The following is a 72089-nucleotide window of genomic DNA, read 5'->3' on the forward strand; positions in this document are numbered from 1 at the left end:
AGATGGACCCCACGTGATTTAAATACTGAGAAATGGTAGCGAGGCCTCAGGTGGGAGGAATATAGGCATAAAGTCTTCCCCCATCTCACCTGGCCTGAGGTAAGGGGAAAAGGAGGAACTGTTGACCTATAGCAAACTAAGAATTTTACCTCCAGCAGCCACAGTAGGAATCAAGAGACACAGGTTATGATCAGAGATGGAAGTTGTTCAGGTCTGATCTGTAGGGGAAATACTCAGTAATGCTGTCAGTTGCTACATAGGTAGTTTGGTTGCTCCTGGAACCCTGTTTTGGACAGAAGGAATGTGGAGGAGACTGGGGTCTCAAGAGTAAGCTGAGAGATGCTCAAGATAGACAATATAAAGGTTTTGGTTATGAGATGCATGTTCCTTAAATTGTACTCAGTGGGTGAGTCCTGGCAAGCACGTGAGATGCTCTCTCTCATCATTATGAAAAACTATTATATACAAGAGCTCTCAGTTGACTAGATCTTTTGGAATAGTTATCCTTCCTACAAAGGTAACTGTAATACATTACTTTCCAGTAAGAAAATATCAAGGCTGTTGCATTATTTATGTATATGGTGAATCCACAGCCTTTGTGTGTCTATAACCTCTTGAACTCAGTGAGTTCCAGAAGTAAGCCTTTATTCCAAATTTTTATATCTGTATTTTTAAGAAGTTATTAATAGTTTCAATATCCAGGCGACTAAGGTACAGAAGTAGCTTTTTCAATACTTGGAAAAAGTTCATCATCACTATTATGTTTTAAAAGGGATGCCAAAGGGAAGAATGCCACCTACCTCTGTGAGTCGGTTCTGATGTGCGAGTCCTCGCTTGAGATTACTGTGAGCTTGGTGTGAGCAGTCTAGAATAGTAACTGTTCTATGAACTGAGACCAAACCAAATACAAAAAAGCACCACCCATATTGATGAGAAAACAAAATCTGAGAAAAGAATCATTGTCAGGATAAATCAGGCAATTAGTAGGGAGGAAACCCTGGTTGCATAGCAGTTAAGTGCTACAGCTGCTAACCAAAATGTCGACAGTTCAAAATCATCAGGCACTCCTTAGAAACTCTATGGGGCAATTCTACTCTGTCCTATAGGGTCACTATGAATTGGAATAGACTTGACAGCAATGGGTTTGGTTTTTTTATTACTAGAGAAGAAGGAATGTTACATCTAATTTCAGAATAATAATAGTTAACATTTTTTGAGTAGTTATCAAATACTGGGTGTTGTGCTAAACTATTTTTCATAGTAAAATTTGTATTATGAAACATCTTAATCTAAACAGAAGAGTAAGACATACCAATGTACAAAACATGCCCCAGAAATTGAACAGATGTTAACACTTTGTCATTTTTGCTTAAGATCTTTGTCTCTTTTAAGAAAACATTACAGATTCCACTAAAGTCTTCTCCCCACCCCTTCTCCTTCCTTTCTTCCTCAGGATAAAGATTATCCTGACTTTTTGTGTGTCACTCCAATCATATTTTTTGTTTTTTTTTTACTTAAACCTACTCTTACACCATTCGCCTTTTCCACCAAACAAGTATTTTGATAGTTACCTATATTGATATATGTGCATCTGGCTGATTCACATTAGGTTGCACGTAGAATTTCCTTATATGAATAAACCTCCGTAGGTCCACTCCAGGTAGGCTGTTTCTACTTTTTTGACCAAGAGTGCTATAATGACTGATCTTGGACATTATCTCCTTGTGTACTTGGGAAAGTTTCTCTAGGTCCTTTACTTTAAATGGAATTTCTATGTCAAAATATGCACTTTCCAACTTTACTAGGAATGCCAAAAATAGTTCCACAGCAATTGTATCAATTTATATATCTGCCAGAATGGTATAAGTTTTTTTTTTTTCCTATTTCCTTATTAATTTCTAAGCACTCTTTTGGAAGTTATTTCAATGCATATGTATTCTTCCAACCTATGGTTTGACATGTAACAATGTCTGTATCATAAACAATTTTTAATAATGTAGAAAATTGGAATCAATGGTTTCCTTCTAGGTTTTTTGTCTTAAAAGGGAATTCTCTACCCAGTGTTATATTGTTCTTCTTGCTTTCTTGTATACAAAATTTTCCTCTTCACATTTACATCTTCAAACCATCTAGAATGTATTATACATATATAGTGAAGTAGGAATCTCATTTTATTTTTTTGTAAAAAGATAGCCATTTTTAAGAAAGTCCATCCTTTCACCAATGAATTTTAAAGCTACCTTTGTCATGTTTTAAGATACAATTGGTCTGTCCTTGTCTGTTAAGTATCAGACAGCTTAAATTACTAGAACTTGATAGCAAGTCTTGCTATCTGGTAGGGTGAGTCCTTCCTAATTACTGTTTTTCAAAATTGCTTTGGCTCTTCTTGCTCTTTATTCCAACATATAATTTTTAGAATTAGCTAAATCTCCCATTAGTGTCTTTACCTGTTTCATAATTTGTTGGTGAAACAACCGCTATTGACTTTTTTGTTTTGTTTTATGGTTGGTTGGCCAAATCTTTATTTAGTACTCCATCATCGATCAACACAAATGGTACTGCAAAAGAGGGAAGGGGGAGCTCTGAGGGGAGGAAATCATGTTGTGACTTCATTTGAAGTTGTACTGACTTTCAAAATTAGTTTGGTGATGTTGAGAATAATTGCTAAAAAGCTTCCTAACCATTAACATGTAAATCTCCGTTTATTTAGTTCTTCCTTTATGACCTTCAATAAAGATTAGTATTTTTTTTTTTCCGTAAAAGTCTTACACATTTTTCGCTACAGTAATTCGTGGACTTTTTGTTGTTGTTATTCTATTTCTTGCATTTGATCTTCTGGCCCACCAACATGGCCACTCTTTTAATTCACTCACTTTATTATTTTGTTGAAAAATGTTTTTAAAGAGCTGTGTTTGTGAGTGTGTTGCATTTGGTGATTTTTTGTTGTTAAGGTGTTCATCTGTTTCTTCCAGCAATTATATTACCCTGAACATGGGTCCCAACATTTTAACCTGATCCTTCTTTCTCTGAATCTCTTGGTTGTAGTTATTTTTCTCTCAGATAAATGGAGACCTGAGAGTTAATAGATATGAAGGAATTCCACAGGTGCTGAATGAAAAGGCATTTCTTACCCTGAGCTTGGGGTAAGAAGAGATGGTTATAGTCCTCCTGAGGCACCTTGGAGGAAGCCTCTCTGATGTTTCTCTGCTCTAGCCTTTCTGCCCACCTCAAGAGTAAGGTACACTCAACCCATGCCCTTGCCTTTTGTGGACAGGAAGACCCAGCCCCCTCAAACAAGGTTGAGATCTTCAGGTATTACACTGCCAATCTCTTTCAGGGATTCTGTGACCTCTGTTGTGATGCTGCTCACATTTGATTCCTCCACCCTAGGGGAAGAAGCCCAATTCTCACCGCAGGAGCCAGTGCTTGGCTCAAAACCAAAGAGCAAGGAGGTTGGAGTTAGGAAAAGTCATCATGCTCCAAAAATCCACCATATTTTTTACTTGTTTCTTAATTTGTTGGTGGTGAAAATGAATGCTATTAACTTTTTTTTTTTCTGCCTTGTGGTTGGCCAAATTTTTAATGTGGTATTCCACCGTTGTTCAACACATAAGAATGGTTTTATTAGGGGGGACAGGAAATTCTGCAGATTCTCAAAGAAATGGCAAAAAGACAAAAGATGGCCAGCATTATCTGTTTGCTCTTTAACATTTACCAACATAAGCACTTAGGTATCTAAGTAGTTTTGTTGTTGGTTGTCTGGTTTTTAATGAGTGGTAACACTGATACACAGCTTCAAAGAAGATACCCTAGAATTTTAAGATCAGCATACACCAATCCCTCCTACTCCCACCCCCAAAAATACAGTTGGTTTGAATGGACAGACTGATCCATCTTCCCATTTTATCAGAAAATTTTTTTAGAGAGGAAGAAGCCTTTAAGAAAATTTCTACTTGGAAATATAACAACACTAGCACGCAGGTTCAAGTCTTACATTTTTAACATGAGCTTGTTGAAAGAAACGTTAACAATTTCAAAACGAAATTAAACGAGTTTTAACTTTTTCCTCTCATAAGCATAAAAATTAGAGGAATTTAACAGGACATTTTTCTTAAAAAGTAAAAACAACTCTTCTTTGTACTAGTCCTTGGGTACTTATGATAGAACAGATTCTTTTTTTTTTTTGGCTAATTTCTTTGAAAACGGATTTTGGTCCCAACTCCGTTCGTGTTTAGTATCTGCTCCGGCCTCCTCCTCTCTCCCGCCGGTTTCCAAGGCGGCCTCCGACCCTGGGGGCCCTGCGGGCCGACCTGCTGTAGGAATCACGCGGAGGGCACCCCCTTTCCATGGACGGGGGGAGCCCCCGATCCGGTCTGCCTACCCGTTCGCGACCCCTGGAATAGCGGTCGCTCCGGCCACTGGTGTAACTGTCGCGGCCGCCTCCGTAGGGGTCGGGGGAGCAGCCGCGGTACTCTTCATAGCGGCCGCCTCCGCCGTAAGATGGCGGCGGGCCGCGCACGGCTGCGGCCCCGCGCGGGTCCCCGTAGCTCTCGACGAAGTCTCGGTAGGAGCCTCCGCTCGGATGATCCGCGTAGTCACGGTCGCGACCCCCGTAGCCATCTCGGTCGCTGTAGCATCTCGACGGACAGTCGTCCCGGGCACTGGAGTGGCCGTAATCGCGGTAGGTGTACTCTCTCGGCGAGGGCGCGAAATCCCTGGGGTCGCGGCCGCTCAGGTAGTCTCGGCTCGAGTAGCTGTCTCGGGGCGAGTAGCCCTCCTCCCGGGGGCCCAGGTAGGGGTCCCGGCGAGGGGGTCCCGGCTCCCGGCGCGGCGGGCCCGCATAGCCGTCTCTCCCACGCGCGACCGGGGCCCGCCCGCGCATTCCACCGCCGCTGCTGCGAGCCGGGCCCGACGGCGCGGCCCTCTTGGGGGGCGGCCCGGCTCGGCGGGGCGGCGGCGGCGGCGGCCCGCGCTTCACGGGCATTGGGGCCCTGGAGGGCCGCAGGTCGAAATCCTCGGCGTAGCCGCCGTCGTCAGCGGGCTCCCCCCGGGAAGGGAGTCGCCGTGGGCCACCGCCCCCCTGGACCCCACGCAGGCCCCTTGGGCGGCCGCCGCTGCGGGGCGGCGGCGGCGGGCCTCGCCGGCCGCTCTCAAACGCCGATTTGGTGGCCTGGGCCACCTTGATGGTCTTACCATCCAGGGACTTGCCGTTCATGTCTCTGGCGGCGGCCTTGGCGTCTGCTGGGCTTTCGAAGGTGATGAACGCGAAGCCCCTAGACTTGGTGGTTTCTCGGTCTTTCACCAAGAGCACCTCGACGATGCTGCCATACTTGCCAAACGCAGCCTCTAGGGCTTTCTCGTCGGTTTCGGGGTTGAGACCGCCAATGAAAAGCTTCCCCGGGCGATCGGCTTCAACCATGTCGGCGAGTTAGGTGGTTAGTCGCCGTGGGAGCCAAAAAAGTGGCGTCCGTCGCGCTGTCGAGCCGGTTTGCCAAGGGCGACCCCTATCGGTCGTGGGGCGCGTTGTTTTCGAGTCCGCGGAACTGCAGTTGCGGCGCCGTCTGCGCAGGCGGAACGCTGGTGTTTGTGCCTCTTGGATCTGGTTACCCCAGCGTGGCCGGGCTCTTACTAGCCGTGACTGGTTAGTTGCGGGGGCGGGGGGTGGGGTCCCACAGTTTGGGAACATGGGCAGTTAAGTAGCATTCTTTCCAATCTCTTTACTTCAGCTACAAACCTGTCCTTCGCTTAGCTCTTCCGCCAAGTAAAAAGCCGTTAGTTGAAGCAAAATATTTTCATTAATCTTAACGGGAAAAATTATGATGCATTCCAATTCAAGTTACCGAAACCATTTTTAGACGGGGGAAAAAAATGAAATAAGTAGCACCGGTCCGAAAGTAAGCAAAAAATTCAGCTTGTACATAAAATGTAGTAAAATTAAGGTTTTTTTGCACTTGCCAAAGGGGGGAAGACTTGATAGCGGGAGTGGTTGCTAGAGGAGAAAGAAGAAAGTCATTCTTTAGAAGGAACATTCTTCCTTCTGTACCATTTTCTTCAAGTTTTCAACTGTCAAAGTTATGTTCTATTCAGACTACATTTTAAAATAAAAGTATAACACCGAAAGTCACCTTAGGGCAAAATAAAGGCAAAAAAAAAAAAAATGTGTAGCACCTACACACAACAAACAAGACTCCACCTCTGGCTCTCTTTTTCTCAGCAAAGCATAACTTTTTGGGCCCATTCAGACAAGTTACACAATTCATATTTGTTCCTTGTGACCTTCTCTGAGTGGAAACAAGCATGAAGAGTAAATTGGTAACATACCTTTGCTTGAAATTGTAATATCAAATTTAGTGTAGTTTTGGGTTGTTGTTCAAAAGTATACATCAAAGAGCCACTGTGGTGAAAAGTTGTTAACTGAACAGTCATTGTGTGCAGTCTATATGTATATCTGTTCTCTTAGTCATCTAGTGCTGCCATAACAGAAATACAACAAATGGATGGCTTTCACAAAGAGAAGTTTACTCTCTCAAACAAGTAGGCTAGAAGTCTGAATTCAGGGCTCTGGCTCCAGGGGGGAAGGCTTTCTCTGTCAGCTCTGAAGGAAGGTCCTTGTCATCATTCTTCCCTTGGTCTGGGAACTTATCAGTGCAGGAATGTCAGGTCCAAAGGCTGTGCTCTGCTCCCGGCACTGCTTTCTTGGTGGTATGAGGCCAACCCCCACCCCCCACCGCCCCATCTGCTCACTTCTCTTTTATATCTCAAGATTGACTCAAGATACAATACAATCTTGTAGATTGAATCCTGCCACACTAACACAACTACTGTCCATCCTTCCGCATTAACATCATAGAGGCAGGATTTACAACACATAGGAAAATCACACAATACCAGGAATCATGGCTCAGACAAACTGATACAGTTTAGGGGGCGGCATAATTGGATCCCAGACATCATATATGTATACCAAAACCAAAAACCAAACCCATTGCCGTTAAGTTACTTCTGACTCATAGTGACCGTGTGTGTGTGTGTGTGTGTGTAATATATTGGCTTATTGCAATAGCTATATAATACTGAAAGAGGTAGTGAAAGCAGGTATGTGTTGTGTTGTTTCTGACTTTAATGGGGAGGGTTTTAAGAGTTTTAAACATGAGTGGAAGTTAAATGCTTTTTCTTGTTGATGTGATGAATTTCAGTAGTAAATTTTTATTTTTAAATTATATTTGTATTCCTAAGGTAAACCCACTTGTTTGGGATGTATTCATTTTAAAATATATTGATGAATTTTGTTTGCTAATCCTTTATTGAGGAATTTTACATTTCTGAGCATGAATTGTATTGGCCTATAATTTTCTTTCTCATACTGAGCTGGAGAAGTTTTTATTTTTGTTTTCTTTGTCATCTTTTGAAAAGTTCACATATAATGGGGATTATCTTTTACTTTTAAAAAGACTTATAAGAACTTGACTGAAAGATCATCTGTGCTTGTATGCTGTATTTTGCTACAGATTCAGTCTCTTTTAGCTTTGGGTCTATTCATATTTTTTATTTCTTCTAGGAAGATATATTTTTAATATATATTGTATTTTGCATTTTTCCTAATATATTTTTCTAAGAAATTATCCGTTTTAAAATTTCAAATTTATTGGCATGACATTGTTCATAGAATTTTCTTATGCTTTTGAAAATTTCTTTGGTATTTGTAACTATGTTCAGTTTTACTTTTTCTCCTTTTTGTGATCAGTCTTGCTAGTTTTTTTTTTTAATCTTTTCTTTTCAAAGAATGCACTCTTTGCTCTGCTGTTTTTGTTTTGATTTTAATTGCTATTATTGTCTTTATTTTCTTCTTTGTACATTCTTTGAATTTATAGTTTGTATTATTTTTTAATGGTGTTGGAAGGAATACTGAATATACCATGGACTGCCAGAAGAACAAATAAGTCTGTCTTGGAAGAACTACAGCTGGAATGCTCCTTTGATGTGAGGATGGTGAGACTTTGTCTCGAGTACTTTAGACGTGTTATCAGGAGGGACTCCATCCCTGGAGAAGGACATCATGCGTGGTAAAGTAGAGGGTCAGTAAAAAAGAAGATGATCCTCAGTGAGATGGACTGACACAGTGGCTGCAACAACAGGCTCAAACATAACAATGATGAGGATGGCGCAGGATTGGGCAGTGTTGTTCTGTTGTATATAGGGTCACTATGAGTCGGAACTGAATCGACGGCATCTGTTGATGTTATCTTTTTTTTTTTTTCCTTAGGTAGGACACTTAAAAAGAAAAAAAAGGACACTTAGCTTATTAAGAGTTTTTAAATATGTTTCTTCTAATTGTTATATTTAAGGCTAAAACCACTCTGTAAGTACTGGTTTAATAGCATATCCCGAGTTGTGATATATGGTGTTTTCATTGTTCAGTTCCCAGATGTTTGTTTCCATTATTTGTTCTTTGACACATGAATTACAAAGACATGTGTTTTTCAAACGTTGACATTTTTGGTTATTTTTTAAACATGCTCTGTGTGATACTCATTCTTTTTTTTGTTGTTGAAACTACCTTTGTGACCTAAAAAGTGTTTTTTAATGTTCCATGTATGCTTGAGAAGAAAGTGTATTCTCTAAATATTGAAGATAGAGTTCTATCCTTAGATTGTGATGTTCACATCTTTCATATCTATTTCATACCCTATATTTTTTATCTGACAAAATAATCACTGAGGACTGTCTTAAAATTTCCCATAGTAATTGTGGATTTGTCAATTTATCTTTGCGTTTATGTCAGTTTTTGGTTCATGTAATTTAAGGCTATATTGTTAGATATATAGAAAATTTGGAATGTTATATATTCTTGGTGAATGTTTTATTATGCACTAATTCTCTTTTTTCATAACATTTTGCCTTTCATCTATTTCGTCCGATATATTTATATCTCAGTATTTTTTCAGATGTATTTCTGCTGGCTTATTGTGTGCTTTCTGCTAACCATGCCTTTTTTGCCTCTCTTTTTCCATCTTCTCTTCTTTTGCACTAATTTATTCCTTTCTTTTTCTACTGATTTGGAACTTATGCCTTCTATCTCTAATCTTTTAGTATTTTTTTTATTGAGAATTAGCTTGTGAACAGTAAAATGCAAAATCTTAAGTATACTGCTTGATAAATTTTTACATATGCGTACACCCATGTAAACCATAACCCACATCAAAACCATCCAGAAGTTTCCCTTCTGCCCCTTTGAAAACAATACCTTTCCCTTGGAGGAAATAATTTAGTTTTGCCTGTTCTAAAGCTTTATATAAATGGAATCATATAAAATCAACTCTTCTGTGTCTGTCCCCTGCGTAGTGCAAATGGTTTCAGAAGTCCCAGTCCACCCAGAATCACCTAAGAAAAAAGGCCTGGTGACCTACTTCCAAGAAAATCAGCCACTGAAAACCCCACTGAGCACAGGAAACAGGTTTTAGAAGGTAAAATAATTGCAGTGTCACAGAGCTAATGAGTCAGGATTCAAACCCAGCTTTATCTACCTCTGGAGGACATATTTAACCACTGTTGATCTTAATTTCATAGCTTTTACTCAACCACATCTACTGCACAAACTGTAGACTCCTTAAAAAAAATTTGCTCTGGAGTCAATTCTGACTCATAAAGACCCTATAGGACAGAGCAGAAGTGTCCCATAGAGTTTCCAAGGAGTGGCTGGTGGATTAGAACTGAGGACCTTTTGGTTAAAAGCAGAGCTCTTAACCACTGCAACACCAGGGCTCCATAGCCTCCTTGGATAGCATGTCATGTATTAATATGTTGTCCCCATGAAAAAGCTCTCATACTGTTTTCCGGGCCTTTTACAACTACTGGCAGCAAACCTGTAGTAGATCTGAATGATGAATGAAGGCACGAATGCGGATGAGGAAAGCGAGGAAGGATGCTCCAAAAGAGTGAGAACAAGGCAAAAAGAGGGCATTCCCTACGAAGTTCCTCATTTGCCACACAGGCTCCAGCTCCAGTATGCTCCAGAGTGCAAATGGGACAGAGAATGGAATTTGGAGGAGGGCAGGGAAAGGACCAAGATGAAGAAATGTATCTCAATTATGGACTAGGAAGACATTTCAAGAAAAAAAAAATCACCCTCTTCCCTTAAGAAAAGAAAAAAACTCTGTGAGGGCTGTTCTAACGAATACAATTCCTTGTATTCTAAAGGAATTGCCCTGCAGGTCAATTTAAGAAGACTCCCCACTCTCATCCTTCCCACTAGGAAGATCAGGGGATTTCTCCCTGGAAACAGCACCAGTGACTCTGACCTGGGACCCTGACCCTGTTCCCATTATCTTCTTTCTGATCCAATCATCAAGACACATGGAATGATCTCATGGCTATATATACTTTTTTTTTTATACAGCAAGGAGGGGGCATCCCAGTATTTCTGCAGCTCGGGTACCCCTTTATTAAAGCAATAACATGAACCAAAAGGGTAGCCCTCTTTTAATGTACCCCTTAAATCAAACACATTTGTATTATTTTAAGGAACGATAACGCATTCATTTTTGCAGAATGCATTTCTGCTCGCCTTTGAGAAAGCTGCTTCAGAGATTGCCGCGCGAGTAAAGAACTAAAAGGAAGGGGAGTGATCTCAAACTGTATGCGCTGCGCTGCCCTTTCTAATTATGGAGATAGGGTTGGGGTCGCCTATTTTCCGGCTACGTCCACGCTTGGGGCCCCACGTCGAGTTCCGCGGGCGCCCAGCTCAGAGACGGAGGAGTTCCGGAAGCGCAAGAGGGACCCGTGCCGACAGACGGGTTTAGCGCGCGCTCGTGGTGCTGCTGGAGCAAAGGAATGGAGCCCACTCGCCTGCCCTCTGTAGGCCGGGTCGGGCTGCCAGATCTCAGACCTGCCGAAAGCCAGGCCTCTGAGCAGCGCCGGAGCAGCTGAGCTAGTTTTGTTTCCTTCCGCGCTATAACTGCGGGCGCCCGCCCTCGTCTTTCCTGAACCCAGACCTCCCTCCGTCTGGTCCGAGGACCTGAGGGCTGATTTTGCCGCGCGTATTTTTTTTTTTTTAAGTGGTTAAGAGATAAGAGCTAAGGCTGCTAACCAAAAGGTCGGCGGCAATTGGAATCCACCAGGCGTTATTTGGAAGCTCTATGGGGCAGTTCTACTCTGTCCTGTAGGGTCGCTATGAGTCGGAATCGACTAGAAGGCAATGGTTTTTTTTTTTTCTTTTTTGGGTTTTAACTAAGGTAATAATTCTCAAAAGCCAACTGGAAACGCACCGTTCCTGCCTCTGAAATAGAATTCCGGGACTCGCGTAGGATGCGGAGACAGTGATTACAGACGCCCCCAGAGAGAAGCGTCCCGGGCTGCAGGAGTCAGTGGGTTTTCAAAGATAACATCTACTAGGATCATCTACTTCACTGAGTTGCTAGGACATTGGAAAATAACACAAATGCTAATCAGGAGGAGGAGGTTATTTTTGCTCCATTCATTCAGCTTTCAATGTGCAAGACATTGCAGTGGGCTAGAAATACGAGTAAACGAAAGCGGGGGCGGAGAGGGGGACAGGAAATAAGCCTGAAAAGTCTTAAATATAACCTCTTCCCCAGGGGGGAAAAAAGGTGAACAAGAAAGCCATGGTCCCTGCCCTCATGGAAGGTATGTTGTGGCAAGGGAGGATAAACAATAAGGAAGTAAATCTTTGTGATAGTTGTGGGAAAGAAAGGAATTGGAAGGATGCTTTGTTGGGGAGGGGGTGGTATGTAAGATAGAGTGCTCAACCTCTCCAAGGAGGTGACACTTAAATTGTAGTCTAAAGGGTGATGGAGCACCAGCTCTGTGAAAGTGGGAGAAGGAGCAGAATGGACAGAGAGATTAGCCATGTTAATCAGTGGTGAAAAACTCGGAGCATTCAAGGAGGTGAAAACATAGTCATTGTTTAGTCAAAGGGGGGAGTGGCATATGATACTGGAAAGCTGAAGCCAAATTATGCAGCCCTTGGAATAAGGAGAATTTGGTCTAGCTCTAACATCATCCACTTACTCTTTCATTCATTCCACACATACTTATTGAGCCTATACGATATGAGTCAGAATTGACTCGGCACTGGTGGGGACTGGTCATACTATATGACAGGCATTGTACTAGGTGTTGAACGGTCTAAGGGGAAGACAAATAGGGAAGAGATGTTTCATTAAACAACTAATTACATCTGAGACAAAAATTCATAGTCTTTCCCCCACCCAATTTTGTTATAAAGAAATCTGCTAGTTTCCACCCTTTTTTCTGTACTTACAGGATACTTGTCTGCTGGGAGAAAATCTATGACAATCTACAAAATAAAAGAATAAGGAAGAGAAATACATTACAGAGGGAACGTGCAGAGGAAACAGACAAAATGGTGAGCTGAACATAGTGTTATTCTGACAATAGCATTGTCAGTGGTCTTCACACTGTTTAGGGGTCAAGATGAAGTAGAGAAAATAGTTTTTCTCCAATGTTTTAATATTAGAATTTTTTTTTGTTTTACTATAATTATGTAAGCTGTGATTAATCTTTAGTCTTTAGAAAATGGCTCAGGTTCTGTTCAAGATATGGCTGAGCAGCCTGTTCCACTCTTAACACCCTAATACCTTACAATATGTTTTCTCCTATTCACAATGGGTGATTAAGAACTTAACGCCATAATGATGCTTTAAGTAATCTCTAAAAACATTTTTTATTGCACCAGCTGCACCGGTCTCTTCCAAAGGGGCGCAGAGCTTTCTCAGCTCCTGTGGCCTTGGTGTCTCTTTGTTCTCTTGAGAAATGGCCTTCAGCCTATAAAACGGCAGCTAGAAAAGAGGCCTGACATTTTTAATCTACAACTTTCTTTCTTGCTCCCTATCTCAGCCAGAGTGGACTTGGCAGAACAGTTCCACTAGCTGAGAGATTTAAAAATAATTTTTATTGTGCTTTAAGTGAAAGTTTACAAATCAAGTCAGTCTCTCACACAAAAACCCATATACACCTTGCTACACACTCCCAATTACTCTCCCCCTAATGAGACAGCCCGCTCTCCCCCTTCACTCTCTCTTTTCGTGTCCACTTCACCAGCTTCTAACCCCCTCCACCCTCTCATCTCCCCTCCAGGCAGGAGATGCCAACATAGTCTCAAGTGTCCACCTGATCCAAGCAGCTCACTCCTCACCAGCATCCCTCTCCAACCCATTGTCCAGTCCAATCCATGTCTGAAGAGTTGGCTTCGGGAATGGTTCCTGTCCTGGGCCAACAGAAGGTATGGGGGCCAGGACCACCGGGGTCCTTCCAGTCTCAGAGCATTAAGTCTGGTCTTATGAGAATTTGGGGTCTGCATCCCACTTTTCTCCTGCTCCCTCAGGGGTTCAGCTGAGAGATTGTTATGTGAGTTTTTATAGCCTGTTATAAACATACTGATGAGAGTCCAGATGTCTGACATGTATATCTTTAGTTCAGTAGTTTCTTGTAGTTGTTTTATGATGTATAAGACCATCTGTGGACTGCGTGATCAAAACATTAGGTAACCCTGACCTTCCCCCTATAAAACTCTCCCAGTGGCTCTTTAGAATTAGAATTTGGGAGAAATTTAACCCCCTGTCTCTTGAATACTGGCATTCAATAAAGCCCTCTTACTGCTTACCTACTCCTATCTCAGTATTAGCTTTGCGGCAGGTGGCGGCTCGAACCCGCCATTTGCAGTAACAATGAGATGGATGTAAGTAGTAAAGGTGGAAGGAGGGGAAAAGAGTCTTTATGTATTTTTTTAAGTAGACTGCTTTAAAAGTGGTATGGAGAATAGACCGGAACACAATCAGAGGGTGGCCAGGAGACTAGACAGGGAATGACCTAAAAGAGCTGTGGCAAGGAGACTGGAAAAAAATCTTTTCAATCTAGTTTTCCATTATAATTTGATCTTTAAAGAAGTTCATTGACAATGATAACAGCAAAATCTTTCTTTGGTTGGCCTGCCTTGTCTTCCCTCCTCCTTCACCCTGAAAGTTCATTTTCTTTTAGGCAAAGAATCAAGGGTGTCAGTGAGACATAAGTTTTTTTTTTTTTTTTTGCTTCATTTAATATATAAGTTACAAAAATATTAAGCATATTTTATAACAGCATAGATCTCATAACTGGTAGTAACAGGACCAACTCCTAAATCTTTTGATTTTAGTTACAGAGGATTATTTCTCGAATTTCTTCCATGGAGGCTCAATGTTTAAGAGCTTGGCTGCTAACCAAAAAGTTAGTGGTTCGAATCTACCAGCTGCTCCTTGGAAACCCTGTGGTGTTTCTACTCTGTCCTGTGGGGTCGCTATGAGTCAGAATTGACTCTGTGACAACGGGTTTGGCTTTTGGTTTTAACCATCCTACTTTATCAAACTAGTTAGAGTTCAGATCCCAGCTCCTCAGTGGCAGGGTACAGAGGAAGTTGTATGTGCTTTTGACCTTTCTCCCCCAGTTTGGCTAATCATAAAATCTCTACTCTGTGGCCACAGCAATTAATCTAAAACAGAGTTTCAGCATTATTACCATTTAGTTTTTTTTTTAGTGCTAGATATGTCTTTGTTGTGGCGGGGCTGTCCTGTGCATCATAGGATGTTTAGCAGCATCCTTGACCTCTACTGTTGAGCTGCTACTGCAAGCTCCACATGTGAAAACCAAAAATGACCCCTGCATGGCCAGGTCACCCCAAGTTGAAAACCACTGGTCTAAGAAGTGAGCGTTGTTTTTTAAAAAAAAAAAGAACATAACCAGCATGACAGTTGTCACTGAGAAACAGCCTCAGTGATTCCTCTACATATCTGTGCCAAATGTCAGTGATATCACTGTTCTAGGTAGATAACAGCTCCAGTAACATTACCTGTACATTTTCACATGATTGCTATTTGTCCAGTTTGAATGGCAATGATCCACCCTTATCTCCAGCCCTGCCACTTTGACCCAGAGGCCATTTTACTAGTTAAGAGGCCTTCTTATCCCCTGAAAACAGGGAGGAAAAACTGGTAAGAGTTTGTGGTGGATTAAAAAAAAAAAAAAAAAAGGCCACAAATCCTTTGACACTGCTCCCATCAAGCAGCAATTGCCTTGAATACGGGCTGACGTGTTACTGTTTTGACCAATGGAGTATGACAGAAGTGACTTTATGACAGTTCTGAACCTAGGTCTTCAAATTGGTAACTTCCATTTGGACTATTCAAACCTATCATCCCATCAAAGTCTACCTTCTCTGCTGGAACAGACCACGTGGAGAAGTCCCTAAGATTGGAGGTAGGAGGGGCCCAGCTAAACCTGGCCCTCCAGTCATCCTTGCCAAAGCACCAGGCATGTAAGTAAAGTTGTCTTGGGCTGCCAGTTGAATACTAAGGGACCCCATATGATGCCATGGGGAGCATTACAGTGAAACCAGTGAGAGCCTGAACTTAATAGGACTGTCTTTTTTCCCCAGGTCTTGCAAATTTTCTGCCTTGACAGGGTGGAGTCTTACCACTTTTCTATCACTGATTTTAATGGAAGGTACTTGACCCAAGCCATGGTGTTTTCAATCACGTCACATGCATGCGAAAGCTGGACAGCGAATATGGAAGACCAAAGAATTGACACCTTTGAATTATGGTGTTGGCAAAGAACACCGAATATACCGCGAACTGCCAAAAGAACCAACAAATCTGTCTTGGAAGAAGTAGAGCCAGAATGCTCCTTAGAAGCAAGGATGGCAAGACTACATCTCACATACTTTGAACATTTTATCAGGAGGATTCAGTCCCTGGAGAAGGACATTGTGCTTGGTAAAGTAGAGGGTCAGTGAAAAAGAGAAGGACCCTCAGTGAGATGGACTGACACAGTGGCTGTACCAATGGGCTCAAGCATAAGGACTGAGGATGGCACAGGACAGGGCAGTGTTTTGTTCCATTGCTATCAGTCAGATCTGAGTCAAGGGCACCTAACAACAACATTTGAGTTCTCCTTCTCTGACAGGTTTCCACCTTACAGGGCTTTGGCTTTCTCAGATTTTACTGTATAATAAAAGGGCATTGTTATGGATTGAACTGTGTCCCCCCAAAATATGTGTTGTAAATCCTACTATACATGTAGTTATAATCCCGTTTGGGTTTTGTTTGTTATGTTATTGAGGCAGTATTAGCGTAGGATGTGTTTTAAATCGATCTCTTCTGAGATATAGAAGAGCAGATTAAGCAGGCAGCAACTGAGCAGAGATGGGGAAGATACAAACGATAAGATTGTCAGAGAACTCAGCAATAAAAGTTGAAAAGAAACAAGAAAGTTTCCCTAGAGCAGACAGAGAACAAGAGCCTTCCCCTAGAGCCAGCGCCCTGAATTCGGACTTCTTGCTTCCTAAATGTGAAAAATAAATTTGTTTGGTAAAGCCACTCATCTGTGGTATTTCTATTATAGCAGTACTAGATAACCAAGACAGGCACTAAGGTAGTTTGTTACATAGCAACAAATAACAGAAACGGCACTTACAGAAGATTTTATTATGCCATTATTTCTGCCAAGGGGAGTAACCTGTTTTTAGCCCTAACCCAATAACCTTACATCCCCTAAAAGGAATTAAACCTCCTTATCCTTCACAGTAGGCTACAGAAAATGTACATTGCAGAATAGATGCCCATATCTTTTGAGACTAGGACTAGTGATTCTCAAATATTAATGTACCTTTTTTTTTTTAAGTATTGCCTGGGAAGTGATTAAAAATGCTAGTTCCTGGGACCCTAGAGATTATGATTCAGCAAGTCTTTTTCACACCAAGTGATTCTGACACCTGTGGTCCCCAGAACACACATGGGGAAACATTCCAATAACACTTGCCAGAGACGGCAAGTCTGTGAACTAAGTCCTAACCATGGGAAGGGGAGAGAATGGAAAACAAGGTGATAGCTTTTAACAATCTTCCCTGGCCGTGCCCCCTAGTCTCACTTCTAGGCTTTTCTCATCTGAGTTCTTAAGCTTTGCAGCCAACTAAAAATATCATGTTATACTTTTCAGTGAACTTTTAACTTTTTCATTTTACTTTAGCCTCCCAAGCCCATGTGAAGGAGAACAGACATTTTACAGAGAAGTAACTAACCGTATCTAACAGAAGTTAAATGTACTATGTCTGGTCATAGGATATCTAAAGGTAAGAGCCCCGGTACTTGTCACTGAGGGTTTTTTTTTTTTTTTTTTTTTAATTGTACCAGGTTCTTCAAATCAGAAATGCTGCCACCAGGACCCATCTTCTTCATTCTGGTCATTAGAGGTGGACTTAATGGTTAGATGTGGATTGTTAACTTCCACAGCCTTCAGCAGTTTCTGGCCTTCCTTATCAAATGCCTCTTTGCACAACCTGAGAAAACAAGGGAACATCTGTTTTCTTGCATCTTATTTCCCCATAGCCCTCTACTTTCTCTGAGGAGAATTTATTTCAGGAAAAAAAACAAAACTGCTGTGTTAAAGTAGAGAGGACATACTAACATAACTGAGGAGTGGGGAAGGGAACTGAGGCAGAGAGAGAAAGAGACAGCATTTGAAGGAGAATGGAATACAAAACACTACTTAGCCTATATTGATTCAGTTGGTCTATCCTCTCAATAGTTATACTGGTAAAACCAAACCTATTGACATTGAGTGGATTCTGACTCATAGCATCCCTATAGGACAGAGAAGAACTGCCCCATAGAGTTTCCAAGGTGTGGGTGGTAGATTCGAACTGCCAACCTTTTGGTTAGCAGCCAAGCTTTTAACCACTGTGCCACCAGGGCTTCCTCAATAGGTCTAGGTAGGTCTTATCATTTCATGCATTTTATAGATAACAAAACTAAAACACAGTTTAGGCAACTAGCCCAAGCTCAAACATCAAACAAGTGGCAGGGTCAGAATTCAAACTCAGCTTTCAAATTCAGCTTTTTAACCACTGCGTTATATTATCTCTCTCCAAACCGAACCTTATGGGAGGAAAACAAATAAGGCCCTAGAAACTGCCCAGAGATACACAAGCTGCTATAATATGAAAAGAAGTAGACCCTGAGCTTGAAAGAAACGGGTGGCTCTCAAAATCTCTCATTACAGGAAATTCTTCCCCTCAGAAACCAATGAAGATTTACCCTAGAATTTGTAGTTTACATCTGGGAGACTGCAAGGCGTCACACAACGTTTTTATTCCTTCACGCCCTAAGATATTCCGTGTCAGATTTATTTTTGTGAGTCTTTGGTTGCTCCTAAGAGTAGCGGAGAGCTCCTGACAACACAGAGCAGTCAAACCACAGTACTCCAACCTGCAGGTAAGAGAGAAGATAAAAATGACTTTTTATCCCATGACGAAGTACGAGCAGATAACAAATCTGAGCCTGGAATGGCGATAACTCCAGTAGCTTAAAAATAAGAACACAATTAGCATACATTCAAAGAATAGAAGCACTTATAATAGTCTTTAATATTAAATATTTATCGGCTGAAAACATCCCTTCCTAACTTATGAATTACAAATTCATAATTATAGAGGGTCAGCAAAAAAGAGGAAGACCATCAAAGAGATGGATTGACACAATGGGTGCAACAATGGGCTCAAACATAGCAATGATTGTGAGGATGGTGCAGGACCAGGCAGTGTTTTGTTCTGTTGTACATAGGGTCGCTGTGAGTCAGAACTGATTAAATGGCACCTAAGAACGACAAGAGCAGTTATAACCCGGGGAATAAATAAAACATGTAAGACACACACTAGAATGCTATGAAGCAGGTGAATCAATGAACTAGATGTATGTATACTAACAAGAGATTTTAGAAACTTGGTATCGAGTGTTTAAAAACAAGGCACTGTACATACACCTACTCCTCACTTGTCGACTATCTCATTATTTGACATTTCGCATTTACAACAATACTAAAAAATTTACTATCTGAACACCAAGGTGCAAGGCGAGAGTAATGCTGGCTGTGATAGTTAAGGTTACGTGTCAGCTTGGCTGGGCCATGATTCTTAGTGGTTTGGCAGTTATGAAATGATGTAATTTAGCAGTTACGGAATGATGTAATACGGCGGTTACGGAACGAAGTCATTCTCCATTTCGTGATCTGTTGTGGTCATTCTCCATCTTTTCGTAACACTGACTTTCATGTAACAACCTGGTCTTTGGGATGTAACTGTGTCGATACATGAGGAGTGGGTGTAATGAGGTCTCTAGCACCATAGCACCATGCCATTTATGCAAATAAAAATGCATACAAAACCAACATTACATATCTTACAAGGATACTCACAATTCTGTTGAATACTTTAAACCATTGAATCAGTTGCCTATAGGTGAGAAGGAGAATGGTTAATGGAGATAAACTAACCAGCTAGCCAGCCAACCAACGAAGCAATCAGTCCATTGAGAGCCCTTGCACAACTCAATGATAATATAATACCATGAATTGAAAAATGTTAATCTCAACTTCTGCACCTGAAGTTCCTCCCAGGCAACTAATTTTAATTAAATTTTCACCCTAATTTACCTAGCCATTGAACAACTGAGTGCCTATCTAGATGCTGAGTATACAAAACTTTTTAAGTTGTTGCCCACATGGGACTCACATTAATGTAGATGGATAGACCCACTAATTACAGCATGGTGTAAAAATAATACACAAAGTAAACCTAAGGACAAAAATTATAAGACACAAAGGTTTTCATTAAGAATTCATTAGGAAATGCAGTCTTTTAAATTTGTAGTCATTAATCACCATATCAAAATATATAAACAAAACAGAACTATAAAGTAAAAGACAGAAATATAGAATCATTAGTATGATTTTATGTACCTCTCACAGTAATTGAACAATCTGACAAAAATAAAAAATAACAAAATTAACAATCTTAATGAACTGATATAGAATACTGCAACCAACAACTTTTCATATTATTATTTTTTTGTCTTTTTTTTTTAATTAACTTTTATTAAGCTTCAAGTGAACATTTACAAATCCAATCAGTCTGTCACATGTAAGTTTACATACCTCTTACTCCCTTCTCCCACTTGCTCTCCCCCTATTGAGTCAGCCCTTTCAGTCTCTCGTTTCGTGACAATTTTGCCAGCTTCCCTCTCTCTCTATCTTCCCATCCCCCCTCCAGTCAAGAGTTGCCCACACACTCTCAAGTGTCTACCTGATTTAATTAGCTCACTCTTCATCAGCATCTCTCTCCCCCCCAGCTGACCAGTCCCTTTCATGTCTGATGAGTTGTCTTCGGGGATGGTTCCTGTCCTGTGCCAACAGAAGGTCTGGGGACCATGACCGCCAGGATTTCTCTAGTCTCAGTCAGACCATTAAGTATGGTCTTTTTATGAGAATTTGGGGTCTGCCTCCCACTGATCTCCTGCTCCCTCAGGAGTTCTCTGTTGTGCTCCCTGACAGGGCAGTCATCTATTGTGGCCGGGCACCAACTAGTTCTTCTGGTCTCAGGATGATGTAGGTCTCTGGTTCATGTGGCCCTTTCTGTCTCTTGGGTTCTTAGTTGTTGTGTGACCTCGGTGTTCTTCACTTTCCTTTGCTCCAGGTGGGTTGAGACCAATTGATGCCTCTTAGATGGCCACTTGTTAGCATTTAAGACCCCAGACGCCACATTTCAAAGTGGGATGCAGAATGTTTTCATAATAGAATTATTTTGCCAATTGACTTAGAAGTCCCCTCAAACCATGTTCCCCAGACCCCCGCCCCTGCTCCGCTGACCTTTGAAGCATTCATTTTATCCCGGAAACCTCTTTGCTTTTAGTCCAGTCCAATTGGGCTGACCTTCCATGTATTGAGTGTTGTCTTTCCCTTCACCCAAAGCAGTTCTTATCTACTGATTGATCAATAAAATCCCTCTCCCTCCCTCCCTCCCCTCTTCGTAACCACAAAAGTTTGTGTTCTTCTCAGTTTTTACTATTTCTCAAGATCTTATAATAGTGGTCTAATACAATATTTGTCCTTTTGCCTCTGACTAATTTCGCTCAGCATAATGCCTTCCAGATTCCTCCATGTTAACTTTTCATATTATTTTTAAGTACACCATGGAACATATGCAAACACTGACCATATACTGGGTCATGAAGCAAATGTCAGAAAATTTCAAAAACTGAAATAATGAACAGCATATTCTCAGTCCACAATGATAGGGATCAAACTTTAAAAAGGTAACAAGAATACCCTCTTATATTTGAAAATTAAGTATGCTTTAAAATAACTTACGGGTCAAAGAAAATAAAGGCAGTTTAGAAATATTTTGGATTAGAAAGTAACAAGAACACTGCATATCAAAACAAAATTTGTAGGATGAAGCTAATGCAATAATTAGAAGGAAAATCATAGCCTTAAATACCTGTATTAGAAAACAATATACATGAACTAAGTATCCACCTCAAGAATCTATAAAGAATGGTGAAATAAACCCAGCAAAAGAGTAAAGAAATAATATAAACAAATTAGTGAAACAGAAGACATATGCAATATAGAGAACAATGTTATAGTCTGCGAAGAAAACGAGAAAAGGCTCAATTGCAAATATCGAGAATGAGAAAGAAGACATAGCTAGATGTTTAGAAGTTAAACAGGTAATAAAACATGACACTCGCCAAAAAGTGTTAAGATTGAGATAAAATGGGTAAAATCATGAAAATATTACCTATCAAAAGACAACCTAAATAAATGTATAACTATGTTTTCAATTGAATCAAAAGTTAAAAAAAAAAAAAAAACTCTACACAATGAGTTCACCAGAAATTTCGACCAAAGTTGAAGGATGAAATAATTCCAGTATTACACAAATTCTTCCAGAAAACAGAAAGTGAAAAAGAGAGTACAGTCCTGAACTAAATTAAGATACTGTCATTTTGATACCAAAACTTGATGGGGTCGGCACAAGAAGGAAAATTATAACGTAATGTTAATTATGAACAAACATTCTAAGTTTTAGTGTATTAGCTGAAAAAAATCAAACAGATGTAAGACCAAGTTGATTTTAGCCCCAGAATTTAAGATTGATACATAATAGTTAACATGACTCACCACATTTGGTAATTTCGTTAAGTCTCAACATCTACTCACAACTTTAAAAAAAGGAAAAAGATTTCTTGGCAAACTTGGAATATAAGGGAAATGTCTTAAACGGATAAATGGGTAGAAATGAAGTTTTGCTTTCAAGACTGGGTACAACATAAGGAAACACATTGTCGTGAAATGGGTTCCTTTATGTGGCCTTTTGCTTTGGTTCTTTGGAAAAACAGCTTGAGAGATTTTTCCCCTAAGTCCTGAGGAGTTACCTTGCCCTAGTTTTCCTACCTCAGAGGGTTTGTTGTTTTTGTCCTGGGTTGACTGACATTTCCTGGGCAAGCTGTAAACAAGCTGGTTTGATACTTTTTGTCTGGTCCTAGGCTGCAGTCTGCCCTGTGATTGTCATGCACCTTGCAGGAATTGGTCAAATAAACTATGTAAATGAGGTGAGTGGTAGCCTACTATGCAAATGAGGTATCTGTGCCCTAGTGAGGGAATTGGTCAGTTTGTGGCTCTGGTAGGAATGCCATGTCTTGAAGTTGACAAGAAGTTTGTGTATTTAAGCAGTCAGCCCCACACAGGTTTTTTAGAGACAAAGAAGCAGCTGGAGAGGTTTTTTAGAGACAGAAAGAAGCAGCAGTGAGCAGCAGAAGACAGAAGGAGAGAGAAAGAGAGACAAAATTGGTAAAAAGGTTGGAGAGTAGAGGTATGTCTGACCTCCACCTCATGGGAATCAGCTTTGGGCTGTTCCTGGTCAGTTATCCCCCATGAAGTTAGACAGGTTCTGATGTTACTACCACTCCTATATTTTTACGTACACTTGTCAGTTATATCACGTTTTAGCAGTTACTGAGGCAATAAAAAGAAAATATGTATATAAGGATAGGAAAGGGGAAGAAATTATTCCCAAATAGTATAAGTTTTTATCTAGGAAAATAAAAAAAAATCTCCAAAAAACAGATTAGCATCAATAAGAGAATTTGGCAAGACTTATGGATATAAAATCAGCATATAAAAATTAACTATATAAGGAATAAGCAAGATAAAAATGTAAAAATATTTACATTATCATTGAAATATACCAAGTACCTAGAAATATAGCGACAAAACAGAGTAAGAGGCCACTAAAGGAAAGTTACTAAGTTTTACTGATGGACACTGAAGAAGACCTAAATAAACAGGAAGACATTTTATTTTGGTACACTGACTCATTAATCAATAAATTCAATACAATTCCAATCAAAATGTCAGTGTGTGTATGTAACTTGATAAGCTCATGTTTGAAAGTTTATTTGGAAACACAAAGGAGAAAAAGGGCCAAATTCTCCTGACACAAATTGAACAGATTTGGTCCCAACCTTTGTTCATCATATTAATCACAGCGGCCAATGGAGTAGCATACTCTTGTGAAAACTCACCAGAAGCCAAGACTGTGTAGAAATGAGGGGTAGATATTGTTGGAAAATCTCCTACATGGGTCTTTCACTCTCCCACGTTTTGCTAACAGGAATGCAAGGTCCTAACGACTCTTTTCCTGGGCCATTCTCCAGGGTTGTTGTTTGCAATAAGCAACCTTAATCCTTTCATGGATAAATTATTACTTGGAATTTTTTGGTGATGCCACGTTTTTTCACTGATGGAATGGATGCTGAATCATTGTTGGTAGTTTTTTATTATTTGAAAAAATGGGGTGTGAATTGCAAGCAGACTATATCAGTCCCATGTTGCATGAAGCACATCACACATACAGGACACATTGGTCCCATAATGCATCACACTTCCTGATTACACTTGAGCCATAAAATCTTACTCAACTTTCCAAAAATACAGAAATGCACATAAAATACTAAATATTGCACTTCCTGCATATAATTATTATCAGCTTGATTTAGAGTGGGCCATATTGGTACCATGTTCCATGAAGCACACCACACATGCAGGACATATCAGTCCCGTGGCCCAGGAAGTGCATCACAAGCTGTTTCACCCCCTAAATAACTCATTTACTTGAATATTTCCGAATTCTGGTACTTTACCTTCCCAGTAACCCAAAGGTTAATAGTAAACATACTTGTAGGCTTTATCTGACTGTACAGAAGCCAAAAGTTTCACATATTCACTTCTCTGGGAAGCATCCTCTCATACAAATGGCTCTTAGCACTTAAATGTGGTGCAGACCAACTTCCTTGTTTTTTAGGCAATTTCACCAGTATCCGATATGATGCCAGAACATACTAAAGTGGCTCAGATGCCTGCCAATAAACCCCTAGGCGCAGAAAATGTAACACAGGCTTAAATATTCCATGGTCCATGAAGGAATTAAGGGGTAATGTCTCCTTCCAGGACAGAGAGCAGGCTTGCTTACTGCTTGCTATAAAACGGTGGATCCCTCAAGCTCAGTGTTCCTCTCCTGTGATGCAACCTACTGCATATGCAGGCATCCATCTGGGTCCTCTCCATTGCCCCTGTGGGACTTGGGGGATAAGGGAACTGCCACAAACACGCTGATGGTCATGCTACTTGCTGTACTGTGAGTTAATAGCCTTTGTCTGTGTAACAGTCATGTCCTCTGCCACTATCCATGAAACAGTAAAGTTAACTCTTAGACCCAAAAGTTATGATGCCATTGTTGTCATGGTAAAAATATATGAACAGTCAATTGAAACACAGGAAAACAACACCTTCAAAGAATCAGAAAAGATATCTCTGGGAGACTTAAATTCCTAAAGGATGAGATGCATCATTGTGCCTGGGCTTCCCACACACACAGGGCACAATGCTTGATCCAGAGGTCAGTAATTCATGTTATGTAAGTAAAAATGTACTAGTCAATATCAGTTCAAGATTTAAAAAGAAAAAATCTAAACTATATAGGATTGAATATAAAAGGTATCCAGAATACAGAATTAGATTTTATTAGATTGCAAACTCCTTGAGAGAAGAGATAGCATTTTCCAGATAGAAAGTAATTTAAGAAGCAAAATGAATTCAAGAAAAATGGAATATTTGAAAGATGATAGAACATGGAGGGCCCAAATAACATACCATTTACTTAACACATTTCCTGTCCAAGGCACTAAAGGGGGGCACAAAAAAAAATGGGAAATACAGATTCTAAAGAACATGCAGTACATTGATCCAGATATTCGAAATTCAGATTCTTATTTCTGAAAATAACCTTTCAGGGCTATTTTTCATCGTCTCTCCATATACTAAACTTTTTAGCTACACTAGACACCATATAGGTATCCTTTTCCTGTTGGAAAACCATGTACTCACTCAAGTCTCTCAATGTTGCAGCTTGGATGTCTCAAAGCCTCACAAAGAATTTTTGCTCCATCATCCTGTAAATTATTGTTGCCAAGGTCCAGGATCCTCAAGTTTGGGTTGTTCAAAATAGCAGAAGCTAGATCTAGGCAACATGCACTGGTGAGAGCACAGCCCATCAGTCTGCAAGAGACACAAAGAAGTGAGTCCTGCAGTTGTTGAGCCTTACTTTGTTTCTTCATAGGAGAGGTGCCCAAGTACTTGAACCTGTTTTCTGACTCTTTTTCAATCTACAATCCAGGCTGTACATGGGAAGATCTAACATTACAGGAGAAACAGATGGGATTTCTTTATGAACAGAAGTAAACCAAAGGGTAAAACTGTTTCCTCCTGAAGAGAGGTTATCTACCAAGCTTCCCAAATCAAGGGTATAAAAACATATTCCTAACAGTACTAAGAAATGGGTATAAGTTTTCCCAAGGAACCCACAGGTCTCTTGGCTTTCACTCTGAAATATATTTTTGAATATATATTTGAAATTAAAAAGCTTTCCAGGAAAATCTCAAATTATCTCTAAAAAAGAAAGTTGTATGTAAAAAGATTATTTCTCCGGAGTCCTTTGTGTGGGATTCAAGAGCATTCATTATCGAGCCTTAAGCTTTTTCTTTCCAAACTTTGCTCCCCACCCTGTTCTCTAATAATCATACGTATCTGGAAACCCTGGTGGCATAGTGGTTAAGTGCTATGGCTGCTAACCAAGAGGTCAGCAGTTCGAATCTGCCAGGCGCTCCTTGGAAACTCTATGGGACAGTTCTACTCTGTCCTAGAGGGTTGCTATGAGTTGGAATCAACTCAGTGGCAGTGGGTTTGGTTTTCTTTTTGGTTTTATCTACTGTTCTGCAAATACGTACCACATCTGTCATTATTCTCCTTATTTACTCTCTTCTTCTGCCCAGGATATCTGCGTGTAACAAAATCCTCTTTACCTTTCAAGCCTAAAATAACTCTTCCTCCGTGAAGAGTTTCATTGCTGCTCCTTGGAATTTTTGCCATATCATTGTAGCAAAATATAGAATATATCATAGCTAGCTTTATATGTGCCTGTCATTACCGCTTTTTTTTAAGTTACTTGAGGACAAGAGCACTTCCTTAGTAACCTCTAGTCTCCTCAGCATCTAACTCATATTTGTCGAGAAAATTGGCATGGCCTGCAAAGAGGCTATAACGGTAGCTAAGAAAGCACAAATTGGTGTGTTTATGGCAAATGCTAAGGTGAGAAAGTGTGCTTGAATGAATAGGTCACTTACAAATTATATCCCTGTAGTTGAAATGAAAGCAGTGCATTCAATGATAATATCCACTACATACAACTTTGTTTTCCAGTTGAATAATAATCAAATTTCAGAGGATCACATAGTAACCCATCATATACATTTTCTTGAAGGAGAGATGCTTATGGGACCTGAGAATTCAATTACCTCAGTGTTTACAGGCGTGATAATCAATTATTAAATTCATTTGGAAATTTGGTTATCATGAGCCAGTCCATTCAAAGTGAAACACCCTTGGGTATGAGTTTGAGATTACAGTTCTAAAAGCAATGCTGGGATTAGACCCTTAATGATTCACTTAAGCTAAAAGTGAGCTGAAATTGCTGATATACATGTCTTTTCTTCACTCTAGCCATGAGATTTATACAATGAAATATTAAATAGCACACAACCACTTAATCACTAAGATAATTGTATATAAATACATAAATGTATTTCTGGAATACTGCTATATGAAAACGAAAACACAAAAAGTTGTGCCTCTACAATAACTACAATTACATGTGCACGTAACGTATGTATATGTAGGTATGTACACTTGCTCAGAGAGTGAGAGAATGTGATAGAAATAAACAGTTACTATTAAAGAATTGATTGCGGGATTTTTTTTTTTTAATTCTCTTTACAGTTTCTATAGAAGCTGACCTTATATAGAATTGTAAACCTGAGTTTAAGAAAGAAAAACAAGTAAAGCACAATTTTAGCTTCATAGATATCAAGTAGCAAAGACACAATAAACTCACTGGGGCACAACCAAGGAAAAAATTATGGTGACAGTAAGAGAAAATTTGTTTAAAAAAAAGTCTAGTATTATAAATACTGCCTTGGGCCTAGCAGAATGGTCTGTGGCAACTGTTCAATCTGATGTCTTTGGTGCATCTTACCTGAGGAAAGTTGATCTCAACTATCGAAGTTATTGTTTTTTAAAAAATCTGATAAGCAGACTTCCCTGGTTTGTGTCAGGCAGAATGAAAGTGAGAATTAGTTGTCTATTATTTCTTCTGATACAGACCGAGCTCTCAGACTCTGTGTGTCCCATGCCCTCACAGAAATTCTAGTTGAAGCTACAACAAAAGTCAAGACACAAAAACCTACCCCAGATCCTGAAGATTACAGCTTGGATGCCGAACGGCATCACACAGAAGCTTTACTCCATCATCTTTTAGACAGTTTGACCCCAGATCCAGATGTGTCAGGCTCTTGTTGAGTAGAAGAGAAGCTGAGAGATACTCACTGCTAAGCGAAGTGAAATCGCAACGCCTCAGCCTGTAGGAAGAACAATGTGAGGAAAGATGGAATTACTGCCCAGAGATTTAGATCTTTGAAAAGATTTCATGTTAGGATCCCCCAACTACTTGCCAACACTTCAACAACCCTTCCATCTCAGATCAAACACCTGCTTCCCTCTTGCCTCTTTGGCTGTCTCATTTGGGAAACCTAGGTCTGCACCAAATTGTGCTACAAACTGGATTCATGTTCTTCAGAAGTTTTCTTATTCAGATCAAATGTTAACCTCTTTACACTGTACATAAATATAGTACCCTGACACTGGAGTAGCTACATGGAGTACAGGAGCAAGCAAATGGAGTAGGAGTAATCACAATAACACACATAATACACATAATAAAAGTGGCATTTCCAATCAAGAGGGAAAAGAGAGATTGTGCCATAAATTATTTTGCGACAACAGTCCTGACATATGGGGTGAAAATAAGTTTAAACCTTCCAATAAAATTCTGGATAAGTTAAACATTTTGATATTAAAAATTTAAACCATAAAGAGTATTAGAAAATTATATAAGTGAATATATGGGGTGAAAATAAGTTTAAACCTTCCAATAAAATTCTGGATAAGTTAAACATTTTGATATTAAAAATTTAAACCATAAAGAGTATTAGAAAATTATATAAGTGAATATTCTAAAGGTTTTTTTTTTTTTAAAGAAAGGTATTTCAAATTGTAACAAGAACTCCAGAAGTCACAAAGGAAATAATTTGATTTCACAAAGTTTTTAAATTTCTATATTCTAAAAATGACCAAAAAGAAAGTCAGAAATTAAGCAACAAGAAACTTATTAATAATGCATATGTAATATAAGATTTTTTTTTAATGTAAGAAAAAAAAAACCCATTGCCATCGAATTGATTCCGACTCATAGTGATCCTGTAGGACAGAGTAGAACTGCCCCATAGGGTTTCTAAGAAGTGCCTGGTGGATTCAAACTGCTGGCCTTTTGGTTAGCAGCTGTAGCACTTAACTAGTATGCCACCAGGGTTTCCATATGTAATGTAGATAACCATAATAGTGAGTTTTTTCAAATCAGCAAAAACAAGATCTAGCAGAAAAGTGAGCCTGTGAAGAAGGAATTTCTAGAATATCAACAGCTAAAAGCATTTAAAAGCATTTGAAAAGATGCTCAGTATCAAATAATTTTCAAAGTTATTTTTCAGCTATCTAATTAATACTGATTAAAATGATTGTGGATACTCCATACCAAAAAAAAAGGCAAACCCACTGCTGTCGAGTCGATTCTGACTCATAGCGACCCCATAGGACAGAGTGGAACTGCCCCATAGAGTTTCCAAGGAGCACCTGGCAGATTTGAACTGCCGACCTCTTGGTTAGCAGCCGTAGCACTTAACCACTATGCCACCAGGGTTTCCGGATACCCGATAAGGGTATTAAAATGCAGGCCCTTAGACAGCTGCTGGGAATATTACCAACCTTTCTGGGAAGCAACTTATCTAACAAAATAAAAGCTTTGGCCCATCCATTTCACATCCAGGAAATTATCTGACAAATGAGCAGAATGATCACACTGTGATCCTGCCATACCATGGAATACCATATTTCTGTGTAATGGTATTCATATATACCATTCTTAAATACTTTGTTCTGAGCTCAAACTATGGAGTTAGATAAGTGGACTTTAGTCCTGAATCCATCATTTTCTTGTTATAAAACATTAGGCAAGTTGCATAATCTAAGCCTTACATTCTTCATCTGTGCAATAAGGCACCCGGAACACAGGTAGCCACTTTGACCTCAATAGGTATTATTGTACAGATTAAACAAATTTAGGACAGTGCCCAGCACAGAGTAAGGACACAATAAATGCCAATTATTACTATCATCACCACCACCACCAGCATCACAAAGGATAACAGTGGGGGGAAAGCAAGGCACAGAATATGTTCATAATATCCCATGTTAAATATATTTCAAGACATATTACTGTATCAGAAAGACAAAAAACTATTAGGTGCTTACACAAGGCTCCGTAGAGTACACCGTGGATGTTTCAAGGCATCACTAATAAGCTTTACTCCATCATCTCCCAAGAAATTGTCTGCCAAGGATAAATGTGTCAGTCTTTTACTGCTGATGAGGGAAGAGGAGAGATCCTCACAACCAGCTACTGTGAGGCCACATCTTTCTATACTGAAGGAGAAACACAGATGGGAAGGGATGAGTCATTTCCCAAAGTTCATGTTTCTCTTCTTCACAACCCCTACACCTCTATTATACAATCATCCTCATCAAACCCAGTTAAATTATGAATCCAATAGGAGCTGTGTACAGGGTGTGGGGAAACAAAGCATGGAAGGCGAGAGGAGAGGCTTGGAAAAGAATGAAAATGAGGTTATAAGAAAGAAGATTTTCTAAAAGTCAAGTAAAAGGGAGGGAGGTAACAGAAAAAAAAAAAAAAGAGGAGGTATATGTAGGCCTATCCAGGATTGACAAATGAGCCAGTTGGTGTCCAGACCCGAATAGTTTCTCTATCCAATTCATAATTAAGCTATATAAAAAAAAGAAGACCCCAAAAAATGAGCCCACAAAGAAACAAAACTGAAAGACTCACGACAGTCTCTGTAGGTAACACATTGGATGTCTCAAGGCCTCACACAACAGCTCCACTCCATCATCCAATAGATTATTGGTGGACAGATTCAGAAATATCAGGCTCTGGTTTCTGATGAGAGCGTTAGAGATATTTAGACAACAAACTGTAGATAGGTTACAGGATTCCAGCCTGGAAAACAGTACAGGGAAACAAATGACCATCTTCAGAGAAGAAGTACAACCATCACCCACCCAGCCAGATGGTGGTGATCTCCCAGGTTTTAGGTCCTTTTCTGAAAATCCAACTTCCCTACATAGTACCAGAGTTATTTAATTAAAGTTCAGATGGGTCATTTCATTGTTTCACAAGCTTCTGATAGAGATTTTAGGAAGGGAATGTGGGAGGCTTCTCTCCTCCATCCCCACTTCCCAATTCCCTATGACAATATGTATGCAGGGAATTCAAAATATTTTTAAATGATTATCTTTTTTTTTTAATCTGGGAGTAATCTCCACTAACTACAACATAGAAAAAGATAGACTGAAGGACGTTGGTACTCTTACACACTCTGACTTATGAAATAGAACAGTGATGGTCAGGAAATCAGGAGCAAAAACTGACTTCCAGTGGTGTCTTCCAAGATCTCATTTATTCATGAGAGTCAACTCCTAGAGTTAAAAAAAAAAAAAAAAGCAAGCAAGCAAACAAACAAACTTTTTCTGGGCCACCAGGTTCTTGGGAGTGAAAACAAGAGGTAAGTCAGAAAGGAAACAAGCGTTCTAAAAGTAAAAGAGGGAAGGAAGTAGAAGTGCATGTAGAGCCCATATTTTTAGAGACTCATACTTAAAGACAACTTTTGCTTTGTACAGGACTGGGAAGGATATCAGGTAGTTTAAGAAGGGTCAGGCAGCAGTGTTCCTGGCACTTGGAGTTGTTCAGCCATTCCTTCTGATCAAGGACTGTCAACTGGAGTTACTCAGGAATTGTTTCTCCTCATCATACTCAGGGTACATAGAAGTGGGAGCAGGAGAAGCTGCTAGATCCCAATGGATGACCTGGAACACAGTCTAAGGGCTGCAAACCTCACCTTGTCCTGAAAAGGGTATTATACCAGCAGCCAGGCAGGCAGTTACAGAAACAATGGAAATCTAATACACTGTGTTTGGATAGAGCTCTTCTTGTCAGAAAATTCCAACACTATACGACCTGTGGATAAAATGGAGTCCTGGATGGTACAAACAGTTAACACACTTGGCTGCTATCAGGAAGGTTGGAGGGTCAAGTCCACTCAGAGGCACTTAAGAAGAAAGGCCTTTGATCTACTTCTGAAAGATCAGCCATTGAAAAGCCTGTGGCACACAGTTCTATTCGCATGCATGGGATCACCATGAGTCGAAACTGACAACAGCAACTGGTTTGGTTTGCATTTAATGTTACAAGTATTAAAAATATTTTTGTCAAATTAGAAAAAAGATCATTGGTCCTTCCCTCTCTTCTCACATGCATGGGGTAATAATGTGTATATATATACATATATATGTATGTATACATAAACGGTTTTCTTGAATTCAGATGTCTGGTGTCATTTATATTAATATCATTCACCAATGAATCAATCAAAAGGGAAGCTGAGAGCTGAGGATGGTGACGCCACACTGACCCTCTAGATATGATTCAGCAATTTAGACAGATTAGCTTACATTTGGGTCCTTCTGGGAAGCCTGCCCAATGTGTATTCAAGAATCACCCAACAACTTTCCAGATAAGCTATAACTGATGAGGCTAAAAAACAAATTCCCAATGGTAACTGAATTCATCTACCTATTGTCAAAATGAAGATTAGCAGCAAAAAGCTGTTAAATGAAAAGAACAATGTCTTCTTACAGGAGGAGCCATGGATTCAAGACAACCTATTTGCTCAATGTATTTTAAGAGCTGCCCTATCATCAGGTACATGATGTGGAAAAAGTTATCAAGACAGGGAAAACAGCTCTTTCTCCTCTTCTTGAGGGGAACCTTTAGTAAATATTATAGTGAAACATCCACATGAAAATTAGTGATTGGGTGTACCTTTTCAGCATGCCTAATTACAAGGGCTATGCAAGATTCAGCAATTTGAAGTTTCCTGAAATACTTTATTTCAAAATTTGCAAAATCTTTACAATAAATAGGGATCATACTTTGCATGGCAGACTGGCAAAAACATACTAACTTATCAATACTTTCATTACCCATATCATCTAAAATCAGTAGGGAGACTAAAACATCAAAATGGAATTCTAAAAAAGTTTTAACATGATCTACGCACAGAGAAGACTAAAGTGGCCAATCTCATGCTCCACAACTCTTAGAGCATGAGAACTAAAGCAAGCAGAAAACTGAACTTTTTGAGACATGAAATGTTAATAGAAGGCCTACAAGACTATTGATTATTTCCCAGTAGCCATCCACAGTGGAAAAACATCTAGTCCTAGATAACACAATGCTAGATTATTACACAGCTCTAATGACTTAAGTCAAAGCATCCTATTTACTGGTGCAAGAAGCCCTACCAACTTACCTACACAGATGGTTTCCCACCTGTAAGTCGGTAACTGGGTCCACGTCAAGGTTTATCAGTAGAAGACACTGTTCAAGCCTCAACTGAAGATTCTTTTGGACAGAAAAAAAGCCTCAATTATAATAAATTAGAAAGACTTACCTCAGATTCTGTAGTTTACAATCTGGGCATTTCAAGGCTTCACATAATGACTTTACTCCATTATCCCCGACATCACTTCCTTTCAGGTCCAGATGTATCAGATTCTGGTTCTGAGTCAAAACACTAAAGATATCCTTGCAACCATCAGGAAAAGAAACAAATCTCAACCTTCAGAAGAAAAATATGCAGGGGTGGGTAGGGTGGGTAGGAGAGGAGTTGTGTTACAAAATCATGTCTGTCCCTGGTTCCTGTATCCCTTTGTTTTCAAACCCAACTCCTGGATATTATCTGACTATTTCTGCCATCTTTTATGTCCTACTCAAGGTCAGGTCATAAATCCACGTTTCAGGATAATGCTTAGAAAACCAGTTGAGTTACAACTTAGATACCTACTTTTGTGCTGACAATTGACATTTTTTAAACTTGAAGGAAAAGATGAAGGTGATAACATCAGGAAATGGAGAAGAGGGGCCTCTTAATTTTTTAATTCCAGGATTGACTCCCCAAAATAACTGGGGACATTCCAAATACTTCAAATACAACATTAATTCACAATACTGAAATCCTTTAAATAATCTACAGTGAGTTCACAGTTGATAAACTATTTGGTATGTATCATTAGCAAAATACACTACTGGAAAATATGCTTGGTCATCTCGTGGACTATGTTGTATGTACAGAGACAGCCCAAAGCAAAATGTGAAGCAATTTAAACCTGTCATTTTCCTATTTTCCACCTTCTAATTCAGTGAGTGTCAGCTGTGTCTGATCCTTCTATAGTGCCCTCCGCTAGCCCTAAATGCTCACTATGTCCACACTGCTCACTATTCAAAAACCTCCCTTTATAACAGCACCTCCCCTTTCTTCCTCTTTCATCATCTGCCCTCACCCCGCTTAGCCAAACACACACATGAAAAAAAAAGAAAGTTTTCCAATTTTGAGCACTAACCATCATCGCATAGTAAAAGCACCTAACACACTAACTAAATATAAATTGAAAGTATAAACTCAATCGTTAGGGAGAGGTACCTAAGTAAATAAGGCCACATTAAGGTAGGAAAGACTAAGAGCAGTCTTATGGTATCATCCCCTGAAGGGACTCCTGCATTCTAAAAGAGGAAGACTTTTAACCCAAAAAAAGGCATTAACTATTGTTAGAATTTGGATTGGTGAAATACAGTGAAGGGACAATGTGTGTGTGGGAGTGGGAAGGATCTTTGAGGGCCAGCAGAAAGAACTTGCAGGAACTTCTTAATCACAAAATCTATTGCAAGACTAATCCTACTCTAGATGCTTGAAATCTAAAGCCACAACTCATTAAAAGCACTGACATTCTAAGAAAAACATCTGGTGGGAAGCCTGTAAAAAAGAAAACGAACATTTATCTTCAGTACTAACAGAAGCAAATACCTTGTATTTATTCAGCATTCAATTTGTACAGCTGAGCACCTATTGGGCCCTCAGTGCCGGACATTGGATACCAAGGAAAAACAGATTAGTTCAGCTCCTAGTAGAGCTGACAGACAAGAGGGAGAGAGACATACAAATAAGCCAAAATATAAAAAAGTGATAAGACCCACTGCCACCGAGTTGATTCCAACTCATAGTGACCCTATAGGACAGAGTAGAACTGCCCCATAGGGTTTCCAAGGATCACCTGGTGGATTCAAACTGCTGATCTTTTGGTTAGCAGGTGAACTCTTAACCACTATGCCACCAGGGTTTCCAAAAAAAGCAATAGGGTATACAAATCTAAGAAAAAATAAAAAAGACTGACAACAGCAAATGTAGGCAAAGATGAAGAAGACCTGGAACTTTCAAATATTGCTAGTGGGTTTATAAAATGGTCCTTGGGAGAACTGTTCGACAATTTCTTAAAAGTTTCTTAAATCATTAAACATAGATTTATGAACCAGCAATTTCACTCCGAGGTGTTAACCCAAGAGATGAAAACACATGTCTACAAAAAAAAAAAAAAAAAAAAAACTTGTACAAGAATGTTCATAGCAGCCTTATTCATAAAAGCCCACAATTGGAAATGCCAGCCATCCATTAGTAAGAGATGAATAAACAAATTGTAGTACAGACATACAATTGAATGCTAATCTACAAGGAAATAAATTACTAAAACATGTGACAATTTGGATAAATTTTTTAAAACATTTTGTTAAGCAAGAGAAGACACTCACACAAATATATACTGTATGGATCAAAACTAAGTAATTTCCAAAAACAGACAAAATTAAATTATGGTGATAGAAGTTAGAAAGTGATTATTTGGGACTGGCAAACCCAGGTGGCATAGTGGTTAAGTACTATGGCTGCTAACCAAAGGGTCAGCAGTTCGAATCCACCAGGCACTCCTTGGAAACTCTATGGGGCAGTTCTACTCTGTCCTATAGGGTCACTATGAGTTGGAATCGACTCGACAGAACTGGGCTGGTTTTGGGCTAGAGTAGAAGGATTGGCTAGAAGAGGTACAAGGAAACTTTCCTGAGTGATGGAAATATTTTCTATCTTGTTGTAGATGTTGGTTTCATAGAAGTATATAATTGTTAAAATTCAATGAACTGAACACTTAATATCTGTGTGTTTTATTGAATGTAATTTAGTCCTCAATTTAATAATAATAATTGAGGACACAATGAAACACGTCAGTGTTCCAGAACATGTCTTTGAAAATGTTTTATCTTTTTAGAATGCCTTAGCGCTGAGTCCTCCTTCATCTGGAAAATTCCTAATTGAGCTTCAAAAATGCATGTCATCAGCTACTAGGCTCTGCTGTGGACTCTCTCCCAGAACAAGTTAGTTATGCTCCTGCATTCCTATGATTTTTTTTCATGTCATTATTTTTTTCAATGGATTTAAAGTATTAGTTTACTGTTGGTTTCTGCTGATCAGGGGTGGGAGGTGGGACAAAGAAAGGAATTGCAATTAACTCCATTAAATTTTCTCATGCCACACTTACAGTAGTTTTTGTAGTTTACAATTTGGGTGCCTTAGTTCTTGACAAAGAATCTTAATCACTAATTCATCAAGGTGGTTATGAAACAGGTCCAATTCTCTCAAGTCTTCATTTGTATGAAGCACAGAACAGAGGTCTTGCCAGCAATGAGTAATGTGATCATGATCTATTTGCCTAAATAAATGGAAAAAGATCAATTAATCAACTTCAGCCCAAGGAACCCTCAGATGATGATATTGGGGTCAAGGTAAATATACTTGGGAAATGGCAAGAGCCTCCAGTGCAGCTGGCATGGACACAGTCCACTTAGAAGTCTTGTTCTTGGCACTTCAGAGGATTTTTCCCCCAATAGCTCCCCCATGCTCCATTCATCCCCTCCAAAACACACAATAAGAACTAGAGAGGCTTCACATTGGAAGAAACGACTCAGGAGGGACAAGAAAAAAATCTTCAAATATATGAAGAGCCAATATCAAGAAGAAAAATACACGACCACAAAGAATAAGATGAGGATGGATGAGTAAACATTAGGAAACTGATGTAGGTTAAGAGCCACCAACTTTGAGCCCAAGGTCTACCACTTATTAGCTATATTTAAGCTAAGTCAATCAATTCTATGAGCTCCAGTTTTATATAAAATGGAAATGTCATTTCCCTTCGCAGGGTTTTAAGGATTTAATAGTCAATTTTCATGGGTATATAAACGTACTCTGTAAACTTTAAAGTGCTTTATAATTTAGTTATAGGCGTATTATCAATACAAAAAACAAAAACAAACCCACTGCCCTCAAGTCAATTCCAACTCATAGCAACCCTATAGGACAGTAGAGCTGCCCCGTAAGGGTTTCCAAGGAGGGGATGGTGGATTTGAACTGTTACCTTTCGGTTAGCAGCTGAACTCTTAACCACTATACCACCAAGGCTCCATATTATCAGTAGACTCATTATAGACAAATGAAAGATAATAAGGAATAAAACAGAAGATAGCCTAATGGTTACAAGGATAAGGACTGGAGCAGAACAGTCCTGAGTCCTAGCTCAGCTCTGCTTTTAATCTCTATGAATCTCAGTTTCGTAATCTTAAAAAAAAAAAAAAAAATTGAGATATGGTTGTGACCAGCATTAAATTGGAGATGTTAAATATCTGTTTCACTATATGCTGTACAATACATAGCAACACCTCAATTCTTCTCCCAGGCTTAGATGAGTTAAGTCAGAAAAGGCAACTTGAGTAAAGGAGTAGGGTAAAAAAATATACATAAAACTCAGATGGCTGATTTTTTCTTCCAGAAACATTCATTCAGTACCTACTAGCTCTTTGTTTCACTCTGACTCTTTCCAGAAAGGTGCTTCAGGGGGTAAGACCCTTCATAAACTGTGAAACAAAGGCAGACTTATGTCTAGGCAATGGGGAAAGTGGGCTAGGTCAGCAGAAAATGGCAGAATATAGTCCAGATAGACGACCTATGCATACCAGGTTCAGCAGGAAGACAATTTCTGGTCCCTTATTCTTCTGGAGGGCATTATTTCTAAAAAGTATACGTACTACTGTGGATGGAAGATTGCACCATCACATCCCCCACTGAAGTGAAGCACTCATTCCTAGTTGTTGGGAATGTTGACGGCTAATCGCTCCCAGACAAGATCATCTCCTGGCACTGCCCTCAGGGAAGAGAGCCATTTCACCCAAGTTTTTACCCATTCCTCACTGAAAATCAGTGTGTTTAAATGCCTGGCCTCCTTGTCTTAAGGTAGATCATCCCAACTCTGGGACCTCAGCTAAAGTAACTCCTCCCTCTGACAAAATCTTTCACCCCCCCCCTACAAGGCACTTCCAGGGAGGTGACCTAACACACTTACCAAGTTTCATCTGGGGGCCTTGAGTCTAACATCTTCTCAAGTGCTATAGTTACAGTCAGTTTAACGGTCCGTAAACATTGGCAGTGCTTAAGGCAGAATGAAGACACAAGCAAATGGATTTTCCCACAAATATCAATGTCAACCTTTTGGAAACAGCTCATTGCCTGGCTTATAAATGCTCCATCCTGCGTCTCATACAGACAGTGAAACAACTCCAGAAATCTCAACTGCGATGGAGAATATTCGCTGTTTCCTAAGGTTTCTATCCACTGAATTAACTCCCATTTTAGCCCCAGTGACATTGTACAATAAAAAGTTTTCTCCAATTGCATTACTCTATCTTCATTCAAAAGGCCAAACAAGAAACATTTCATCTGCATCAAATGGGTGTCTTCATAAGCTTTGCTTTCAAGTAACAGCTTCAAGTCTTCAAAAGGCTGCAAGGAATGGTCCCTGGTTCCCCTATTGCCTTTCAACGTATAGAACATAGCTGCAAAATACTCCTGAACATGTAGGTGGGTGAACACGTAGCAATTTTCATACTCTGAATCCTTTTGAAGAATATTCATGTCCAGGAAAACTGAGACATCTGATTTACTTAACCCATGCTTTCTAAGACTTTCCCTGTAAAACACGTATGTCATAGTCCATATTCCCTTGGCAGCCAAGTGGCACAGGTTCTTCAGTTGGATTTGGTCAGGTAGACTAGGACAGCTTCTACCTACAAGTGTGAACAAGCAGGTAAATAGAGCTGTGGTGGTTTGGCAGGTCAAGGTAACATCATCTCGCTTCTGCATTTGCTGCTTCAGACAAGTACAAATGACCCGGCACATTAGGGGGACTTGGCACATGTTAAAAAGTGTCTCATTGTTTCTTAGTGAACTGAATGCTTGTATGGCCCACTCCTTGTCTTCAAAAAACTGGTAAATATATTCCTTTCTTTCATCCTCAGACATTCCTACTAGCTCTACACAATGGTGACTCTTCAACAAAGGTTTTAGTCTCTTATAAGCTGTGAGTCTTGTTGTCACCAGTAAGAAGGACTCAGGGAGCATCACCTTCCTCAGCAAACTACTCATAAGGAAGGACACTGGGTGTTCCTGGGTCTTGTCACTGCACAGTGCAAACTCAGGTTCCTCAAAAGCAAAGTTCAGTTCATCAAAACTATCAATAATAAAAAGGAGACTACCCGGCTGGGACATGATCCTTTCAATGGGGCCTTCTCTGCTAGGCCAGTTTTTTGATACAAGCTGAACAAAGCTCTTCTCTTTCAGCTGGTTAATTTCTCTTGCACTGAGATAGAAAACATACTCAAATTTCTGCTGATAGAGATTGCCCTCTGCCCAATCTAACATTGCCTTTCTCACCAAGGTTGTTTTCCCAACTCCAGCCATCCCCTGCAGAACCACTGTCCGTGGCTGTTCACCAGTTTCGACATCCCCATCAAACAAATGTTCCAACAGCTCTCGATCTTCTGGAGTAATTTCATGATGGAAATCTTCGGATTCTCTAAGTAAAGGGTTCTTGTCCCTCATGATGCAGAATTTTTCCTTTATTTGAATTCTGTATTCTGTTCCATCACCTAAGTAATTTAGGATGGAGCAGGAAAAAAACAAAAAACAGTGACACACATGGCCAAAACAATTCTATGGATTGCAAAGTTAATACCACATTTGGAGTCAGAAACAAGACATACAGGCAGAAATCAAAGTGAAGCTGGTTTAGAGAATATAAATAAAAACAAAAATATTCTTGTAGAATTAGAACATGCATTAGAAGTAGTAAGAAACAGAACTGACAATGCAGAAAAATGAATTAAGTAATGGAAAATTAATTAGATACTCTCTAAAAATATTTTCTCTTTATACTTCTGCAAAAAAGATATGTATGTGGAGGACAGAATCATACAGATAAAAAAGAACAGAAGCAATAATTAAAAATAATAGTAGGGGAGGAGGTGAAGGCAGACCTGAATCTACAGGTGAAAATAATTCACTGTATACAAGTAAATAATTAATAGAGATCAGTATTGAAGCACAGCCCGAGAAATGTTTTGAAAGGGAAAAAAATGCTTAAAAGTGTCCAAGTAGAATGAAAGTATAGCTTCATCTTTACCTAAATCTGATTCCTCCTTTTGATCACAATTTAAATGTTTGTCACAACTCACCAAGTACTGCCTCCTGATCTCCCTGGGCCTCTCTGACCTTGCTGGCCTCTGGTTCTGTGGTCCGGGTTGCTGCTGCAACATGAGAGAGAGAGAGACCCATCTCATCAGGCTCATGAGACTTATCAAGAACAAGGGGAGTTTTGGTAATGGCCAGAACTGGGGCCAGGATCTTCATCTCAGTGGTCCAAATCTATTACTGGCCGGGTTTGGGAAAACTAGAGCCAACAGAGTCTCAGACTCCACCAGCCTAGCTGTAGGAGCAAGTGATGTGGTACGAACATCAATGAAACCTCTTGCCATGCTCTCATATCCATAACTCTAGGGCAAAAGGTCTAGTCTAAGCCTCAGTTTCCTTGTCTACACTGACCGCAGAGGCTCGAGATAATTGCAGCTGTATATCCATGTAATTTGGGTAAGAAATTTTAGATATGAGGAGTCTTCAATATATCATACCAGAAAATGACTAAAAACACTGACTTGCTCATGTCCCTGAATTATGTCTAGCCCATTCCTCCTTTGTATTTCAGCAAAGATGATAAATTATATTTGAGGTTCTCAAAATGTGGCCTAGCCTATGACTTTAGTCTTATGTCTTAGAAGAAATACAACCAGAATGCTCCTTAGAAGCAAGGATGGCGAGACTGCATCACCGTACTTTGGACATGTTGTCAGAAGGAATCAGTCCCTGGAGAAGGTCATCGTGCTTGGTAAAGTAGAGGATCCGTGAAAAAGAGGAAGACCCTCAATGAGATGGACTGACACAGCGGCTGCAACAATGGGCTCAAGCATAATAACGAATGTGAGCATGGCAGAGGACCAGGCAGCATTTTGTCCTGTTGTAGAGGGTTGCAATGGGTCAGAGCCAACACCATGGCACCTAACAACAACATGACTTTGTTATAATTGAGGCAAAGGCACACTGGAGGATGGGATAATTCTATCACTCAATTCCTTTAATCACTCTGATTAATACACTATGGATGAATTAACCCCAAAGGAGCCAGGTTGAGTAACAGTACTCAAAATTATCTTGTCCCCATCAGTAGTTCTCAAATGATCCGACAAGCTCTCAGATGTACATAACTACCATGGAGCTTGTGTCCTACCACATGGGTTAATTCCTACGTCCCTCTTATAAAATCATTCTAATGGGCTCCAGGAAATACTCCCTCCTTCTTATCCCAGATCTGTCCTTAGCATCACTCACAGCTGATCTCTGCTTTTGCCTTCTCACTCAGATCCTTCAGGTTCATCTTGCCAAATATTTTAAGAGCCACACTCCAGGCCTGCTCTCCTGGATAGTACTTGTTCATCAGGTTAGCTAGATCCTCCCTGTTGGCCTTCTTCACTTCAGTCCAGGGTATCTGGCAGTGCTGAGGTTGCACGGTCTCATTCTTTAAGAGTAACTTAAATTTATTTAACTCGTCTTTGTTCAACTCCTCCAGATACAAAAGCAGTCCGTACTCAGAAAAGAAAGATGATGATGATGAAGCTGCCATCTTGTTCCAAGGATCAGTAGGGAAAAATAATCATAAGAACATGGAATAAATGGGACCTGTGGAAAAATAAGATTAGAAAATGAAATATCTTTAAAAACACAGATTCATTCAACACTTGTTGAAGCCAACTATATTAGGCTCAGCATTGACATAGTACCCTCTGTAATATATTTTTTGTCATAAAACATTAATATAGACCATGCTACTGTATATTTCTTCTACCTTTCCAAGATTTACTCTCAACTACATCACTTATGAGCTTTAAGAAATACAGTTTATCTAACTCTCAGTTCATTCTTCTGCAAAGTGGAGATAATCAGAGTTAACATCAGGACTGTAATGCAGATTAAGTAGGGGATTTGTATATTACCTGGTACAGAACAGGTTCTTTTCACTATCCCTTCCCTCCCCAACCAACACTAAATATGTAGCTCAACTTAGTAGGTACTTCTGCCAACATATTATTACTCTTGAAGCACACACAGTAGGAATACGCCACCCTCTACCTCTTGTCATGTCATTTCTTGTCACAAATCCATATGTAGTCATTGAGGTAAATAAACAGCGGAGAAGAGACAAAGCTCTTTTACAGAAGAATTCCAAATAATTTATGTAGATACTCTCCCCTCCAGGAGGTAGATATTAATCCCCCACCTCTCAAGTATGGGCTGAGCTGGTGACTTGCTTACTAAGAGCACAGTATGCAAAGTGGGGGGAATAACTTTACAGTGGAGAAACCTGGCAACTACTACATTGGCAAGGTGATTCAGGTTCACATCAGTGATAAGCCAGGTTGATAGTATATTCTCTTGATATAATGTGATGAGAATGGCATTTCACCTCTGTGATGTTCTTCCCCCAAAACTCATACTTTCAGTCAAACCATGAGGAAAACATCAGACAAACCCAAATCAAGCAGCATGCTACAAAATATCTCACCAGTACTCCTCAAAACTGTCAAAGTCATCAAAAACAAGATCAGAGGACATTAAAGTGATTTGATAACAAAATGTATGTGGCATCATAGAGGGGATCCAGGAACAGAAACAGGACGTTAGGGAAAAACTAATGAAATATAAAGTGTGGAACTTGATTATTAGTCTCAGTTAATTGTCTTAAAAAAACAGTTAATTGTCTTAGTCGTGACAAATACACCACAGTAATACAAGATGTCAACAATAGCGGAAATTGAGGTGAAGGGTATACAAGAACTCTTTCTGTTAATCTAAAATTATTCTAAAACTAAGAAAATTACTCTAAATTAAAAATTGGAGATAAGAATACACTATAACCAAGCATTACGCTCTTTTAAGATCTATGTATACAGGATCAAACTGACAACAGCAACTTGAAAGATTAGGTAGAAACCTTAGGGAGCCGTGAGTTTGTTTTAACGGGGCAGGAACAACTCAGAAAAGAAGGGTGAAATGGTTGCACAACTGGAAGAACGTAATCAGTGCCATGAATTATATATTCAGAAATTATTGAATTGGTATGTTTCGCTGTGTATATTCTCAACGTTAAAATAAAATTAAAAATATATATACACCCAATAGAAATGTGTGTGCAGATACACCAGGAAACATATACAAGAAGAGCCACAGTGGCATTTTTGGTGAAATTCCTGAACACTGGAAAAAGACTCAAATGTCCATCAATAGTAGAACCAATAAACTGTGGTAAATTCATACAATGAAGTCCTACAAAGCAATGCAGATACATGATCTACAGCCACATGCTGCAGGGTGAATCTCAAACAGTATTCAATCAAAGAAACCAAATCCAAAGGAATATACACTGTATATTTCCAGTTATAAGAACATCAAAACAGGGAAAACTATAGTGTTTAAGGATGCATCTAGGGGTGTTAAAGCTATATTTTTAAAAGAGATTTGGGTCAAGAAAGTAACTACCATAAAGTCAGTTACCTCTGCAAGGAGGAAGTTTATCATCAAGGAGGTGCACCTTGACCTGATGTTTACAAGTGATCACCTTCCATTCATTCAATAAGCTGAACATTTATGTTTAATGCACTCTTCAGTATGAGTTACAGTTCACACTAAAATAGGGTCTTAAAAAGGTTCATATCACCAGTAAGAAATAATACAAATAAATCAGAATAGCAATAAAGCAAATTATTGTGAATAGCTATTGTGAATAGCTCAATTATCAAAATGTCAAAAAATAAGCTTTAAATACTGCATGATGATGAGAATGGACTGAAGCATATGCTGTTGGTACAAATGTTAACTGCTACATTCTTTTCTCACAACTATGAGAATTTTAAAAACATGCCTGATTTTCCTATCAATAACTTCTTCTCTGGGAAATTATCCAACGGAAAGAATCCCCAAATACAGAAATGTTTGTGCAAAGGGTTTTTATTTAGAATAGTAAATAACTGCCAACAGCCTAATTATACAATTATGATTAATAAGACGTTGTTAGGTGCCCTCGAGTCAGTTCCGGCTCATAGCTACCCTATGAACAACAGAACAAAACACTGCCTGGTCCTGTGCCATCCTTACAATCGTTGTGCTTTAGCCCATTGTTGCAGCCACTGTGTCAATTCACCTCGTTGAGGTTCTTCCTCTTTTCCACCGACCCTGTACTTTGCCAAGCATGATGTCCTTCTCCAGGGACTGATCCCTCCTGACAGCACGTCCAAAGTATATAAGACTCACTCGTGCCATCCTTGCCTCTAAGGAGCATTCTGGCCGCACTTCTTCCAAGACAGATTTGTTCGTTCTTTTGGCAGTCCATGGTATATTTAATATATCAACACCACAATTCAAAGGCATCAGTTGTTCTTCGGTCTTCCTTATTCACTGTCCAGCTTTCACATGCATATGATGTGACTGAAAATAACATGGCTTGGGTCAGGCGCACCTTAGTCTTCAAGGTGACATCTTTGCTCTTCAACACTTTAGAGAGGTCCTTTGCAGCAGATTTATGCAATGCAACGCGTCTTTTGATTTCTTGACTGCTGCTTCCATGGCTGTTGATTGTGGATCCAAGTAAAATGAAATCCTGGACAACTTCAATCTTTTCTCCTTTTATCATGATGTTGCTCACTGGTCCAGTTGTGAGGATTTTTGTTTTCTTTATGTTGAGGTGCAATCCATACTGAAGGCTGTGGTCTTTGATCTTCATTAGTAAGTGCTTCAAGTCCTCTTCACTTTCAGCAAGCAAGGTTGTGTCATCTGCATAACGCAGATTGTTAATGAGTCTTCCTCCAATCCTGATGCCCCTGTTCTTCTTCATATAGTCCAGTTTCTCGGATTATTTGCTCAGCACACAGACTGAATAGGTATGGTGAAAGAATACGACCCTGGTGCATACCTTTCCTGCTTCAAACCAATCAGTATCCCCTTGTTCTGTCCGAACAACCACCTCTTGATCTATGTAAAGGATCCTCATGAGCACAATTAAGTGTTCTGAAATTCCCATTCTTCACAATGTTATCCATAATTTGTTATGATCCACACAGTTGAATGCCTTTGCCTAGCCAATAAAACACAGGTAAACATCCTTCTGGTATTCTCTGCTTTCAGCCAGGATCCATCTGACAGGAATGATATCCGTGGTTCCTCTTCTGAAACCGGCCTGAATTTCTGGCAGTACCCTGTGGATATACTGCTGCAGCCGGTTTTGAATGATCTTCAGCAAAATGATTAATAAAATGAATGCATAAAATATGGCACACTTGACTTTTCAGCCATAAAATGACCTGTTTATGAAGATTGCGCAACAAAACAGATTAACAACTAGATGGCAGGAATATGAGAATTACAATTAAGGCATTATAAAAAACAGATGAAGAAAATATTAACTGCTTGTGTTTTGGACAATTCATGACAATTTTCATTAATCAGAATACTTAAACAGAAAAGTAAAGATAAAAGGCAATACTGATTTGTCAAATGCCAAAAAGATAAAGAAATGAATGCCTGCCAACTTTACTTGAATTTGGTGGGTAGGGGGCCACTAGCAATCTCTGTAGAGAAAGCAATTTTAGGTCACTGCTGGGAGACTGGGTTTTTGGGCTGGGAGACATGGAACGGGAGCAACAAAGTCTCTACTGACAGGGATTAAAGGGTGATTTTTTAAGCCAGTAAAAGAGTACAGGCTATTATTTCCAGAATGTGCTAGAAAGAATAAAGAGAGAAACAGGTAGTGTGGAACAGAGTCTGGAAAGTTTTTAGGTGCTGTTTCATTATTACTTGGGAGAGGGGCTCAGAAAAGGCATGAGTGGAGGAACGATGGCAGAGTGCAGGTGGAGGAAACAGCCTGGGAATTAAGGCCGAGCACCTGTTCCCAGACAGAGGAAAGAGACGTACCTGAACTCAGGTAGGACATTTGTACCCTCTGGCCTCTGGCAAAAGTGGGGATATTCATACTACTTTAACTCACAAGGGAAACTCTGGTGGTGTAGTAATTAAGAGCTACAGCTGCTAACCGAAAGGTCAGCAGTTCAAACCCACCAGGGGCTCCTTGGAAACTCTATGGAGCAGCTCTACTCTGACCTATAGGGTCACTATGAGTCGGAATCTACTGGAAGGCAACGGGTTTTGTTTTTGTTTTTGTTCTGGTTAACTCAGGGAAGTTAAGAAGAAAGGGCAGCACGCGAGTTAAAAGCAACACTAAGTCTCTAGTGGAAGTGTACTCGTCCGCACGTGCATACTCCTGTGCTGGCCTCCTCAGGTGACCGTGGAACTGCATGCGCAAAGGCGCCTCTCCTGCCTACTCCTCCTCTTCACTCCCGCCAGCACCCACCCCGGGGGCAGCCAGCTGTGTTGTCTACCCAAGGGTCCTGACAACCTCTTGGGCCTCATTCTAGGGTCTGCATCCCCCCTCCTTGTTTTCAACGCAGAATGTGGGTGCTGGAAGGGCTCTCAAGGAATCCAACTTCCAATTTTAGAGAGGGCAAACAAACATCCAGAGAATAGGAGGATCGTTCCACACCTTGAATAGGCGTCACAATGGCTCACATAGTGGGCATCAATGTCAGAGGTTAAATCCCGCTGCTGAAAGCCAGGAGCCAAAGAGGGAACTAAAAGTGTGAAAGGAAAGGCTCAACAAATACCTGCTGTTTGACGAGAAAAGGAGAACGCACTCTGGCTCTCAATCCCTAATCTCCCAAATGCTGCGTGGGCTGCGGCCTGCGCGTGGGCTGCCCTGAGCTGCTGGACTCAAATGGGCTGAGTTTAGCTAGTCTCTCTTCCCATTGGCTGGCCGGCAATCACCCACTCAACAGCTTTCTGGCCACGCTCAGGCTACGGCTACCATGTGTTTCCCCTAGAAGATGTGGTCTTTAATATAAAAGCTAAATTCCCTTCCTTTAAGGCGATTCTGACTTACACCGACCCTATAGGACAGAGTAGAACTGCCCCATAGGGTTTCCAAGGAATGGCTGTTCGATTCTAACTGCCGACCTTTTGGTTAGCAGCTAGCTCTTAACCACTGTGCCACCAGGGCTCCAGTCTTCAATACAGGATCCTTTATGTACAACACATCTTCCTTTCCTGATAACCAATGACATGTGGGGGATAGGGCTTTTCAGAGTTTGACTCTAGTTTCAGATGACCTTTCCAAGACTGCCTGACTTCCAACATGCACTATCCTTTTATTCATTCATCCAATAATCCAAATAATTATGGACCATAGATTGAACTAGATTTGGGATCATAGCGACAAGGTTATAGTTAGCCACTGTGGCAAATCTGGAGGAAGAATTTATAAGGGTAGTGTCTGGAATTCACAACTGCTTGGGCGTTGATGTTAGGGCTTCCACAGGTTGTGTCAATATTGGCATTAGAAGTATTGGTAAGATCTGGGGCAAAGATAGAATAGGTTTAAGGTGTGTGAGCAGGACCAAAGAAAGGTTGAAGTAACAAAAGTCCACATGTGTGAGTGGAATTAGGAACTGCCTTTATGATTCAGGTCAGAACTGTATTTGGCGGAGTTGGAATTGGAGGAAGGGTAGAAATTATGTGGTGGTCCAGGATTAACTTTAAGGATGAAGATAATGTTAATACCTGAGGAGGGGCAGATCGAACAGGCCTGGGGTTAAGAATTACATTGTGTACTTCATTCCTATCCTTGGATCTTTACATTTCCTTTTTCATAATCCAGATTGTGTTGCTCCTCATTTCCACTCTCCTTTTCCTTTCCCAAAACCCCTTCATATAAAAAGGAAACAAGCTGTGTGTTTAGGGAAGGAACCCCCAGGCAGGGAGAAATCACTGTCTTTGTATTTTGGTAAGCTGGAAAAAAAAAAAAAAAAAAAGCTGGAAGCCCAGCCTTAATGCCCCTAAGAACAACTTTCAAAATTATATTTTTCTAACTAATTCTTCCTCACTACTGTTCTAAACCAAACAATCCAATTCTAAACCCACTCACCTTGCACCATCTTTAGTAATTGTACCAAGAAGTCAGAGAGAAACAGTTGCATTTGAAAAATATTAAGAAGACAAATTGATTATTGGTTATTGATTGAATGTTTGGGGGGTCTGTAGGAGTTGGTGAGAGAGAGGAGTCAAAGGATATAGTCATGTTTATGGGCAAGTCAACTAGGTGAATAGCAGAGCCATTTAATAAGATAGCTAACACAGGAGCAGGAAAGGATCTGAGGGAAAATTAATTTTGGACATTGCTTATTATTTTGTCTGTTTTCCCCACTAGACTGGAAATCCTTAGGGTAAGGTATTATATTCATCTCCATAGTCTCAGAATCTGGCAAATAGTATAGGCTCAAAATTTTTTTGCTGAATAAATAACTAGCAGACAATAAGGAGAGGGAGATTCCCATATGAGGAAATACATGACAAGGGCACAGTTTGGTGAAAATACATGACACTTTTAGGATAGAGCAATTAGGATTTTGAAGTTTCAACTTCATGTATGGGTATAAAATAAAGCAAAACTGGAAAGATATGATATAACATGATAATGGACCTTAAATGCCATAACAATTTGCTTATATTTATTATGCTAAAAATCCAAGTATCTGGCATCTGAATCCTTAATGATTCTCTCTGTAGGAGGTTCTCTTTGATTTCCTATCCAGTCTGAAGGACATTCAATACATTTACTGAATGTATTGAAGGAACATATATGAAAATTAAAGATCTGCAAGGCTCATAATATTGCTGGACAAAAGAAGCCCTCAAAGACAATTTGCTAAATCCTCTTGTATCACAAAAAGCACTCTTTAGAAGATAGCCCCCCCAAAATTATAAAATCCAGACTCTCACTTTCAGGAAAGAATCTTTTACTGTATATCTGGAAAGTTTTTTTTTCATGGATTACAAGGCCAGGAGGCTGAGGATCCCAGAGTGATTTATAGAATTAAACTGAATGATCGAAAGGGGCTGGGCTGGGAAGGTCAACATAGAAAGCAGGGATGGACTAGGAAAGGTTGCTGATGCTGTGTCAGGAGTATCCTTTGCTCTTTACTTTTTTTGGGGGGGGGGTGAAAAACTTCAGAAAGAGCATACCGTAATAACCACTCACGTACTTAGGAGCAAAACTGACAATGGTTACCTTTTTTTTTTTTTCAAATTTCATGTCTTTTTAAAAATAAAATAATCAAACATTACAGCCAAAGGGGAAGTCTTCTTTATTCACAATCCCCACTTTGATTCCCACCGTCACAACAGCCAACCACTATCATGAATTATAAATATTATGAATTGCCAAATCTGAATCTTGGAGATGTTCCTTTCTCCTCCCTCTACAAAAGCCCATTTTTGCAGAGGTACCTACTTTTCCTCCAATAGCCTTTACTATCATTGCCACCATTTATTAAATACCACTATGTACCAGGCAATGTCTTAAAATTTATTATCTTGTTTAAAACTCACAATAACTCTATGAGGAAGATACTACAATACCCATATTACAGATGAGAATACTCAGAGTTTGGATAAATAGCTTGCTCCAAAACAGTTTTAACTCAGATCAATACACCTGTTTCCAAAAAAAAAGGGCATATAAACTCTCATACTACACCATTCCCCTTCCACCCTTAGGGTAGTTTCCTCTTTCTCTGTAGTCCTTTCTTTTATCTGTAACATTCCTAAGCTATACATTCTGAAAAAAATATTGGTCAAATCAACCATGGGTCACCAGGACTGTGCTGGCTTATGGATAGTGCAATTTCATCCAAATCCCACAGGTCTAGAACTGCTCTTATGTGAATTTATGGTCTTGGCCTCTGAAGACAAGGATCTCAAAGTTGGCTTTGAACCTAATAGGGTTCAACAGCTTCAGGAATTAGAATTGTCTAACACTCAGATGAGAGACCTCTGGATCAAATGAGCATCTTCTTAGGGTGACTTCCTATTTATCAGGACTACCCATTCTAGACTTTTTCCTATTCACATAGCAGCAAGCTTTGCCAGATTCTAGATTTGTCCCTCACCTTATGTAAGTTAGAATTTTTCTAGCTGGAATTTTCATAGACAGTGGCAAAATAGGAGCTAGTATTCATTGGCATTAAGCAACTGTACACGCTAGACAACTGATAAGGGCTCAGATATGCTAATTAGCAAGATGGATGCAACAACTTCAGTTACAGTCAGAAATCAGAGGCCTGGGTTTATATAAAAAGGTTCATATAAAAATTAACTCAAAAGGATAACCAATTGGGTGAAGCTGAGAGAAAACAAGGTAAACTCCTCTCCTGGTTTGATTCCAGCCTATAATTCTAACTGGTACATAATAGCCATTCAAGTAATGTGTTGAATATTATGCTCACACAAACATACATCTTTAGATATGGAAGCTGTTTCAACAGACTCTGCCCACTCTCCTCAGAGAAGCAAAATACATGGGCTCCTCCTATACATAAACAAGTATTCAGAGAGTTAAAATGAACCAAGAATAAATACACTAACTTGGTGTTATATATATATAAATATATAAAATTCGATATATTTACTTGTATAATTTCATATATTAATATATAACATAAAATATTGTATATATTTATTCTCTTAACCAAAAGCATTAAACCTGCCATTTTTCTACTAAGGCATGTGGATAACACTCTCTTGTTCTCTAGTCTCCCTGTATTCTCTCAGACTCAGGATGGGACAGTGCTCAGGTCCTTGCTGGCCTCTTGGGAGTCAAGAAGCCCCAGTACACTTAACAAGTCTCTGAGGGGGTCCACAGCTCTGCGTGCCAGGCTCTTTACAAGAAACACCTTTTTCAAGTCTTCACACCTAGGCTCTGATGCCCATAAGGAAGAGGATGGGGGAAAGGCCCAATACCCAGTCTCTCAGTCAGTGCTCCACAGTTTCTCGCCATAAGGTCAAATTGCTCTCTGGTTTAGAAGAATCAAAGAGGCAGAAGCAGAGAATACAGGAGCTCATTTAGTCAGCCATTCTTAGAATCCCTTTCCCACATTATTCATATATATCTTTAATAGAGAGGAACTGTTTTCTGTGTGAATGACTATGAAATAGGAGAACTATTCACTTTTTTTTTTTTTTTTTAATGAAAAAGCCCTGATTTTTCCTAGTTGGCATGGAGAGGACATTATCAGTGTGTCTTTGGCAAACAACCTTAAGGATTAGTATTTTTTTTTAATAATTTTTATTGTGCTTTAAGTGAAAGTTTACAACTCAAGTCAGTCTCTTACACAAAAACCCATATACGCCTTGCTACACACTCCCAATTACTCTCCCCCTAATAAGACAGCCCGCTTTCTCCCTCCACTCTCTTTTTTCGTGTCAATTTTACCAGCTTCTAACCCCCTCCACACTCTCATCTCCCCTCCAGGCAGGAGATGCCAACATAGTCTCAAGTGTCCACCTGATCCAAGAAGCTCACTCCTCACCAGCACCCCTCTCCAACCCATTGTCCAGTCCAATCCATGTCTGAAGAGTTGGCTTCGGGAACGGTTCCTGTCCTGGGCCAACAGAAGGTCTGGGGGCCATGACCACCGGGGTCCTTCCAGTCTCAGTCAGACCATTTAGTCTGGTCTTATGAGAATTTGGGATCTGCATCCTACTGCTCTCCTGCTCCCTCAGGGGTTCTCTGTTGTGTTCCTTGTCAGGGCAGTCAAGGGATTACTGTTCTTAATGAATTAATTAGCAAACAAATTGTTGTTTGAAGTAAAATCCCGATTTCCACTTTCTTCTCAAAATAAGTTCAAAAAAGCTCAAAGTCCAGGAAATTCAGTTATGCCTCTGAGATCCTGTGATACAAAATAGTTTACTCTCAATGATACTATTCTAAAAAATGAGAATATAAGTTAAATAATGACAGCAATAGCTAACATTTGATGTTTTACGTGTCAGGAATGCTGAAAAGCACATTACGTGGATTATCCTGCTTACACCTGAACAATCAGGATTACCAGTGGGAACCAATGTGGCAGAAAGCCCACCTCCAGTGTGCATTCTTACTGGTCAATATCTGTGCATTCAGGAATTTAACTATCATTCCTGTTTACTTATATTGGTGAAGTGGGCAATACTGAAATCTTCATCTTACAGACGAGAAAACTGAGGTTGAGAGGTTAAATAACTTGCCCAACATCACCTAGTGGGTAACAATGACATTATCAAAATGTGGTCTAGAAGGATAGGCTCTGGGTCACCCCTCTCTGCTAAATCATTGAACTGTGTATAATTATAAACTCAAACCTATAATTATATAAGTAATATTTATAGAGTACTTCCTACCTGCTAGGGACCATTTTAAGCATTTTAACATTAATTCATTTAGTTCTAACATCAGGCCTGTGAAATAGTTACTATTATTTTGCCTATTTTAAAAAATGGAGAAGGTGACACAAAAAGTTTAAGTAATTCAGCCAAGGTCGCATCACCAGTAAGTGTGGTAGTCAGATTCAAATCCAAAAGGTATCTTGCTTAGTGGAGCCCTAGTGGTGTAGTGGGTTTGGTTTTTTTTTTGGTTAGTGGTGTAGTGGTTAAGAGCTGGGCTGCTAACCAAAACGTCAGCAGTTCGAATCCACCAGCTGCTCCTTGAAAATCCTATGGTGCAATTCTACTGGAGCTGCAGTGGTTAAGAGTTCACCTGCTAACCCAAAAGGCTGGGAGTTCAAATCCACCAGCCGCTCCTTCAAAACCCTATGGGGAGGTTCTAATCTGTCCTACAGGGTTGCCATGAGTTGGAATCAACTCCATGGCAATAGGCTTGTCTTTTTTTTTTTTTTTTTAAACAAATGTTACTAGCCCAATAAAATGTTTGAGTACTATTGATCCAGCCTAAGTACCTAAATTCAGGTGAGGGAAAGGGTTCAGGGTAAGGGAAAGGTCTCAGGAAAGTGAAAAATATTTTCTTAAGATAACACTCTGCTGGTCCCAGGACACCGAGAAGCGGCTAATTCCCAAGGTTTCACCTCAGTCGCACCTTGACTTTTCAGTCTCTGCCTGACTTGGCTGGAAGGGAGAAGGAAAGAAAGCCGGATCCCACCAGCACGTTCGCAGAAGTGAAGTGGATCCGGTGCAATATAAGGAATTTGAAAAGCCCTGTCCGTGGCTGCATAACTCCAACCTCAAACCCAGGGACGAGGCTAGCACCAGCGCTTCCAAAGTGTCTGTTTTGGGGGGGGGGGGGCGCAGGACGGCGGAAGCAACCACCCCTTGCCGCGCAAAGGCAAAACTGTTCCTCAGATTCTTGTTGGTGGGTTCTGCACTCGGATGTTGTGAGATTCCTAAAGTTACCCAGGGGGAGTCTCTACTTTTCTCCTAAACCCCACTACGCCCTCTTCCTCGGAGGCCCCCAGAGCACCTAAAGTAGTATCACAACATTAGTATCAGCGTTGGCTCTGCACGTCGTCTGCACCTCCAAAGCGAATGTTGGCCTCTGACGGCCGCGCAGCGCCCCGATATTTCTGGCCAATCAGGAGCCACGTTCTCCCTGCGTTTTTCTTTTCCGCCCGCGCCCTGCCGTCTCCATGGAAACGCTACGAGTATCTACTCTAAGGCCTGGAACTTCCGTTTCGGTCTAGCGGGGCTGCGGCCATTGTTTATGTGAGTGGAGTGTCTTGACCGGTCCCCGTCCTCGCTCAGAGGTTCCGTAAGTGACATGGACTCTTGGGAGGACTGAGCCAGAAGGCGAGAAGGGCGGGAATACCTGTGGCTGGAGAAAGAATGGCAGAAAAGGGAGAGTCAGGGACCGCGAAGCGGTTCTGGTTTAGAAATCCCAGAGACCCCAGTGTGGGTGGATCCTTCACAGCTGCCCTGCTTCGGTTAAGACTAAGGCGAAGGTGAAGGGAGCGCAGAGGCGGCTGGGGTCGTTGGACCGGGGTGTTCGGATTTGGGAGGTGTCCAGGCGGAGCTCAAGCCAGGGGTCTGGATGCGGAGCTGAGGCCGCGCTCGTCTTCGCTGCAGCAGCAGAGGCGGGGCAGATAGGTTGCGGTGAAAGGGGCAGAGCCCGCTACTGGGGAATTATTTGTTCGTCGGCACAAACTAGGGCAGCCAGTGGCGCGTTGGAGAAAACCAAACCTTTCCTGCCCTTGGGACACGCATGAATCATTTTTCTCTCTGGAGAAAGAGGGTTCTTAACTAATTTCTTATCATTTTTTCCTAGGAGCCTGTAATCAGCAAGAAAGGACCGAGGTGACAAAGGCTCATGCCCCCATTTTACAGGTGAGGAAGCTCAGGGCCTAGGAGGTCTAAAAATTTGGTCTTTCTCAAAGTCCTACAAGCAGTTGGAGGCAGGGTTAAGAACATGATCATGTCCTGGGAGCCCTAGACCTGGAGTCTTTCTCTAAGGTTCCAGTACCTCTCTGATTGTAATTCCAGTATTTATGGTAAAAAGTGGGAGAGGGCAATGGAATTATTTTTGTACTTAAAATGATTGAGAAAAAAACTCAAAAACTTTAAGAATGCAAAGGAACCCTTTAAAAAAAGAGTTGGTATTATTTCTGTTCTTACTGATACCAATAAACTAGGAAAGCCTTGAGGTTCAGATATGTTGAGTTACATAGAGAGCATCTACATTCCTTGAGGGACTAAACTGTGAAATCAAATTCCATGTTTTCCTGCCCAAACTAGAGTTGTATCTTTTGATACGTAGCTCCTTTTTTCTGATCGTTGAAAGGGAACTGTCATATTCTTAGGCTGTTTCTAATTTCTATCCAGGAGATTTGGGAGTCACACCCCATTAGTATGTGAAGATTTTAGTGAGTTTGAGAAGTTCAAGTCATGCCCAGGTCTTGAATTTTTTCTTTCTTCTCCCCTAGCTCAGCTTTCTCAACACTCCACTCTTCCCCAGAAGAGGAACACAAAGGAAGAAGACATGTATACTGTTTTCCTCGAAGTGTGATTACAGGTAAGATTGTCTTTTCTCATTTATAAAATGTCCATGAATTATCTGTGGGTAGTGGGGATTAGCAGAAGAAGCAATGGTGACAAGTGGACCAAACTGCATAGAAAGTGTTCTTCACTTGTCTGAGAGGCTTCCAGGCCTCCTATGCAGCAGGCCTCCGTCTCCTACCTGGTATCTTTTCTCAGCATTTACTCATTCATTCAGTCAGTCATTCAAGTCTGTTGTATACTTAGTACTGTTCTTGGTGCTCTGAGGTAAAGAACTGTAAGAATCTTTTCTTAACATTTGGGAAATTAAATCACATATGGTTAATAATTTCTGAAGTTATGGCACATTAAATAATACCAGAACAAGTGGCACTTAAAGACAAGAACAGGAACTTAGATTTGAATACGCATTATGGATAGGACACATCACTCCAGACAGGAACACCATCATTTATTCTCAGGCAGAATTTGAGGGGACAAATAAGGAAACTGGGCTAGTTGAGGGGAGCATTCCACTTGCGAATGAGTGAAGTGAGGCCATGTTGTGGAGGGTTGCTGGTTCAGACCCACCCAGAGGTGCCTTGGAAGAAAGAACTGGTGATCTGCTTCTGAAAGAACTGGTGATCTGCTTCTGAAAGAACTGGTGATCTACTTCTGTCAGCCTTGAAACCCCTATGGAGCAGCTCTGCTCTGCACACATGAGGTCACCATGAGTTGGAATCGACTTGATGGCAGCTAACATCAACAGCAGCTTTAATGTTTAACTGGTTATTTATTCTTGTGCACCACTCAAAGTCCCCCTCACATCAACCAGGATTAGGCATTAATGACACTTGGGTGGATTTACTTATAGTCTTGTCTAGTACTTAATGTACACGCATACTCACTAATCCATACAAACACTAAAATGTATGCATACATGTGTACCTATACACGTATACCTAATTTCTTGAGTGAGTCAATGGCTGTTATATGTATATATATTTTTTCATTTAATACATAAAGAACATTTTTCCAAGTGTTTTTTGGTAGCATAAGTTTTAAATGACCACATAGTATTCCATTCTAGGTATATACCATGCTTGATTTAAATTTTCTTTTATTGGGGAAAGATTTAAGTATTTTCTACTATTTTGATATTATAAGTGTACTTCTAATAAATGTCCTTATACATAATTCATTAACTACATATATTTTTATTTCCTTAAGATATCTCCGAGAAATGGGATGGCAGAGCCAAAAGATATATTTTTAAGGTTTTTGAAAAATATTACCAAGTTCTTTTTGAAAATATTATATAAACTATAACCATTTTATGTGTGATCTTACCTTGTTAGTATTGAGTATGATTTTTAAAATTTTACCTTGATTTGCATCTTTCGAATTGGAATCAACTTGACAGCAGCTAGAACTAGAAAGTCTTTCCTAAGGTTGAATAAGTTTTACAGACATTTATTGACCATGTGCATTCTTTCTTTGATGACTTGCCTCTTGACATACATTACCTTTTTTTTCCTACTGAATTTTTTGTTTACATTTGATAGTAGGTACTCTTTGTATGTAAAAGATATAAACTATTGGTTGTATATGCTGTAAATATTTCTCCTGGTTTATCAGGTTCTGGACCTACTACCTAAGCTTGTTTCATGCCTTACTATTTCCTAGTTCTGTGAACTTGGTTGATGTACTTAACCAGTTTTTGATCTGAAAAGTGGGAAAATGGAGCCTATTACATAGGGTTGTTAAGAAGGTTAAGTAATATCATACATGCAAGAAGCTTAGAACAGTGCTTGACATACAGAAAGAACTCACAGTTTAATGCTATTATGTTAGCTTTTTAAAACATAATACATATCTGATATAACTCTTTCAAGTCAGTGAGATACGAGTTGAGGCAGGGAGTCTAGCTTCATTTTTTTCCCCCAATGGCTAGTCAGTTGTTCCAGCATCATTAATTAAATAATCCTTCTCTTCCCCCTAAAATTTGATGTCATCTTTTTCATGTTTAAAATTCGCAGTTGTACTTGGGTCCTTTTCTGAATCTCTAATCAGAATCTATTGATCTTTCTCTCTATTCCAGTATTGACCTATGGTATTATAATTACAGAGTCTTCAGTAAGTTTTGTTATGTTGTTGGGTTAGTCTCCTTTCATTCTTCCTCTTTTTAGAATTCTCATATTTCTAAAGAAAGCACTTGAAGATCAGTTTGTCAGATCCTTCCATAACCTACCCCCTCTGCCAAAATCGTTTTAGTATTTTGATTGAGAACCCACTGAAAATATAGATAAGTTTAGTGAGAACAAAATCATAGTATTCATTTCTGCTACCTAAGATTGAGCAGTGTGTTCCTATTTTTTCAAGCCTTTTCTATAGAATTTTAAAACTTTAAGTAGATTCTAAGAATTTTTAAAAAAAATTTTATTGTGCTTTAAGTGAAAGTTTACAAACCAAGTCAGTCTCTCATATAAAAATTTATATATACCTTGCTATATACTCCTAATTGCTCTCCCCCTAATGTGACAGCATACTCCTCCCTCCAGTCTTTGTTTTTGTGTCCGTCTTACAAGCTTCTGACCCCCTCTGCCCTCTCATCTCCCCTCCAGATAGGAGATACCAACATAGTCTCATGTGTCTACTTGATCCAAGAAGCTCAGTCTTCACCAGCATCATTTTCTATCCCATTGTCCAGTCCAATCTCCGTCTGAAGAGTTGGCTTTGGGAATGGTTCCTGTCTTGGGCAAATTTTTTTTAGGGTTTTTTAATTGCTATTTTAAATATCATTTAAAAATAATATGTAGTGATTATTGTTTATATGTTTGGACTCTTTCTATATTTAATTGAATTTCAAATATTAATTGGAAATTTTCTATTGTGATATATACATGCAAAAAACATATGAGGACATAAATGTACAATTTGAAAAATGAAAACAATAAGAACACCCATCATCTAGACCACAAATACTTTCAGAAGCCCTCTGGTACTCCCACAGTTTCATTCTCTTCTTTTCTTAGAGAGGAAATCACAATCTTAAATGTTGTATTTATTATTTCTTAGCAAATTTTTACAGTTTTCATTACTTGTATCTGTAACTGTTCATAATGTTTACTTTTGTCTGTTTTTGAACATTATAAACAGAATCACTGGGTTGTGTATGTATTCTTCTGAGATTTGCTTCTTTATAATGTTAGCTTTTTATAGTGCATCCATGTTGCTTCATGTAGTTGTTCATTTTCACTGGGCTGTACTGTTTCACGGTATGAATAACAATTTACTTATCCATCCTACTGTTGGACCTTTTGTTTTTGGTTTTTTACTGTTCTAGCAGTTATGCTCAAAGTGTGTTCTTACACATATCTTCTAGTATACGTGTGTACGTTTCTCTCAGGTACAAACCTAAAAGTGAAATTCCTGGGATATTGAGTTTGCTCATAATTGCTAATAGTTTTTATTTGATTTTCTTGAGTGTCCTAGATACATAGTTGTAACCTTTCCAGATAATTTTGTCTAATTGCATTGGCCAGTGCTATCAAGTAAGTGATTTAAAAATAGTGAATTTGCAGTCAGATCTCTGGTTTTAATGGGAATACCTTTAATGTTTTACCTTTGGGTTTGGCATATGTTTGCATGTCTTTATTCTTATTTTGCTAAATTGCTTTGCTTGTAGTTTTAAATGAAAGGTACATGTTGAATTTTAATAAATACCTTTTTGGGCATCAAAATAATTATTTTGACTTTCTTCCTTAATATTCATATGAAGACTTATAGTTGTTTTCTATTTTGAACTTTCTTTTACCTTCTGGAATAGGCCTTCCCTTCACCATGCTATTATATGCTTTAGTATTGTAGCAGATTGAATTTTTCCAACAATGGCCACACTTAATAATTGATCCTGTCCTTCATGTTCTTCTTACAGTGTGACTGACACTCCTCCCATCAAAAGGTGGAGTCCGTGTCCCCTTCTCTCAAATATGGCTGGGACTTGTGATTGCCTCAACTAGTGGAGTACACCAGAAGTGATGCTGTGTGACTTCTGAGGCTAAGTGTAAAAAATGGCTCAGTGGCATCAGACCTCATCTGTCTTTGGGGGGAGGGGGTGGTGGGTAGAAAATCATCATCAACAGCATCAGCCCAAGGCTGATTCCTGTGAGGTAGAGGTCAGGCATACCTCCTGTCTCCAAACTTTTACCAGTTCTGACACCTGCCATTCCTTCCACGGCACTCTGCTGGGTTCAATAGCTCGTTGCAGTGGCCACACAGAACTCACAGATTATACTCACAGTTATGGGGTTTATTATGGAAGTGACAAGTTACAGCTTGGGATCAGGATGAACAGGCTACAACTCAGGATCAGGATCAGGAAGCATGTAGGCATAGTCTCTCTTCTTCAGTGCAGGCCAGTTTCTTCAATGCAGGCCAGTTCCCTCAGCTCCTCTTGGCCATGGAAGGCTCCTCTTGGCCCCCTTAGGACAGACTCCTGTCAACCCCTCCCAAAGAGAGGCTCTTCTCGGCCCCCTCAGGACAGGCTCCTCTCAGCCCTCTCATGACAGGCCTCCTCTCGGCCCATCCAGGACAGGCCTTCTCCTGGCTTTTGGCACCCACTCGGGCCTGACCTCTGCCCTGCTCAGTCAAGTGTTACAAAGCTCTTTAGCTCCATCAGGAAGTACCTGGAGGCACCCCACTCCACCAGTAAGCTTTGGCCTGAAGGTGGTCAGTGCTCTCGCACCATGGTTCTGCACATCCCTGTAGCCGCCTAAATCAGTGGGTTGGAAAGCCCAACATACCATCCTATGTAGGTGTCCTGGTTCTGCTGCTACCACTTGTCTGCTGCTAGAGTCTGCCAAGCTTGCCAGCACTTCTCACCGTCTCTGGTGATTTCAGTTCTGTTTGCCTCCTGGGTCTAGGAGTTTCTCAGCACAGGGACCCTGGGTCCGAAGGATGCATTCTGTTCCTGGCTCTTCTTCTTGGTCGTAGAGAGGTCTCCTCCCTGCTCTGGAATTGGCTCTCTTTTAGGCCTAGTGGGATGGCAAAACTGACCAATCCCCTCATTAGGTTCCAGACACCTTATTTGAATGGTTCCGCCACCACAGGGGTTCCATATTCCTTATTTGCATTCGTAGCAGGCTGTCCAATTTCCTTGGTGGGCCATAAACACCTTTTTTTGCATAGTCTCACCCAGTCACTTTATGGAAGTCACAGACCATGCATGGCTAGAAGGGCCATATTAAATAATTCACTGCACCACACTAAGTAATAAAAAGGATGCAGCTTTTGCTTGCCTCTCTCTTTTGGGAAACTTGCGATCATGTTGAGAGGTAACCCAGATCCCATGAAAGGACCATGTGGAGAGAAACAGAGACTTCCCATCAACAGTCAGCACCAACCTGTCAGCCATGTGAGTGAGCCATGCTGGAAGTGAATCCTCCAGCCCCAGTCCAGTAGTAGCTGACAGGTGATCACAATCTCATGAGATGTCCAAGGTGGAACTGCCCAGCCAAGGCACTTCTGAATTCCTGACCCAGAGAAACCACAAGAAATAATGGGTAATTATTGTTGTTTGTAAGCCACTAAGTTTTGGAGTAATTAGTTATGTGACAATAGATCATGAATACAGGTATGTCCCTGGATTTCATTGGACTTAGAAAAGTTTATATCAATATTCATTAGTAATATAGGTCTATAGTTTTCTGACTTTTGCTGTCTCAGTGTTTCCTGCCTTCTTAAAAATGCTTGGCAGTTTTTCTATATGCCTTGGAACAATTTAAAAGCATCAGATAATCTGTTCTTTGAAAATTTATTACTGGTATGTTTTCATTTATAAAGAAGTAGATGAGTTAGTCTCTGAGCCCTCTGTACTACTTGTTTATTTGTGTGTTTTGATTTTATTACTGTAGCTTGGTAGTGCATGTCAATCAATATCTGATAGGGGCAAGTCTTCCCACTTAGTTTATTTAAGTCTTTATGAACTGTTTTCCCTACCAAGTACATTTTAGGGAAAAAAATGTATTGTGTTCCTCAAAAAATCCAGATGAAAAATTTGGTTGGGAATATATTGACTTTAAGTTATTCCATCTAAGAGCAGGAAATCCTGGTGGCATAGTGGTTAAGAGCTACGGCCCCTAACCAAAAGGTTGGCAGTTCATATCCACCAGGCGCTCCTTGGAAACCCTGTGGGGCAGATCTACTCTGTCCTGTAGGATTGCTGTGAGTCAGAATCGACTCGATGGCAATGGGTTTGGTTTTGTTTTATTGAAGAGCATGGAAACATGTTTTTTCTTTTATTCATATAATCTCCTTTATTGAAGTGTGAAACTTTTCTTCAAACATTTCTTTGTATTCTTGGTTAAGACTTTTTTTTTACTATTGTGATTGGTATCTTGTTTTTCTAGTAGTTAATTGCTGATAAAATTATGCCGTTGCTTTACTCTATCTAGTGATTTTGCTGAATACACTTATTAGTTTATGATTTATCTGTGTACTCCATAGATGTCCATAACATATGCAAATAATGACATTTTATTTTATGTTTATTCTTCTAATTCTTACACTTCTTATTTCTTTTTCTTTTATTCTATTTACCAGGACCTCTAGTACAATGTTGAAAATGGCAGTTATAGTAGTCTTCTGTTACTATCTTAGAGACTATATATATATGTGTTTGTATGTGTACATATATACGTATATTAAAAAAAATACGTATATATGTATATATATCCCGTGCATCTGTCAGTTTGTCGTATTGTGGAGGCTTGTGTGTTGCTGTGATGCTGGAAATTATCAAACAATATTAATACCACACGTAAGTAAAATTTTGCTGAAGATCATTCAGAAGTACCTGCAGCAGTGTATTGACAGAGAAGTGCCAGAAATACAAGCTGGATTCAGAAGAGGACATGGAATGGAAGGAACAGAACCAGGGACATCATTGCTAATGTCAGATGGATCTTGGCAGAAATCAGAGAATACCAGAAAGATGTTTACTGGTGTTTTCTTGACTATGCAAAGGCATTTGACTGTGCAGATCATCACAAATTATGGAAAACATTGCGAGGAATGGAAATTCCAGAATACTTAATTGTGCTCATGAGGAACCTGTACATAGATCATGAGTCAGTTGTTCAAACAGAACAATGGGATACTGTGTGGTTTAATCAGGAAAGGTGTGTGTCAAGGTTGTATCCTTTCACCATACTTATTCAGTCTGTATGCTGAGCAAATAATCTGAGAAGCTGGACTTTGTGAACAAGAATGGGGCATCAGGTTTGGAGTAAGACTCATGAACAACCTGTGTTATGCAGATGACACAACCTTGCTCGCTGAAAGTGAAGCACTTACTGATGAAGATCAAAGACCACATGCAGCCTTCAGTATGGATTACACCTCAACATAAAACAAAAATCCTCACAACTGGACCAATGACCAACATCATGATAAATGGAGAAAAGATTGAAGTTGTCAAGAATTTCATTTTACTTGGATTTACAGTCAACTCCATGGAAGCTTGTTGTTGTTGTTAGGTACCGTCGAGTCGGTTCCAACTCATAGTGACCCTGTGCACAACAGAACGAAACACTACCCAGTCCTGTGCCATCCTTACAATCGTTGTTATGCTTGAGCTCATTGTTGCAGCCACTGTGTCTGTCCACCTCCTTGAGGGTCTTCCTCTTTTCCACTGACCCTGTACTCTGCCAAGCATGATGTCCTTCTCCAGGGATTGATCCCTCCTGACAACACGTCCAAAGTATATAAGACGCAGTCTCACCATCTTTGCCTTTAAGTAGCATTCTGGCCACACTTCTTCCAAGACAGATTTGTTTGTCCTTTTGGCAGTCCATGGTATATTCAATATTCTTTGCCAACACCACAATTCAAAGGCATCAATTCTTCTTCAGTCTTCCTTATTCATTGTCCAGCTTTCACGTGCATGTGATGCGATTGAAAATACCATGGCTTGGGTCAGGTGCACCTTAGTCTTCAGGGTGACATCTTTGCTCTTCAACACTTTGAAGAGGTCCTTTGCAGCAGATTTACCCAATGCAATGTGTCTTTTGATTTCTTGACTGCTGCTTTCATGGCTGTTGATTGTGGAAGCTGCAGTCAAGAAATCAAAGGGCGCATTACATTGGAAAAAATTTGCTGCAAAAGACCTCTTTAAAAAGTGTTGTAAAGCAAAGATGTCACCTTGAAGACTAAGGTGCACCTGACCTAAGCCATGGGGTTTTCATTCGCCTCATGTACATGTGAAAGCTGGACAATGAATAAGGAAGACCGAAGAAGAATTGATGCCTTTGAATTATGGTATTGGCGAAGAATATTGAATATACTGTGGACTGCCAAAAGAATGAACAAATCTGTCTTGGAAGAAGTACAACCAGTATGCTCCTTAGAAGCAAGAATGTCAAGACTACTTATGTACTTTGGACATGTTATCTGGAGCAGTCGCTGGAGAACGACATCATGCTTCGTAAAGTAGAGGGCGAGCAAAAATGTGGAAGACACTCAATGATATGGATTGACACAGTGGCTGCAACAATGGGCTGAAGCATTAACAATGATTGTGAGGATGGTGCAGGACCAGTCATCGTTTTGTTCTGTTGTACATAGGGTTGCTATGAGTCAGAACCGACTTGACGGCACCTAACAACTATATACATATATGTATAAAAGTTTCTCCATTAAGCTTAATGTTTGATATAGGTTCTTAATATATAACCTTTACCAATATAGAAATGGACTTTAAAAAACTTTTAGCAAACTAGAAGTTAAAAGGAGCCCAGGTGGCTCAGTGGTTAAGAGCTTGGCTGCTAACCAAAAGGTCGGCAATTTAAATCCACTAGCCACTCGTTGGAAACCCTATGGGACAGTTCTGCTCTGTCCTGTAGGGTTGATACGTGTCAGAATCAACTCGACGGCAATGGGTTTGGTTTGGTTTATATAGGTGTTAAACTTTACGTACTTTATCACATGATTTTTCTGTATCAGTTGAGATAATCGTGGTTTTCTTCTGTAGTTTTTTTTTTTTTAATTAAAAAAATGTTTTTATTGTGCTTTAGGTGAAAGTTTACAGCTCAAGTTAGTTTCTCATATAAAAATTATACACACATTGTTATGTGACCCTAGCTGCTATCCCTAAGATGTGACAGCACACTCCCTCTCCACTCTGGATTTCCTGTGTCCATTCAGCCAGCTTCTATTCCTTTCTGCCTTCCATCTCACCTCCAGACAGGTGCTGCCCATTTAGTCTCATTTATCTACTTGAACTAAGAAGCACATTCTTCACGAGTATCATTTTATGTCTTAATAGTCCAGCCTAATCTTTGTCTGTAAGAGTTGGCTTCAGGAATGGTTTTAGTTCTCGGTTAAAGGAGGGTCGAGGTGCCATGTTTTCTGGGGTTCCTCCAGTCTCAGACCATTAAGTCTGGTCTTTTTACTTGAATTTGAGTTCTGCTCCCACTTTGCTCTTGCTCTGTCAGGGTCTCTCTCGTGTTCCCTGTCAGGGCAGTCATTGGTGGTAGCCGAACACCATCTAGTTCTTCTGGATGTAATCTCTGGTTTATGTGGCCCTTTTTGTCTCTTGGGCTAACATTTTCCTTGTGTCTTTGGTGTTCTTTGTTAGCCTTTGCTCCAGGTAGGTTGGGACCAATTGATACATCTTAGATGGCCGCTCACCAGCTTTTAAGACCCCAGATACGACTCACCAAAGTGGAATGCATTAGATTTTCTTAATAAACTTTGTTATGGCAGTTGACCTAAATATCACCTGAAACCATCGTCTCCAGACCCTTACCCCCATTAACTCTCCCTCAACGTGTTTGGTTGTGTCCAGGAAACTTCTTAGCTTTTGGTTTAGTCCAGTTGTGTTGACTTCCCCTGTACTGTGTGTTGTCCTTCCCTTCACCTAAGATAATTCTTTGTCTACAGTCTAGTTTAGTGCTTTTTGTAGTCTTTTAACATGATGAATTATATTAATAGACTTATTCCATCTTGAACCATCCTTGCATTTCTGGAATAAACCATGCTTGATCATGATGCTTATTTTTAATAAATCACTCTATTCAGTTAGGTAATATTTAGACTTTTGCATATTTATGAAATTTACTTACATGCCTATAATTTTTTTTTGTATTGTCCTTATCTGATTTTGCAATCAAGATTACACTAGCCACATAAAATGACCTGGCAATTTTTACTCTTCTTCTGTTTTCTAAAACAATTTGATTCTGATAGTAGTTAACTATTACCTGAGTATTTGCTGGAAGTCACCTTTAAACGCTTTGGCTTTTCAGGGAGGGAGGAAGAATCTTGGGTATGATTTCTGTTTTTTTTAATACTTACTGGTACATATAATTTTCTATTATTCTTTAATCTGTTTTGACATTTTATATTGGCATTTTATACTTTACTAGGAATTTGTCCCCCTGTATAGGTTTCCAACTTTATGTGCATATACTGTATTTTTATGCAAATAATGTGCACCTTCTACATTTGTTTGCCAACTGCGCCCTCTCCCTGTAAGGTATTTCCATAAGCATGCTATGCTTATTTTTTTACAGCAACATGTAAAAAAAACATTGGTGTAGTGGGGCTTATGAAAATACCTTGTCGGGGAAGGGTATGGTTGGCAAACAAATGCAGAAGGCGTGCATTATTTGCGTAAAAACATGGTAGTTTATTACACCCTCATGTGATCTTTAAACTCTTGTGTCTGTAGTTATTTTCTCATTTTCTCCAATTTTTTTTATTATAATCATCTTCCTTTTTTAAAAAATAAGTCTTGGCAGAGATCTGTATTAACTTTTTTAAAAGCATCTTCTGGCTTTATATATTTTATCAGTCATTAATTTGTCTTTTACATCTTTGACTTTCAGCTTTGTTCTTTGGCTTGCTCTGTTTTTGAGGAGGATTGTTTGTTTCTAACTTTCTGGGCTGAATGCTTAGTTTATTTCTAGCCAGTCTTGTTTCCTTTAAAAATTTTCCTCTAAGAACTTTTTTATCTGAGTCTGACAAATTTTGATGTGTAATTACTATTAGTAAGTTCAGATTTTTCTCATCATTATATTTTCCTTTTTAACGCAAGGGCTTTTTAATGCTATGTTACCTGGATCCCAGAAGCCTTTTTTTTTTTTTTTTTTTGTAATTGTTACTAGTTTCTAATTTTATTGCATTATAACTAGATAATGTATTTTGTACAATCTTGATTCTTTGGAATTTACTGAGTCTTTTTTATGGACTGTTACAACAGCTCTAACTTTTTTCAGTACTGTGTATGCATGAAAATGATGTTTTGTGTTTTGGCTATATAGAGTTCAACACAGATGAAACAACCCAAGCTTCTTCATTGGGTGGAAACCCTGGTGGCGTAGTGGTTAAGCGCTAAGGCTGTTAACCAAAAGGTCAGCAGTTTGAATCCATCAGGCGCTCCTTGGAAACCCTGTGGGGCAGATCTACTCTGACCTGTAGGGTCGCTATGAGTTAGAATTGACTCAATGGCAGTGGGTTTGGTTTTTTTTTGTTGTTGTTGTTTTCTTCACTGGGTAACGGTCAGCCTTCATATTAATGCTTTTTTTGGTTTGCTTGATCTGTCATTTTCTGAAAGCAGCATATTAATGTCTCTAATTACAATTGATGGAATACATATTTCTCCTTGTACCTGTCACAGTTATTACTTGATATATTTTGAAACTACTTGTGGATGCAGTTTGCTTATGTTGGATATATTTTTGTGCTATTATTGTTCAACTACAGATATTTAAGAAATCATACATTTTTTGTTCCTTGTGATCTTTTTGCCATACATTTTATCTCAACTGAAGTTAAGCTTGCCATTTCAACTTCCTTTTGGTTCCTATTTGTGTGGTATGTCTTTTTCTATCCTTTTATTTCCTATGTATTTTTCCCTTAAATGTATCTTTTGCAGACCACATGTTGTTGAGTCTTATTTTTGAATATAAGAATCTATCTTTTAATTGTTGAGATTAAGCCATTACCATGTATTATAATTACAGTTATGTTATTTTTGCCACCTTATTATTTATTTATTTTTCCTCACTTTCTGCTTTCTTTTGGAACAGATTATCTTCTGTTTTGTTTGGTTTTTATAGATTCTATTTTGGTTTTTATGGTAATAGGATGGTTGCTCTTAATTTGAAACCCACATTAATTTTTATTGCTTCTATTGATTTCTTAAACTTTTTAATATCTAGTTCATTTCTTTAATAAGGAGACTCTTTAGCACACCTTTATGTCTCTTTTTTCAATCTCCCCTTCATCATGTTTGTATTTTCAAAAATTGTAGTTAAAAGTGGCTATAGATAATGCTTTCTCCTTTTTTTTTTCTAAAGGTTTTTTCTTTGTTATAACAATAAACTTTCCCAAGATATTTGATCGCATTTCCTTATCATATCTCATGAAGCTTTTCCTGGATTTGTTTCTCTTCTTAATTGACTTGTTAGAAAAATAGAGAGGTAAGTGCGTTTGTTTAAAATATTTAGACTTTTAAAAGAAAGAAATATATATGTTAAATTAAAATCAGAGGAAAAAAATGGAAGTGGGAAGTAATTAATAAAATTCTGTCAATCAAAGAGAAGACAGGAAAGGATAGTGGAGACTTTTTTAAAATAAAAAAAAAAAACCATGACTTTAGAAATAAGTTCAAATCTACCAGTAACCACAATAAATGAAAATGAACAAAACTTACCTATAAAGACACTGAGTCATACAGATTTGATGAAAAAGAAAATTCTGCTCTATGCTGCTAAAGACCTACGCAAATTAACGCCACTAAAAAGGTTAAGTAATGGTTACATAATGGCAATGATCCATCAGTGAGATATATTAATTATGAACTTTTATGTACCTAAGAATGTGTTTCAAATGTGTATTCAGCAAAGCATGTCAAAATTACAAGAAGGAATCAAAACTCCAAATTTATAGAGAATGATTTTTACAGACCATTTTTGAAAAGAACCTTAAAAAAAACTTTAATAATTGGAGTAACTATGTTCATAGATGGGAAGATAAAAAGAATATCAAGTTTATATAATTGTTGGGGGGGTGGGGAGGCTCATTTATATACAAAAGAGAGAGAAGGAAAAGATGATGAAATATTAGTTATCAAACTCCTTGGAGAAACTGATTCCCTCTCATGCAAGAAATGCAGCGAGAATGAACACAGGACATTTGTTGTGCCAGAAAGCAAGAAAGTTCTCAAAGACTTAAACGGTCATGTCACAAGAATGGGAGCCAACCTGATGGGACTCCCACTAGTCCAAAATGGGGCAGTTTTGAACGTCTAAAAGAAAAATATCTACAGTGTGACTGAAACACATCAAATATGTAAAAAAGGATTAGGTCATAAAAGTGCTAAAAAGCAAAACTATACAGATTTCATTGGTCATAATTGGTGGTTGCTTCACCCCATGTCATTACCATGAAAGCTGATTTTTAAAAGGGACTAGGTCATGAAGGATAATGAAGCATTTATTCTGCCTGTTTCATTTGGGCTACATTTTTTTGGATAACCAGCAAATTTGTGATGAAAAATTCTTCATTATAGAAGAATTATAGCTTGTATATGCACAAGGAATGATAGAATTAGAAAACCAATTTGCAATTCCCAATGAAATGACAGATTTAGGAAATGATCATCATTTGCTGCTAAGGTTTTTAGGGAAAGATTGATGGGGAACGTTATAATGGAGGCATTGGGCTGATATCACCTGAACCTATTGATCATTTTAACAACTCTATAAGTGGGCCAAACTAGACATTATGTGCTTCCTGAAATGTTGCAACAGGAAGTACATAGCAAGTGTTCTTGTCAGAAAAAAAAAGAATGAACCTTAATCAAAGTAGGCCTGTGGAACAAAAGAACCAGCAAACAGGAATGGAATAAAGATCAGTTAGCACCCCACAAGCAAACAGTTAGCCCAATCATTGATATGAGATGTTCTACGGCAGCGCAAGTCCAGGTGTGGTCCCAGCAGCAGACCAGCAGCATCAGCATCGCTTGTAAGCTTTTTAGAACTGTAGAATCTTAATATTAGAATAGCTGTAGACAGGATCCAGGAAACGTTTAACAAGTTCTCCAGGTGATTCTGATGCTCACCAAAGTTTGAGCATCAGTGTTCTACAAGATAAATGACTGGGTTCCTTTAACTGGGTTCCTTTAAAACGGGGAGGGGGACAGATGGGTAGGAGGGGACTGTTACAGAACGAGAGAGATTTAAGAAACATAACAATAACCAAATATAATTTGTGGACCTTTCTTAGATCCTTATTCAGACCAATGAACTGTAAAGAATATTTTTATGACAATCAGAAACATTTAATTTGAAGTGGGTGTTAGATGATGATGATGTTGTTAGTTGCCCTGGCATCAGTTCTGACTCATGCAGCCCCATGTGTGTCAGAGTAGAGCTGTACTCCATGGAGTTTTCAAGGCTGTCACCTTTCAGAAGCTGTCTTATGAGGCTTCTCTGAGTGGGTTCAAACTGCCAGTGTTTTGGTTAGTAGTCAAGCACTTAACAGTATTTGCCACCCAGGGACTCTTAGTGATATTAAGTAAGTATTATCAATTTTGGTACACAATTATGTTCTTTAAAGTCCCTATCAGTTGATGAAAGATATATACTGAAATATTTATGAAATAATTATAAGTGAAATGATATTATTCCTGGGATTTGCTTTAAAATACTCTAACCAGTAATAATAACCAGTAATAATAATGGTAACAAAAACAACAATAATCATGGGGAAGGCAGGGTTGAAACATAATAGGCAAAATGTTGATAATTGTTGAATGATTACATGGGACCTCATGCTTTTCTCTTTACTCTGGTGAATGTTTGAAATTTTCCATGGTAGTGCTTAAAGTCTTGAAGGATATATGTTAAAATTATGATCAGTTTGGGTGATGGTGTACAAAGGTCTATTTTTCATAAAACAAAATGACTCTGTTTATACAGTGTAATACTGTTCCCTTAGATTTTGACTTGTCTGATATTAATATTGCAAAACCTACTTTATTTTTGTCCATGTTTTTCTGTTACAGCTTCGGCTGTCCTTTCATTTTTAATCTGTCAGAATTCAATGGTTTGGGGTGTGTCTTTATAAAAGCATTAATTGCACTACATTTTAAAGCTCACTGTTAGCATTCTTTTCACTACTAATAGACTTACTTGTCATTTTATTGTTTAATTCTTTTTTCTGTATAGAGTTATTATACCTATTAATTTTGAATATAGATTTCCTGTATTTTTTTTTAGTGGAGAAAAATGTTTGCAACATGTTTTTAAAAGTATTTTGGTGGGACATTTCATAGTATTTTTTGGTAAATTGAAATGCACATGCCTGGGCATTTCACTTCAGGAAATTTGCCTTCTAGAAATATTTACCTGAATGCTCAATAATATATTTAAGAAAATTGTCTGCTGGTGTATTGTGATAGTCAAACAGCTGGAAAGAGTCTTCGTATCAGTCAGTATGCAAGCAGTTAAAACTGTAACATCATAAAATGAAGTACTATGCAACACTTAAAATTGTAATATGTTGGTTATCTATTGTTGCAGTTATCCCAAAATTTAGCAGCTTAAAGTGACAAACATTTGTTATCTCACATAGTTGTTATGGACCAGGAATCTGAGATCAGTATAGTTGGCTTTTTCTGGCTCAGGGTCTTTCATGAGGTTGCAGTCAGTCAAGCTGCTGGCAGGGACAGTCATCTGAAGGCTTCACTGGGGCCGGAGGATCCACTTCTAAGACAGTTCCCTTGCGTGACTTTTGGCAGGATACCTCATTTCTCACTGACTATTGGTAGAATGTTTTCACTGGCTAATTTTTTTTTCAGAAGTAGACCACCAGGTCCCTCTTCCTAGTTTGTCTTAGTCTGGAAGCTTAGCTGAAACCTGTCCATCATGGGTGACATTGCTGGTATTTATTTGAATACCAGTGGCAAAGCTTCCAGTATCCCAGCAACATGCAGGCCTCCACAGTATGACAAACTGGCAGACACGTGGGGGATGAAAATCAAAGACTATAGCCTTTAGTAAGGATTACACCTCAACATAAAGAAAACAGAAACCCTCACAGTTGGACCAATAAGCAACATCATGATAAACAGAAGATTGAAGTTGTCAAGGATTTTATTTTACTTGGATCTACAGTCAACACCCATGGAAGCAGCAGTCAGGAAATCAAACGACTCATTGCATTGGGCAAATCTGCTACAAAAGAACCTCTTTAAAGTGTAAAAAAGCAAAGATGTTACCTTGAAGACTAAGGTGCGCCTGACCCAAGCCATGGTATTTTCAGTTTCCTCATATGCATGCAAAAGCTGGACAGTGAATAAGGATGACCAAAGAATTGATGTCTTTGAATTATGGTGTTGGCAAAGAATATTGAATATATCATGGATTTCCAAGAGAACTAACAAATCTGTCTTGGGAGAAGTACAACCAGAATGCTCCTTAGAAATAAGTATGGCAAGACTTTGTCTCACATACTTTGGACAATGTTTTCAGGAGGAATCCGTCCCTGGAGAAGGACATCATGCTTGGTAGAGGGTCAGTGCAAAAGAGGAAGACCCTCAATGAGATGGATTGACACAGTGGCTAAAACAGTGGGTTCAAGAGTAACAGCGATTGTGAGGATGGTGCAGGACTAGGCAGTGTTTCGTACTGTTGTACACAGGGTGGCTATGAGTCAGAAAGGATGCAACAGCACCCAACAACATCAGCAACATTGGTAGCAGGTGCCACTTCCTGGCCACATGTATCTCTTCACAGGGCTGCCTAAGTGTCCTCAGGAAATGGCAGCTAGCTTCCCCCAAGAGAAAGAGAGACAGGAAGAAGCATCAGTGCCTTTTATGACCCAGTCGCCAAAGTTCCACAACAATTACTTCTCTTTCATTTTTTTTTTTTTCTGTTTGTCAGAAGTCAGTCGCTAAGTCCAGCTGTCATTCAAGGCGTGGGGAAATGGATCCACCGCATAAAGAGAAGAATATCAAATAATTTGTGGACATATTTTAAAACTACCATAAATAAGACAGGCCTAAAATGATAAATCATGAAATACTAATATAAACAATATTGAGAAACATTGTTATAATTAGCAAATAGTTTTGGTCCAAAGTATGCACACTTGGGTCTA

General features: G+C 39.4%; 3 protein-coding genes across 3 annotated transcripts in view; 1 reads left to right on the top strand and 2 right to left on the bottom strand.

Moving 5' to 3' along the window:
• Positions 1–4231: 4231 nt before the first annotated feature.
• On the bottom strand, positions 4232–5419 carry RBMXL2 (RBMX like 2). Its single transcript, XM_064289201.1, has one exon. It carries the CDS (start codon positions 5417–5419, stop codon positions 4232–4234), a length of 1188 nt encoding a protein of 395 aa, XP_064145271.1.
• Positions 5420–17211: 11792 nt separating this feature from the next.
• NLRP14 (NLR family pyrin domain containing 14) lies at positions 17212–41691 on the bottom strand. Its single transcript, XM_023550894.2, has 11 exons — positions 41355–41691; positions 40148–40219; positions 37981–39562; positions 36124–36294; positions 33156–33323; positions 30473–30643; positions 29881–30051; positions 27705–27875; positions 25291–25461; positions 18105–18275; positions 17212–17347 (listed from the first exon to the last, which is right to left on the bottom strand). Exons 1-11 carry the CDS (start codon positions 41644–41646, stop codon positions 17212–17214), a joined length of 3276 nt encoding a protein of 1091 aa, XP_023406662.2. The 5' UTR covers positions 41647–41691.
• Positions 41692–54375: 12684 nt separating this feature from the next.
• The window catches only part of ZNF214 (zinc finger protein 214), a 21966-nt gene continuing 4252 nt past the window's right edge, over positions 54376–72089 (top strand). Inside the window, exon 1 of the mRNA XM_023550895.2 lies at positions 54376–54957. The gene's annotated coding sequence lies outside the window, so the exon portion shown is untranslated. The remainder of the gene's footprint in view (positions 54958–72089) is intronic.

Source organism: Loxodonta africana, chromosome 7 (genome assembly GCF_030014295.1).
Source record: "Loxodonta africana isolate mLoxAfr1 chromosome 7, mLoxAfr1.hap2, whole genome shotgun sequence".
Lineage (NCBI taxonomy): Eukaryota > Metazoa > Chordata > Mammalia > Proboscidea > Elephantidae > Loxodonta > Loxodonta africana.

Bases quoted from the DNA above. Each gene is read 5' to 3' on its own strand.
- RBMXL2 (XM_064289201.1), bottom strand. From the start codon at position 5,419: ATGGTTGAAGCCGATCGCCCGGGGAAGCTTTTCATTGGCGGTCTCAAC.
- NLRP14 (XM_023550894.2), bottom strand. From the start codon at position 41,646: ATGGCAGCTTCATCATCATCATCTTTCTTTTCTGAGTACGGACTGCTT. The intron at 40,220-41,354 runs GTGAGTGATGCT...CTCATGTTGCAG, and splicing joins GGCAAAAGCAGAGATCAGCT to CAGCAACCCGGACCACAGAA. The intron at 30,644-33,155 runs GTAAGTCTTTCT...ACTGTTTTCCAG, and splicing joins TGTAAACTACAGAATCTGAG to GCTGGAATCCTGTAACCTAT.